The sequence below is a fragment of the Neoarius graeffei genome, chromosome 25 (assembly GCF_027579695.1).
Source record: "Neoarius graeffei isolate fNeoGra1 chromosome 25, fNeoGra1.pri, whole genome shotgun sequence".
In the NCBI taxonomy this organism is placed as follows: Eukaryota; Metazoa; Chordata; class Actinopteri; order Siluriformes; family Ariidae; genus Neoarius; species Neoarius graeffei.
In genome coordinates, this window is record NC_083593.1 from 59,313,506 (window position 1) to 59,385,594 (window position 72,089).

At 42.1% G+C, this 72,089-nt stretch overlaps 2 protein-coding genes across 2 annotated transcripts; both read left to right on the forward strand.

Annotated features, from left to right (window-relative positions):
- The first annotated feature begins 7,953 nt into the window (after positions 1–7,953).
- Positions 7,954–25,229, forward strand: LOC132873266 (cytolytic toxin-alpha-like). The gene is made up of 7 exons (XM_060908625.1): positions 7,954–8,044; positions 8,937–10,690; positions 13,700–13,788; positions 14,552–14,653; positions 15,569–15,764; positions 15,855–15,968; positions 25,131–25,229. The coding sequence occupies exons 1-7, from the start codon at positions 7,954–7,956 to the stop codon at positions 25,227–25,229; spliced, it is 2,445 nt and encodes an 814-aa protein (XP_060764608.1).
- A 22,856-nt stretch (positions 25,230–48,085) lies between these two features.
- Positions 48,086–53,403, forward strand: LOC132873267 (neoverrucotoxin subunit beta-like). Its single transcript, XM_060908626.1, has 3 exons — positions 48,086–48,176; positions 49,565–51,255; positions 53,344–53,403. The coding sequence occupies exons 1-3, from the start codon at positions 48,086–48,088 to the stop codon at positions 53,401–53,403; spliced, it is 1,842 nt and encodes a 613-aa protein (XP_060764609.1).
- Positions 53,404–72,089: the final 18,686 nt, after the last annotated feature.

The window sequence follows — 72,089 nt, forward strand, 5'->3', positions numbered from 1 at the left end:
CATGGGGCCGTCCTCCACAGGAGCGATGCGATGAGACTCCAACCAGACACAGGGCACCAGGATGGATCAGGCAGGTCCGAGGAGCAGAAGAAGTCAGCATCTCGATCCCAGAACCGACATGTATCTTTGTCAGAGATACATCCTAAAATCTTCTACTGTCTTTCAGTGGTACAAAAAAAAAAAGATCAGATACCACTCTGGTACATAAAGGAACAGAAAGGGGTACCTCTGGACCTGGGGATAGAATGGAATATTAATTTGATTGAGGAGACTGACTAAAATACTGTGACTGCTGCATTTTTACTTTTAATCTTTTTTTCTAGTTTTCTTGCCTGTGAGTTTATAATGTGTGGAGAAATGTATGTTAAAAACAAACAAACTGTAAGGTTTTATTTCTTTGTAAGGATAAATAATTGTAAGTATTTATTCTTGACCAAGAAGGCAGTAATTTATTTTGTGACAAAATTGTAAAGGATTTATTCTGTTCAGTTAAAAATGACCTTCTGGTCAGCTAGACACAGTATCTTTGTTTAAAAATTCCATTCTGTCTGAACATTGCTATCAAATATCATAACAGGCTGTGCGTCAGGGACAGCCCTGTGCTATCATATCATAAGAACATCTTATTATTGTATACCATCGCCTGCTCACTTGCACGCAAGTCAAACACACACACATTCACAGACACACCCACACACACCCACAGCTGCATATCCACACAGACACACACACACACACACACACACACACACACACACATAGACAGATATCAAACAGTGATGTCACTTCATCCATATAAAATCCCTGTATTCTCTCGTTGTATTGGAGGACTTGCGAATAAAGATGTGAACTACTTTGGGGTTCCTGTCTTTTTTCTGCGACTCACCCCCAGAGCTCTGGGTGACACGGGGGGACTGATCTCGAGATGGGGTAATCGCTGTCTGGAGGCTGAGGGCAAGAGGTGAAGAAACCTAACACAAACAAACAAACAAACAAACAAACAAACAAACAAACAATGACACTAAACTAATTTCCCTGAGGGAACCCTCCCAAAGGGATCAATAAAGTTTTATCTAATCTAATCTAATCTAATCTAATCTAATCTAATCTAATCTAATCTAATCTAATCTAATCTAATCTAATCTAATCTAATCTAAATACATCACTACTACCAAAGACTCGTTCCAGGTCACTGCTATTAGCCCAAGTAGCATTTTGCCCTTTCAAACCTGGTACTAATATCTATCTCAGGTTATCTGATCACAACTACAACTGACACAAATAAACGGGTATTTTCATGTGTCTACAGTGCATCTACTTACCACTGTTTTTGCACTATTGTTGGTACTGTGTTCATTGTATGCCTTTTTTTACAGCACTTTGGATCAACACTTGTTGTTTTAAATGTGCTTTATAAATAAATTTGATTTGACTTGACGTCATCATGATAACTTTAGGACTGCAGTTGACATGAACAGTTTTACATTCAAGTCTCCATCAATAAACAGTTTATAGCTTCAACAAAACAGACTTCTTGTTAAACTATAATGAATTTCCTGGTGACACAGTTGTACTTTGTGACTCTACAGGACACAGTTATAGAAGAGAGTTCTTTATAATCAAGCTATCTGTTATCACCCAGATGGGGATGGATTCCCTTTAGAGTTTGGTTCCTCTTGAGGTTTCTTCCTCGTGTTGTCTGAGGGAGTTTTTTCTCTCCGCTGTCACCTTTGGCTTGATCATTAGGGATAAATGTAATAAATTCACATGTTTAAAATTCATATCCAGAATTTATATGTTTCTGTAAAGCTGCTTTGTGACAATGTTTATTGATCAAAGCGCTATGCAAATAAAATTGAATTGAAGATAGATGTAGAATATGAATGTAAATGCTCTTCATTTTAATTTCAAATATTTTAATATATCCTCAAAGGTCTGTAGAGTGGGTGTCATGTAGGTGTAAGTCAAATTCAAATGATAAATCAAAAGATTTGTGGAAAATCCAAATAGAATATTATCCATATTCAGCTCTGTGCTATGCAGTTCTTTAAGTTCATTTAGAGAATTCAAATAACATGAGTGCTATATCTTTCATTAAGAAAAAACATCTATTTGAAATTTACATAAAAAATTCCACCTTTTTATCACTGGATGAAAATTCTAAACAGGTTAGTATTTTTACTTATTAGAATTTTAGCATTTTAATACACCTATTAGGTGTTATTTATTCACTCTCTTATTTATTTATTTATTTATTTATTTTTTGTACTTTTATTATTTTATTTATTTTTTATTTTATTTTTTTTAATTCACAATGTTTCTTGCACTTTTAGGCACCTTTGTATGTCTTTGGATGTGTATTGTGTTGTATTGTATGTTCTGTGTTGTGGCTGCAGCATGGGCGAATGGCCCAGAACACATTTCTCACTTTGTGAGACAATAAAGTTAATCTTGAATATTAAACTCAGAATCTTCTTAGGAGAAGAGGATAAAACATTAGAGCTACTCAGTTTGTTTTAATGTATCATAAAATAAGAGAGAAGACAAAATTAAAATGACAAGGTGCAGATAACATTCTCTCCTCATCTTAATCTCAACTAATTAGTAGTTCTTTTACTCCTATTTATCTATTCCTCCTTTTTCAATATAATTCTATTCATTTATTATCTCATCTCATTATCTGTAGCCGCTTTATCCTGTTCTACAGGGTCGCAGGCAAGCTGGAGCCTATCTCAGCTGACTACGGGTGAAAGGCGGGGTACACCCTGGACAAGTCGCCAGGTCATCACAGGGCTGACACATAGACACAGACAACCATTCACACTCACATTCACACCTACGGTCAATTTAGAGTCACCAGTTAACCTAACCTGCATGTCTTTGGACTGTGGGGGAAACCGGAGCACCTGGAGGAAACCCACGCGGACACGGGGAAAACATGCAAACTCCGCACAGAAAGGCCCTCGCTGGCCACGGGGCTTGAACCCAGACCTTCTTGCTGTGAGGCGACAGTGCTAACCACTACAACACTGTGCCACCCTATTATCTCATCTCATCTCATTATCTCTAGCTGCTTTATCCTGTTCTACAGGGTTGCAGGCGAGCTGGATCCTATCCCAGCTGACTATGGGCGAAAGGCGGGGTTCACCCTGGACAAGTCGCCAGGTCATCACAGGGCTGACATATAGACACAGACAACCATTCACACTCACATTCACACCTACGGTCAATTTAGAGTCACCAGTTAACCTAACCTGCATGTCTTTGGACTGTGGGGGAAACCAGAGCACCTGGAGGAAACCCACACGGACACGGGGAGAACATGCAAACTCCGCACAGAAAGGCCCTCGCCGGCCACGGGGCTCGAACCCGGACCTTCTTGCTGTGAGGCGACAGCGCTAACCACTACACCACCGTGCCGCCCACCCTATTATTATTATTATAAGTAGTAGCAGTGTGATTTATGAATCTATCTATCTATCTATCTATCTATCTATCTATCTATCTATCTATCTATCTATCTATCTATCTATCTATCTATCTATCTATCTATCTTTAAATATATCTGTACATGTTTTTGACAACACAAACATTTGGTTGTCAATAAAGCCTTTGAAATTGCAACACAACAACAACAAAACTGAACGTAGTTTTTGCCCATGAGATAGCCAGATTTTTCTTGTCTGTAGCTTTTGGGGAAACAGTTTTGCATTTTCCGGGGTTGGGGCTCGTATGCGAGCGCCTGGTGGCTGGGCCTTTGCCCACGGGGCCCGGCCGGGCTCAGCCCGAAGCAGTGACGTGGGCCTGACCTCCTGTGGGTTCACCACCCACAGAGGTAGCCGTAGGGGGCCGGTGCAGTGTGGATTGGGCGGCAGTCAAAGGCAGGGGCCTCGACGACCTGATCCCTGAACACAGCGGCTAGCTGTTGGGACATGGAATGTCACTTCGCTGGGGGGGAAAGAGCTTGAGCTTGTGTGAGAGGTTGAGAGGTACCGGCTAGAGATAGTTGGGCTCACCTCCACGCACAGCTTGGGCTCCGGAACCCAGCTCCTCGAGAGGGGCTGGACTCTCCAATTCTTTGGAGTCACCCACGGTGAGCAGTGGTGGACTTGCTTATAGCTCCCCAGTTCAGCCGCCATGTGTTGGAGTTTATCCCAGTGAATGAGAGGGTCGCCTCTCTGCGCCTTCGGGTCAGGGAGAGGGCTCTTGCTGTTGTTTGTGCCTATGGGCCGAATAGCAGTATAGAGTATCCAGCCTTCTTGGATTCCCTGGGAGAGGTACTGAGAAGTGCTCAGACTGGGGACTCCATTGTTCTACTGGAGGACTTTAATGCTCACGTGGGCAACAACAGTGACACCTGGAGGGGCGTGATTGGGAGGAACGGCCTCCCTTATCTGAACCCGAGTGGTGCTTTGTCATTGGACTTCTGTGCTAGTCACGGTTTGTCCATAACAAACACCATGTTCGAGCATGGGGTGTCCATAAGTGCACGTGGCACCAGGACACCTTAGGTCGGAGGTCGATGATCGACTTTGTTGTCATTTCATCTGATCTCCGGCCCTATGTCTTGGACACTTGGGTGAAGAGAGGGGCTGAGCTGTCAACTGATCACCACCTGGTGGTGTGTTGGATCCGCTGGCAGAGGAGGAAGCCGGACAGACCTGGCAGGCCCAAATGTATGGTGAGGGTCTGCTGGGAACGTCTGGCCGAGCACTCTGTCAGGGAGGTCTTTAACTCCCACCTCCGAGAGAGCATCTCCCAGCTTCTGAGGGAGGTGGGGGACATTGAGTCTGAGTGGACCATGTTTTCTGCCTCCATTATTGATGCGGCTGTTCAGAGCTGTGGCCGCAAGGTCTCCGGTGCCTGTCATGGCGGCAATCCCTGAACCCAGTGGTGGACACCAGAAGTAAGGGATGCCTTCAAGCTGAAGAAGGAGTCCTATCAGGCCATGTTGGCCTCCGGGACTCCTGAGGCAGCTGACAGGTATCGGCAGGACAGGCGTGCCGCAGCTCGGGCAGTTGCGGAGGCAAAAACTCGGAACTGGGAGGAGTTCGGTGAGGCCATGGAGGAGGACTATCGGTCGGCCTCGAGGAAATTCTGGCAAACCATCTGGCGCCTCAGGAGGGGGAAGCAGTACTCTGGCAACACTGTTTACAGTGTGGGTGGGGAGCTGTTGACCTCCACTGGGGATGTTGTCGGGCAGTGGAAGGAATACTTCGAGGATCTCCTCAATCCCACTGTCATGTCTTCCATTGAGGAAGTGGAGGCTGATGACTCAGAGGTGCACTCGTCCATTACACAAGTTGAAGTCACTAAGGTGGTTTTCAAGCTCCTTGGTGGCAAGGCACCGAGGGTGGATGAAATCCGCCCTGAGTATCTCAAGTCTCTGGATGTTGTGGGGCTATCTGGGCTGACATGCCTCTGCAACATCATGTGGCAGTTGGGGACAGTGCCTCTGGATTGGCACACCGGGGTGGTGGTCCCTCTTTTTAAGAAAGGGGACCGGAGAGTGTGCTCCAATTATAGGGGAATCACACTTCTCAGCCTCCCCAGGAAGGTTTACTCCAGGGTACTGGAGAGGAGAATTTGGCCAATAGTCGAACCTCGGATCCAGGAGGAACAATCCGGTTTTCATCCTGGTCGTGGAACACTGGACCAGCTCTATACCCTTCATAGGGTGCTCGAGGGTTCATGGGAGTTTGCCCAACCAGTCCACATGTGCTTTGTGGATCTGGAGAAGGCATTCGACCGTGTCCCTCATGGTATCCTGTGGGGGGTGCTTTGGGAGTATGGGGTTCGGGGCTCTTTGCTAAGGGCTGTCCGGTCCCTGTACGAACGGAGCAGGAGTCTGGTTCACATTGCCGGCAGTAAATCAGACCTGTTCCCAGTGCATGTTGGACTCCGGCAGGGCTGCCCTTTGTCACCGGTTCTGTTCATAATTTTTATGGACAGAATTTCTAGGTGCAGCCAGGGGCCGGAGGGAATCCTGTTTGGGAACCACAGGATTTCATCTCTGCTTTTTGCGGATGATGTTGTCCTGTTGGCTTCTTCAAACCAGGACCTTCAACATGCACTGGGGCGGTTTGCAGTCGAGTGTGAAGTGGCTGGGATGAGAATCAGCACCTCCAAGTCCGAGGCCATGGTTCTCGACCGGAAAAGGGTGGCATGCCCTCTTCAGGTTGGTGGAGAAGTCCTGCCTCAAGTGGAGGAATTTAAGTATCTCGGGATCTTGTTCATGAGTGAGGGAAGGATGGAGCATGAGATCGACAGGCGGATCGGTGCAGCCTCCGCAGTGATGCGGTTGCTTTACCAGTCCGTCGTGGTGAAGAAGGAGCTGAGCCAAAAGGCGAAGCTCTAGATTTACCAGTCAGTCTACGTTCCAACTCTCACCTATGGTCATGAGCTTTGGGTAATGACCGAAAGAACAAGATCGCGGATACAAGCAGCTGAAATGAGTTTCCTTCACAGGGTGGCTGGGCGCTCCCTTAGAGATAGGGTGAGAAGCACAATCACTTTGGAGGAGCTCAGAGTAGAGCTGCTGCTCCTCCACATCGAGAGGAATCAGCTGAGGTGGCTCAGGCATCTCTTTTGGATGCCTCCTGGATGCCTCCCCGGGGAGGTGTTCCAGGCATGTCCCCCCGGGAGGAGGCCCCGGGGAAGACCCAGGACACTCTGGAGGGACTATGTCTCTCGGCTGGCCTGGGAATGCCTCGGTGTTCTTCCCGAGGAGCTGGCCGAGGTGTCTGGGGAGAGGGAAGTTTGGGCTTCCATGCTCAGACTGCTGCCTCCGCGACCCGGCCCCAGATAAGCAGAAGAAAATGAGATGAGATGAGATGAGATGAGATGAGATGAGATGAGATGAGTTTTGCATTTAAAACAAGCACTTACCAAGCCTACAGTTAATTTAGAGGTCTGAATGTGTGAAATTTCAACATGAACTACTCACTATATGCAGTGAGCCCATTATAACCATAACCCTTATTGCTCAACTTATAAAAGCACATTTAATAAATTTGATCTTTCATATTCTCTGATGCCTTTTTTTTTTGCGCTTCATCTTGACAACATTTGCCTTTAAAATTCACATACTTGTTTTCCTATTGAGCCTTAAACTTCACTCACATTAATAATCATAAACTAATGTTGTGTGAAACTATACATTGCGCCCTTAGTATTATAAGATTTGAAATTTATAATACTAAGGGCATGATATGTCTGAGAGAAGCAATCACATAATTTTCAACATGATGGTGGACCAACCCCATTCTGTTCCAACTTAATAATTACCTGGTTATTTTCCTAAAGTGGTTGTGAATTAGATGTAATTAATTTTTTTTGCTTCACCAAGTTGGCTATAAATATCTGACAAAGTAAGAGAAGAGGAAGCTAGCTCAGACTGGCAACAATAAATCTCACATTTATCTGTCGCTGTGTTCTGGAGAAAACTTCTAGACAAGGTAAGAATATTGCAGCTTCTATTATAACTAGTACTGCTGCTACTACTATTGCTGTTACTACAGCTATTTATATTATTTTTACTATTATTATTAACACACTTGATAAAAGGACTATTATAATTGTAGTTCCTACAATAATTGCAAATTCACCCATTTGTTACTTTTTTTTGGCTCCATACTCCAGCAATATGGATTTGAATCTAGGGTTTAGGTTTTGTGAAGTTGGTATGTTCACAGTGAGAAAATGTCTCCATCTGGGTAGATGTTACAGTACCTTCTTATTTTTTCTCTCAATACTGTATTCTTTTCTTAAAGATTTTTTTTGGGCTTTTTCACCTTTATTGGATAGAACAGTGTAGAGACAGGAAATGAGCAGGAAAGAGACACAGGGAGGGATCAGGAAATGACCTCAGGTCGGAATCGAACTCAGGATTTATGGTATGGCGCCTTAGCCACCTGAGCCATGATGCCCCATGCTGTATTCTTTTCAACAGTTATGGAGTCCAAAACCATTGAGATGGCAGCTCTAGGAAGAGCTCTGCATCCTGGCACACTGTATGACTGCCGCAGCGATGCTTTAATTCCAGGTAAAAATTTCGCAATACAAATTTTTAATTGCAAGGTTTTATTTCACTGGATTCATCTTCTGGGATTAAATTAAATAACTATTACCCAAATTAATGTATAATTAATGAAGCTATGTACTTGGCAATGAGATTTTGTGGTGAATGTAGTGCATTAAGTTGTGGAAAAAAACAATGCAGTGTCAGAGGTACAAGTGCTGCTCGGACAATTGAGCTCAAGATGTGTGTGCAGCGTGAAGTTTGTTGACAACAGGGGAAAGTCTCAGCTATTCACGCAGTGTATGTTCTACCCATTTGACCCTGATAAATACACACAGTAAACTCTGAATGCCATTCAAGGACCTTACTTATGTATTGAACATGTAAATATGGCAATTCCTGTTAATTTTAAAAATGTTTTGCTCATGCAGTTCCTCAGTATCTTAATTGGAGACAATATCTCTCAAAGACCACACATCATAAGACATGTTTATAATCAGAATTTATGAATGAACACTGCTTAAAGTGAGTTGTAACAATGTCACTTTATCAGATTATTCATTAAATGATGAGCATGATTTTGTTCATTGGAGAAAGTAATGAAATAACAGCCAATTTAAAGCAAAAATGTATATAACAACACAATGGCCATGGACCCACAAGTTAATTAAATCTGGCACCCTCAGACGAATAAACTGTACCAAGGATTTTGTTTCAATCATCTGAATGGACCACCCAGAAAATTTGGTCTAGGCCCTGTACAGCACTAGGCTGAAAATTCCAGTAACTAACGAGTAACCATTGATGTAACATTTTAACTGAAATTGGCATGTTGGAATAATGTTTAGAGCTAAGAGTTTTGATTGTTGCGCAGTTTATGACAGAAGTATCAGTTGTAGTCTCTCGCTCATTTCAGGTATTTCTCTATGGGATAATGAAACACTAAAGAAGGGTTTGGATTCACGTCGACAGCCCAAGACAGATCTGAATTTCAGTGCTTCCGATTCTCTGAATGAGAAAGCAAAACTCCTAGAAGTGAGTGCCTCCCTTCAAGCTAGTTTCCTGGGTGGTTTAGTGGAAGTTGGAGGCGCAGCCAGGTACATGCGCGATAACAAATCCTCAGCACATCAGAGCCGAGTTTCTCTGCAGTTCAGCCAGACAACAAAATTCGAACAACTTACTATGGACCAGATGGGCAATATCAAATATCCTGAAGTGTTTGTGGATGGAAGCGCTACACATGTTGTTACTGCTGTACTGTATGGAGGTCAAGCTTTCATGGTGTTCGATCTAACAGCCAATGAGAATGAGGATAAAGAAGAAATCGAGGGAAATCTAAATGTAATGATCCAAAACATACCTTCACTTTCCATTGAGGGAGCAGGAGCTCTAACCATGAGTGAATCAGAAAAGAAATTAGCGGAGTCTATCAATTGTACATTTTATGGTGACTATGAACTTGAAGAGAGCCCCACCACATACATGGAGGCCCTCGAGCTGTACAGGAAGCTTCCGTCTATCCTGAGGGAGAGGGAGAATGACGCAGTACCAATGAAGGTTTGGCTTTATCCCCTTGCATATTTGAGTACAAAAGCAGCTACACTGGAGAGAGAAATTCACAAGACACTGATCACTAAAACAGAAACTCTATTGGAGGAACTGGGAAACGCAGAGATTCAATGTAATGACCTGATTACAAACACAACAGTAAGTAATTTCCAGGATGTGAAACTAAGACTGAAGACGTTTCAGGATTGTCTAAAAGACTACAAGGCGATGTTCCTAAAAGCACTGCGTAGGCTGATTCCTGCTATTCGGGGTGGAACGGAACAGGAACAGGCACTAGCAGACATCATAACCATCCATGAGAAGTCTCCCTTTAGAGAGGAGAAGCTGAACCAGTGGCTTGAGTACAGAAAGGGTGAAGTAAATCTGCTTAATCTCTATATTCAGCAACTGAGTGGTGTCCCTGTGATAAAATACTCGGCCCTCAACAACATTCTCTTTAATCCCAGTGTCGATACTGTGGTGTGCTTCTGCTTTACCTCTCTGACAGATGAAGACCCATATTTGTCAATTCTAAATACCTTTATGAATGTGGATGTGTTTGAAAAACTGTCAGCAATTCCAGAGTCAGCTGACCAAGACATGAAGGTCTGGTTCCAGAAACCTGAAGTAATTGAGAATATAAAAGATAAGCTTTTTCTCTTCAAAGGTTTTTCCCTGGCTAATAAAGATGAGAAAAAAAGCAGGTTTGTCATCGTCTCTGTCTCCGACCCCTCCAATCCTGGAATCTCCATCCGCCTTTACAAGAAAGGGACAATGGTGGACAACGCATTTCAACCCGTGTCCAAACCTCCTGCACCCAAGGTGGACGTCCAGGATATAAATATAACCTTGAAGCTGCAGAAGTCCCCGACTGGATCAACAGTGCGGTTCAGAGTGGAATACAGGGCAGTACGTGCCACTGATTCAGAAACTGATGTGGAAAAATGGGAAGTCACAGAGACTCCAGATGCACAGGAAAACTTTATACTGACTGGACTTGAGCTAGCAAAGCAATACAGGATTCGGTACAGAGCTATTAGTGATGTTGGAGCGAGTGAAGCCAGCGACTCTGTCCTGTTCTCTGCTCATGGAAAATATAAAGTATCCGTGAGCAAGCCGTGGGTCAGTTAACTTTTCACATTTCTACTAATTTCTTTTCACATGTGCAATACTTTTGACTCCATATATTTTCAGCCTTAATGTAGTACAGCTGGCTAAGAGTGGATGAAAAAAAAGACTAAGTATAATAAGTTTTGACCACAATTGGCCTGCATAGCATTTCATGCAATTGTCTGAAGCACTCTTCATATCACATTGAAATAGATCTCTCATAGCTTGCTGCTCAGAAGAGGTGACGTTAGCTATCTACGTGTAGAACTAGCTCTCACTATAAATTCAGTACGTATGTAGTTGCAAACTCTGATGTGAACTTCTCATCAATCATTTTTCATGCAGGTTTTTACAACAGTACTTTTACAACCAACACCAACACAAAACACAACTTCGGGTTGACTGACCTCTTTTGTCCGCAACTGTAATGAAGTAGCCTAATCAGCCCAGATTATACCAGGCATCATTTTGTCAATGAAAAATTTGATAAGTATTCGTTGACAGTCTTTTATCCATCCATTATCCATAACCGCTTATCCTGTGCAGGGTCACAGGCTGGAGCCTATCCCAGCTGACTCTGGGTGAGAGGCGAGGTACACCCTGGACAAGTCACCAGGTCATCGCACAGCTGACACATAGAGACACACAACCATTCACACTCACAACTACAGTCAATTTAGAGCCACCAATTATCCTAACCTGCATGCCTTTGGGGGAAACCGGAGCACCCGGAGGAAACCCACACAGACACGGGGAGAACATGCAAACTCCACACAGAAAGGCCCCCGTTGGCCACTGGGCTTGAACCCAGAACCTTCTTGCTGTGAGGCGACAGTGCTAACCACTACACCACCGTGCCACCATGCAGTCTTTTATTTCATGACGAAGTTGTAATTACAATGTAAATGAAAAACATGTTTGACAAAAAAAAATTATGGCAAAATCTCTATTCATTCTGCCCTGATGAGTAAAGATGAGACAAATTAGGGTTAGGGTTAGGGTTAGGCAGACAACTGAACTTATTTCTCAAGGGAATTTTTACAGCCAGGAGAAATATCCTTCAGCAAAATCCATTACAGTATGTCACCCTCCTTGTTTCATGTTCAAAGTTGGAAAGCGAGGAAATCTGGTTCTCTAGGCTCGCTTGCTTAGCTTCTTGCTCAGGTAAATACTGACTAAAACAAAACAAGAAAAAAAGACTAAAATGTGACTAAAATATAACTACAATTTTCAGTAAGTGATGAAGACTAAAATTAATTCAAAATTATTGTCAAAACTAACACTGAATTAAAGCAGTAGAATTTTTTTCATCCGTATTCTGACACGTAAATTTGCCTTGTGCTTATGGTCACTGATCATTTTACCCTACCACCATAGGTCACTTTGCAGACGTGCAGTTACTGACTGTAGCCCATCTGTTTGGCTCACAATTTTGTTCCCTACAGAATTGGCTAATGTTTTCTTTCATTACTCAACTGAGACACAAAGTGCTGAGTAGCTTGAGCACATCACAATGGAGTCCTTCAACCATCAAGCCAGTGGTTAATCATCTAGCCAACAACCTTGTAAGTAACAACTTCCACAGTCAGGCTCAAGAATGCAGTCAACTCAGAAATTTTAATATTTGTACATTATATCAGTATCTGTAAAAGCACATTTTCCACTACTGTGACACAGCAGGAGCTTGTGAATGTAGATCTTACTCGGCACTCCTGTTTGTGCTAGTGAAGAATTCAGATTAGTCATATATACAATAAGTTAGGCACCACCAAAATGGCTAATTTATATTTACTGCAGTCTTGATTTTTGACAGTTGGCATGCATGATGCAGAGCTGTTTGGGTACAGCTATAAGTCAAGTCAAGTTTGTTTGTATAGCACTTTTAACAATAGACATTGTCCCAAAGCAGCTTTACAGAATCTGAATGACCCAAGACATGAGCCAATTTTATCCCTAATCTATCCCCAATGAGCAAGCCCATGGCGACGGTGGCAAGGAAAACTCCCTCAGACAACACGAGGAAGAAACCTCGAGAGGAACCAGACCCAAAAGAAAACCCATCCTCACCTGGACAACAACAGACAGCATGACTATAACATTAACAGTTTTAACATGAAGTCAGTTTCGTTGATGTTATAAACTCTTCACTGATGGAAACTTGAGTGCAAAACTGTTCATGACAACCGCAGTCCTAAAGTTAGCAAGTCAACTGTAGTCCTCAGCCATAAAAGCATTACTGTAAGAGTCCAGAGCGTCCTCCAAGTGTGACTTTCAACTGTCCACATGGGGCCATCCTCCATAGGAGCGATGTGATGAGACTCCAACCAGACACAGGGCACCAGGATGGATCAGGCAGGTCCGAGGAGCAGAAGAGGTTCAGCGTCTTGATCTCAGGACCGACATGTAACTCAGAATTGGGGGGGGGGGGGGAGAAAACACAGGTTGTTAGGTATGCCCAATGTCACCTGAATAAGTAGGAACAGTATACATATTGCACTGAGTACAAGCAGGGACTCCGGCAACTAACTATGACAGCATAACTAAAAGGGGAGAGCCAGAAGGTAACACAGGCATGAGGGAGCCCCGGGACATAAAGCAGCAGCCACTACACCGTCAACAAACTTGAGTGAGCAAGCGAGTGGGAACTGACAGCATCCATACAGTATAAGCAGTTTGATTGACATCTAAATTGGCAGGTAAAGATCAAAGCTAATCAAATTGACCAATGCAAGTAAAACAACGGGGTCCGTAGCAAAAAAGGAGAGAGATAAAATTTGTGCACAGAGTGTGTGTTGTGGTGTGGTATTTGTAGAGAGTTCATTGATTGTGAATGGGAGGCAACTGTGGTGGGTTAGTAGGAAGGAGACAGTGAATAAATTCTTGAGTGGAATGTGTTGGTGAAGTGACACTGACTCCTGGAGCAGTGGATCCAGGGTAGTGGTGGATTTTTTTTTTTTTGTATTTCTTTTTTTATAATAACATTAACACTCAGTGGAGGTCATTTGCATATTCTCCCCACAGGAAATTCCATATCAGGCTGAAATCTCTAGTGGGATGAAAGCAGGAAGAGCTTTTCACTTCAAAGGGGTTCTTCCTGAAGATTCATACAGGTATGCATTTATGCCATTAACCACTTAAAATAAAATGAATCATCATGTGTCCTGCAGTGAGAAGTATGGAATCCCATGGGCAAATACAGAATCTCAATATTGATTGATGAGCTCAATTTTCCTCTCTTGTAAAGCAACATTTTCCCCCTTTTACACAGCTTTAACATTATGTTCAAGACTGGGAAGGGGGATGATGATGACATTGCTTACTACCTGAGGGTATACCCTGAGGTGCTTTCAAATCAGAGAATAATCATTGATGGAAACCATGACATACAAGGATCGGTTTTTGGATGTCCCCTTCTCAAAGGATCAGCATTTGACATCTTCATTGTCATTGGAAAGGAAGGCTATGTGGTATAGTGATAATGAATAAATGAATTAACAATACATTGACAGCAGTAATGTAAGGTTTAACACAATATTTGTTTGCTTTCCAGGTATATTTGAATGGCTGGAGATATAGCACATTTAAACACTATATACCAGTGGAAAGACTGAATGCATTGAAAATTGAGGGCGATATCATTGTGAACAGTCTTGGTTACATTCCAGTAAGCTCTAGTTTCTTTCTTTCTTTCTTTCTTTCTTTCTTTCTTTCTTTCTTTCTTTCTTTCTTTCTTTCTTTCTTTCTTTTTCAAATAACTTGTACAGCAATTTGTAAGACAGGGAAAGACAAAAGGGTGGAAACCAAAACCTAGTTAAGTATTGGAGAGATCCTTTGTATAATTCTAATTTATAAGCATTCTTCTTACCTTCTAAGGACTGGAGCTTATATGCTTTTGGGAGGCAAAAAAGCTCTGCTCCCTCACATTGGGAACTTTCGAAAAACCAGTCAGATGGGTCAGAACCCATCTGCAAACCTGTGAGTAATGAAGTTTGAAAAGTAGTTTAAAATGAAATGTTAAATAAATTTGAAAGCTATATTTATCCAATAATAGCATTAACTATAAACAATACTATAAAACAATTCATAGTTTTAAGATATTATGACCAAATATTTGCAATGGCCCACATGAACAATGTTTATGACCCTGACAGAACCAACCCTATTTGAGTCAAATTCCTGGAGGACTGAAATATGGATTGGGATTGTTCTTCCAAGGGGTGGTTCCTTCAGATGGCAGCGGGTATGATTTTATAATACTGCACACACTACACCTTCATGGTAGCACAGTTAGCATGATACCAGGATGAAATATAAGACTTCAAATATAATCAAAAGTACTGTTCAAAAGTCTTAGGCACCGATCATAATATTAAATAATGAAACAGAAAATTAATTTAATACTGATGCTTTCTACATAAAAGTACAATAAAGAGCAGCAAACATTAAAAAAAGTCAACATTTGGTGTAATTTTAAGTAATGCACGGATGGTCTCAGGTACACTGTGTGCAGTTTTATGAGGAAATTAGCTGAGAAGTTTTTCTAAGCATGATAGAGAATCTTCCATGGTTCTTCTGGAGACTTTGACTCTCACCTTTGCTTCTGTTTTTGCATCTCTGACAGACTTCATTATGCTTTTTTTCCCCCTCTAAGAATTCTATTAAATAATGTTATTTACTTTAATGACATGCAAACTTTTTTCTGTAACATTTAATTTTTTTTGTTGGAAAATTAATATTTGGGAATCTAAAATGTTGTTACTGTCCAATAAAACAGAAATTAAAAAAATAAACATCTAAGACAAAATTTGTCTTAAAAACATTTAGGTTACCCAAGACTTTTGCACAGTACTGGATTTTTTTTTCCATCTAAATATTTTATATCCCTTTTAGATTTGAAATAAATTACAAGACTGGGCCAAATGATGGTGATGACATCGCTTTCCAGTTTAGGCCTGAGCTAAAGGCTGTGGTTTGTAACAGTTGCAAGAATGGAAAGTGGGAGGATAAAGAATCAAAAGAGGAGGCGCTGTTTGCCGAAGGAGAAATCTTTGACATCATCATGATTATTACCCAAAATGCATATGAGGTGAGATGTTGGAAAAAGTGAAACAAGTGAATCATCAGCTGTAAATGGAGTAAATAAGGTTATAATAAATTGTTTCCTGTATTTGTTCAGGTTACTGTCAATGGCCGTGAGTTCTGTAAATTTGAACATCGTATACCAGTGGACAAAGTGTCCACACTTCAAATACGTGGAGATGTCCTCATGAACACCTGTGCCATTATACATGTAAGTCATTGGCATGTGAACAAGGAGAAAAAATAAACCCTTCAGATAAAAATTACCATCACAGGTTATGTATAATAATAATAATAATAATAATAATAATAATAATAATAATAATAATAATAATAATAACAGTTGTTAAACATCATGTGCTTAATTCTATTCATTAGCACGAAAGGTCTGTATAATTTTGTCCAATTTCCTTTTTTTTTTTTTGCCGTGTGTGTGTGTGTGTGGGGAGGCACTGTGGTGCCATGCTTAGCTTAGCACTGTTGCCTCACAACGAGAAGGTTCTGGGGTCTTTCTGTGTGGAGTTTGCATGTTCGTGCCTGTGTGGGTTTCCTCTGGGTGCTCCGGTTTCCTCCCACAGTCCAAAGACATGTAGATTAGGTCAACTGGCTACTCTAAATTGCCCATAGGTGTGAATGTGAGTATGAATGGTTGTTCATGTCTGTGTTAGCCTTGTGATAGATTGGTGACGTGCCCAGAGTGAACCCCACCTATCGTCTGAACTCGGCTGGGATTGGCTCCAGCTTCCCCCACAACCCTGACGGATGTATAGATAATGGATGGATAGATGTTTCACCCCCAGCTATTAAAGTTGATTTTGAAATATATAAGCATTGGGGTAAAATAATCAAATTAATAAATAAATACATACACACATACATCTTATATATACAGTCCCCTTTCTTGGGCTTAATCCTAGAGTAGACATTCAGAACTATTAATTATCTCATCTCTCTCATCTCATTATCTCTAGCCGCTTTATCCTTCTACAGGGTCGCAGGCAAGCTGGAGCCTATCCCAGCTGACCACGGGTGAAAGGCGGGGTACACCCTGGACAAGTCACCAGGTCATCACAGGGCTGACACATAGACACAGACAACCATTCACACTCACATTCACACCTATGGTCAATTTAGAGTCACCAGTCAACCTAACCTGCATGTCTTTGGACTGTGGGGGAAACCGGAGCACCCGGAGGAAACCCACGCGGACACGGGGAGAACATGCAAACTCCGCACAGAAGGGCCCTCGCCGGCCCCGGGGCTCGAACCCAGGACCTTCTTGCTGTGAGGCGACAGCGCTAACCACTGCACCACCGTGCCGCCCCACTATTAATTATCTAAACAGTCAATCTAATAAGGGCAAAACGAGAAACACCTGTCAGTCACATGTTCCAATATTTTTCATCACTTGAAAAAATTGGTGGGTTCAAAGTAAAGTTACCATGTTCTAACTTGTTTAGCACATCTAGGTCTAAATATTGCAATTGTACATGGAAATGTAATTGTACATGGAAATGAAAGCTGAAATTCTGATCTAATGTTGCATATTCATCTTTTGATCTTAAATCCAAATGTTAAATACTATTATTATATAATCTTTTTTTCTACTAGGTGGACAAATTTAATCTGACATGTGACCTCTCTTCCCATATTTGAATATTTGAGGACACTTTCATATCCAGGAGCCTTGTTCAGATCTTCAAGACTATTTTCTCCTTGTTTGTAATATTATTATGTTCTGTTGTACTCAAGGATCATAATACTTGCAATGATAGTTATCATTTCTCCTTTTCAACCAAATTACAATTCCCCTCAATGCATCCCTCTAAGCTTTCATATTACCACTGGTGGATGTTAAGGCAATATAGATGCTTGTCTATAATCTGATTTTAGACGCTACACTGACAACTAACGACAGTGTGGATTATTTGCAATATCATGCAGATTCCTCTGTGTTAACAGAAATGAATTATGGTAGGAGGCAGAAAAGCAGAAATAAACTAATGACGTCTATTCAACATAATAGACGTTTTATCTAAATAATCCCATGGTAGAGGTATCTGATTGTTTCAATATTAGAATGGCAATGCTGATGCATTCATTACTTTAGAATTAAATGGATGTTAGAAATTTTGAATTTTTTTCACATTACACTTAAAGCTCTGCTGTGGTGTAGTGCTCATTAACTTTGAAAATATTAAATAAATATGCTTTGGGGTTATTTCTTTAAAAATTAAATGCATTATGAAAAGATTCAACAGTTTTCAATTATTTGTTGACTCTTTCTAGATATTATATTCTATAATATTTGTAGCCCTACAGAAAGCGGTTCAAAGATGACCAATGTTTCTTGACAATGGCAATTAATCCAAGTTCATGATTGATTAAATAAATAAATAGTGTAACACTGACAAGCAAAACTCCTATTTGATATGAACTTGTCATTCAGCCTTATTATTGTTGTTTTTTTTGTTTTACAATAAGATTAATTTCAAATTTTATTTTAGGCTGGTTTCTTTTTCATGGTCATTTACTGTACTTTAGTTTTCACTGCTTCATGCCCCTGCTATCCAGCTAAATAATTAAATAAATGAATGAATAAATAAAATTATTGGATGGAATTCTCTGAATAAAATATAATAGATATTACAGAAAAGGTTTCCCCTCCCCCAAGCTTTCGAGTCTTCTCATTTGATGAAGTCCAAGAATTTACAGAGTATGTAGGGTACATTTATTTCTTTTAATTATACATATTCAATTCAATTCTTTATTCCAGACCTAGGGGGATCCATATCACAATAAAAAAACATCACAACACAGTAAAAAGTAAAACAGACAGACAAAAAGAAAAAAGAAAGGAAAAAAACATGTTGCATAGCTCTCATTAGTCATTGTCCCACATACAGGCATGTTCGCCAGTGATTCTACAAACTAGAGAACAGTCTCACAGAGCTACGTCCAGGACTAGCCAAAACAGCAATTAAGTTGTTTCGTGATTCAGATGCCCTGCACATAAATCTATACATCAGATTACGCAACACAGCTGCACAAGTAGGTACCCCAGCACTGACAAACATTTGACTTGCACTAGACCTTCTTGGAATTCTCAGCAGCAGCCTCATGCTGTCATTGTAAGCCACCATGAGTTTCCTAATGCTGCCTTGTTTGTAGTGGCACCACAGGTGTGCAGTATACAATGGTGCTTTAAAGAGTGAGATCTTGACCGACACAGAGCACATACTAAATTTATGGCACAGCATGTTCGCTTGCGCATACAATTTCTGACGTTGCCTATAGATATCTCTATCATCTGTCAGGTCATTAGCAATAATGTGGCCCAGATATTTGATCTCACTGCACTCACTGAGTGCAGTGCCAGCCAGATAGAAGGCAGGGAAGGGTGATCGTTTATCTTCTCTGCTCCTTATACTCATGATCTTACTCTTACTAGCGTTATATTTTATGTCAGACTCTTCACCATACTGTGAACATATTCTTAGTAACTGTTGCAACCCAGCAGTACAGGGACTAAGGATGACCAAGTCATCTGCATACATGATGTGATTGATTATTAAGTCACCAACCCTACAGCCAGTTCCACACATATTTAGAGACATTGACAAGTCATTCATATACACATTAAAAAGAAAAGGAGATAAAATTCCACCCTGTCAAACACCACTGGTGACAAGGAAGGGAGCAGAGATCACATTCCCCCATTTCACCCTCATTGTCTGATGTGAGTACCAATAGACCAGTATTCTAATTAAAAAAACAGGGACCCCACTCTTGGACAATTTTAAAAATAATTTCTCATGATTCATGCGATCAAACGCCTTAGAAGCATCTATGAAACACATGAACATTGTAGTATTTTGTCTATTATATCTATCTAAAATTTCCTTTAAAGCATAGATACACAAGTCAGTACCAAGCTTTTACTTAAAACCAAATTGGTTGTCTGTAGTCAAGACATACCTTTCAAGTCTACACAATAGCACTGTCTCCAGCACTTTAGACATGACACTGGCCAGGGCTATTGGCCTATAATTATCTGAGCTGTTTAGCTTCCCCACTTTATCTTTAATTACTGATACTAACACAACAGAAAGCATGGAATCAGGTAATAAGGCTACATCCACACGACAACGGCAACGAGATGTTATTTAAAAATATATCGCGTCCAAATGGGCAACAATCAGTAAAATATCAGGTCCATATGGCAACGCAACGCTTGCTGAAAACGATGCAATACACATGCCACACCTCTAGGGGCGCTGTAAGATGGTCCCTTCGGAGACACCAGAACAATAGAAGAAGTAAGGACGCATGCGCATAAACTATTATGTGCGAGACTTCATATTAGCCACAAAGTCAGGAAAATCTGTTCGTAAAATTACATTATAATGACCAAATACAATGAAAAGTATTTTTACAGTCTCATCTGTGAAAGGTAATCCCATGTGATCTCGTTTGGACGGCAAACCTGTTGGTACAGTTAAACGCAGCTAATCTTTATTCTCCGCTTTGACCTTTCCAATATGGCGGCGAGGATGACGTATGATTCTACGCGGAAGGCGGCGTCTTTAATGGTCCAGAATAAATTGAATACTACACGTTGATGGATTAATTTGTTGTTTCTCACCTGTGAAAGGTAATCCCATGTGATCTCATTTGGACGGTAAACCTGTTGGTACAGTTAAAGGCAGCACATGAATCTTTATTCTCCACTTTGACCTATCCAATATGGCAGCGAGGATGACGTACGCGGAAGGCGGCATCTTTAATGGTCCGGAATAAATTGAATGATACACATTGATGGATTAATTTGCTCTTCTACGCCCTTTTTGAGGAATGTATTGTAGGACTTAAACCATCATCTGAAGAGGTGAGATCGCTCTTTTTTTTCCCTATTTTTGCTGGCGGGATTGACTCTGCCCTAAGGGCTATTCTCTCTCTCTCTCTCTCTCTCTCTCTCTCACTTTGCACCATTACACAATAAATATTCACAGTGAAAATATTTTGTAAGCGCGTTTCATGAACCAAGTTATAGGATTTGTTGACAACTCGCATCGCATCGCAATGAGAAGATCATTGGCACTACTGGTGTTAAGAATCAGACCATTTCATAAATGAATATTTTGCTGTAGAGCTGCAGTGTTTGTACAATTGCATGTTTTTGCTTCACTATTACTGTCACTATTCTGCTTCTTGCATTACTACTGTGAACTAACACTGAACATCATAATAATAATAATAATAATAATAATAATAATAATAATAATATCCAAGCTCGTGTTTCACTCTCACTAGTGCTCTGTAAGGCTTTTTCCTGGTGATATTCGTTACACTTCTACCCGGCGTGAAGCACTCACAGTCATGTGGTTGTGACGTCATCGTAAACAAATCCGTTCTACTCATCCAGACGACTTCACAACGGCAACGTTGCCAGATCTTTCCACTCTGGAACCCGTTCTCAAAAAGATTGCATTTTGGGCACCCAAAACGCCGGTGCCGTGTGGACGCCAGGCCTAAACGATAAGCAATTGTATCGGAGTCACCTGAATCCGTTGCTGTGTGGACGGGGAGACTCCATGAACTAAAAGACCCATGTAGCACATAGCCACCAAAGGACATAATTTCTTACTGGCAAATTTAATATGTTCAGCTGTAATATTATCCAGACCACAGGCCTTATTGTCTTTTAACTTGATCATTGCTTCATGGACTTCAGCAGGAGTGACAATAACATCATTACTAAACTCTACATTATCCACTATAAACAAGTCACTTTTTACACAGTTTAGCAGCTCAGAGTATCGTTTACGCCATAACTGTGAAATCTCTTCAAAGCCACTCACACCATCTATATTGGAAGGGAGAGAGGTTTTGCAGTTATTGACAGTTTTAATTTCTTTCCAGAAGTCATTAACATTATTCTTTTGCAGCTTCCTTGCCAGCGAATCAGCCCTCATAGTATTTTCATTCCTCTCAATGTAGCGAAGTGCACATTTAAACTGGGCATTAGTGCGTTTTTTATCTTCAAACAAAGAGCCATGCCTACTTTTCCCTGCCTCAGCCCACTTTTTAAAAGCATTTCGGGCCTCTGCATGCAGTGCTTCGACATGGTCCCTCCACCCTGGTTTAACATTTGACACTTTTGTTCTGTGTCTATACAGAGGCTTGCTTGACATACCAAGAGACCCCACAATAGCTTCATACATTGAACACAATTCCTCACAATGTTGTACATTATTACAGTTCATATTCCGACATAATAAAACATCTTTTGGGATTTTAATATTACCCAGCAAAGCATCAGACTGATTGACATACATATCAATGCTATTCCTAGACAATTTAGACCACTCTATTTTACCAACATCAGTGTTGTTATCCACAGGCAGCAACACAGGTAAACTGCCTGTGTTCAACACCATAAGAAAGGGTATATGGTCTGCAGTAGCCATATCATAATCAATTTTTATCTCATTTATGGAGTCATGGGCATCCACAGTACAAAGGCAGTGGTCTAACCAGAAAGTGGAGTGCCAGGCCTCACTTATATATGTATAGCTATCATTTGGTAAAAGTACCTTACTAGATAAAATTAACCCACTGTCAGAACAAAACTGGTTTAAGTGATTACCAAACAGACAATTGGCATCAGTTACATCAGCATTCAAGTCCCCAACAACATAGATAGATGTAGTAGGATTGTCCTGTATAAATGACATGATAAATGCCAGTCTGCTGAGGTACTCATCCTCATTTTGTATACATTCATATGGCGTGTAAACATTCAGGATTATTACCTTCTTATCATTACAACACAGCTCAATTGCAATAGCCCAGTCAACTTCCAGCCGTATGACATTAACTCCTTGATCATATTTTTTATTCCACATTGTGGCTACCCCCCTGGAATCCTCCCCCGGACAACTTTAACACTTAAGTCAGTTGTTGATTCACCTGCCCCATGAAAGTCTTTATGTATGGAATTTAGCCCTTCCAGATCCTGCTTAGCCAGGAATGTCTCCTGGATACACAAAATGTCGCATCTCTCCAACAGTTTGTCTACAACAAATCTGCATGATTTATCAGTTTCGCTGTGGCCAACACACAGTCCACGCGCATTGTAAGACGCAACACAGATATTCATAGTTAGCTTGGAGATCTCACTACGGCACCTATGCAGACATGTTCTCACGTTGAGCTGCAGGTGTGCCGTGACATTTCAGCTCACTGCCCCCCTCATTATTAAGGAACCTTGGGCCATGAGCTTCATAAAATCGGTGAACATAAATCCCAGTGGGCCACAGATTTGGTTCATACATGTCCGCAACATTAATACATTCAGCGGTGATGTGAAATGAGCCATACCTGCTGCAGGCCGACTCAATCTTTCGACATGTCACTGTTTCATTCTCCAGTTTTCCAGAGAGATAAACACGCAGCGTGTCAGCATCCAAGCTGGGAGCAAACTTAGTAGCAAAGACATTCACCAACTTTGTTTTCACTACTCCAATGTTGCTCTCAGTAGCAGTTCCAATAATCCCACTATTCCTCTGTTCACGTTTCATGTGAGCTTGCTTGTTTTGTGATCTCGGTGGCCCAGTCGTTTTCAAGGGCCCCCCCTTTTTGAGACCTTTTTTCACCACATCGTTCCACGGTGGTGACAACTGTTGTAACCATGGTGAAGTTACTGCTACATCCAAGCGATCATGTTGATGAATGGTGCCCTCCGGCGGCCCCTTCACCCCTTCGCGCGAGGTGCTAGCGATCCCTGTATCCAGCCCAGGGAGACGAATCTTCCCAGCAGCGGGAGTCGCTGATGATTCCTCCTGGCGACCAGGGCCTGCTGCTCCCTGCACCCCCTCTCCTGTGGTGCAGGCAGCCCCAAGGTCATAGTCCGATGTGCGGTATGTCTCCACTGCTGTCACTCGGTGGTCTATCAAATCAAATCAAATCAAATCAAGTTTATTTGTATAGCGCTTTTAACAATAAACATTGTCGCAAAGCAGCTTTACAGAATTTGAACGACTTAAAACATGAGCTAATTTTATCCCTAATCTATCCCCAATGAGCAAGCCTGTGGCGACAGTGGCAAGGAAAAACTCCCTCAGACGACATGAGGAAGAAACCTCGAGAGGAACCAGACTCAAAAGGGAACCCATCCTCATTTGGGCAACAACAGACAGCCTGACTATAATATTAACAGTTTTAACAGGTATAACCCTCAACTGTCCTCATGGGGCCATCCTTCACAGGAGCGGTGCAATAAAACTCCGACCAGACACAGGGCACCAGGATGGATCAAGAAGGTCCGAGGGGCAGAAGAGGCCAGCATCTCAATCCCAGGATCAACATGTAACTCAGAGGGACAGATTGGGGGGGGGGGGGAGAGAGAGAGAAAGAAAACATGTTGTTAGGTATGCCCTAAAAATGACAAGTATTAAATCTGTGTGGTAGGCTCGCAGAGACGAGAGTCTTTACATCAGGCATAACACACAACAATGGCATGTTATATGGTAAAATATATCATGACTTGCTCTGGCTGGATGCTTGATTGGGTGATGGGAGCACACTCCTCAGCAATGATGAGATGCAGATGGGACCCTTAGGGCTGGCCAAGACAATTCAGTTACATTTCACCGGGTCTGGGACATGCGACAGAATGTCTGACGGCCGATTCTCTGCAGGCTACGATAGCCAGTCGAGGTCTCCACCCTCTCCACCAAAAGATTTCCTGTTGACTCCATGTAACTCAGAGGGACAGATTTGGGGTGGGGGGGGAGGGAAAGAAACCACAGGTTGTTAGGTATGCCCAATGTCACCTGAATAAGTAGGAACAGTATACATATTGCACCGAGTACAAGCAGGGACTCCGGCAACTAACTATGACAGCATAATTAAAAGGAGAGAGCCAGAAGGTAACACAGGCATGAGGGAGCCCCAGGACATAAAGCAGCCAGCCACTACACTGTCAACAAACTCAACTGAGCAAGCGAGTGGGGACTGACAGCATCCATACATCCCAGTTTACCAAAACACTCTATGTCTGAGGACCCTCCAGATCTACTCCTTTACCTCATAAACACCATTAACAAAAGGCTTGACTAAACAGATATGTTTTCAGCCTAGACTTAAATGCTGAGACTGGGTCTGATTCCCGAACATTACTTGGAAGGCTGTTCCATAACAGTGGGGCTTTGTAAGAAAAGGCTCTGCCCCCTGATGTAGCCTTCACTATATGAGGTACCAGCAGATAGCCTGCACCTTTTGATCTAAGTAGGCGTGGCGGGTCTGTGGCTGCAGCAATTGACCCCAAGTTTTCGCTTACTTCAGCCTGTGTTTCCAATGCCTTCCTCAGGCCAGAGACTTCTTGGCTCAGCCACTCGACTCAGCTGAGCAGCGCCGAGGCGTCCATATTGCCAAACCCGACAGGTCGAAGTTCATCCAAGTAATGTGACACAAAACGCGGAATGTTTTCCCCGCATTCATTTAGAACCCTCAGGCAGGCTTTGATATTATTTATGTCCTTCTGTGGGCATTTGTGTGCAACACAGCGTAATGTGGTATTCGGGCAAATATCAAACAAAAGTCGCTTGGACTCTTCAATCCACTCAGATGAAAAATTGTTTGTTGTCAGCAAGATAATTTCATCATGGCTTAGTGTCTTCATTTTAACCACAATAAAATTTAACAGTTCGTCTTCTACAATCACCTTCCCATTATCAGTTTTGTAGATTGCAGGTTTTACGCGAGGACAAGCAAAGCCTCCACCTGCAGCACCCGCTGTCGCCGCCATGTGTGTGTGTGAGTGTGTGTGAGAAAACAAATAATATATTTCTTTTCTTTATAATATTCAATAGTTCTGAGGCACAAAATATGAAAAAAGTCTTGTTTTTATGAAAAATATTTTATACTAAAGCTAGACGGCCTTTCAAATTCATAAAATTGGTGAAATTTAGTTCCCTCTGAAATATGCTCATTGTGATATATGTTTATTTCTGTAATCTCATCTCGTCTCGTCTTCTTCCGCTTATCCGGGACCGGGTCGCGGAGGCAGCAGTCTAAGCATGGAAGCCCAAACTTCCCTTTCCCCAGACACCTCGGCCAGCTCCTCGGGAAGAACACCGAGGCGTTCCCAGGCCAGCCGAGAGACATAGTCCCTCCAGCGTGTCCTGGGTCTTCCCCGGGGCCTCCTCCCGGGGGGACATGCCTGGAACACCTCCCCAGGGAGGCGTCCAGGAGGCATCCGAAAAAGATGCCCGAGCCACCTCAGCTGGTTCCTCTCGATGTGGAGGAGCAGCGGCTCTACTCCGAGCTCCTCCTGAGTGACTGTGCTTCTCACCCTATCTCTAAGGGAGCGCCCAGCCACCCTGCAAAGGAAACTCATTTCAGCTGCTTGTATCCACGATCTTGTTCTTTCTGTCATTACCCAAAGCTCATGACCATAGGTGAGAGTCGGAACGTAGATCGACCGGTAAATTGAGAGCTTCGCCTTTTGGCTCAGCTCCTTCTTCACCACGACGGACTGGTAAAGCGACCGCATCACTGCGGAGGCTGCACCGATCCGCCTGTCGATCTCATGCTCCATCCTTCCCTCACTCATGAACAAGATCCCGAGATACTTAAACTCCTCCACTTGAGGCAGGACTTCTCCACCAACCTGGAGAGGGCAAGCCACCCTTTTCCGGTCGAGAACCATGGCCTTGGACTTGGAGGTGCTGTATTTCTGTAATATCTCACAAAATATCAGGCCATTCTGTGGCTGGGAAGTTATTTAATTTGAGGGGATTAAAGCAAATAATGTGCATGAAATCGCTCACTTCGCACAGTCAAGCAGACAGAGAAAGTCCATGTGTGCATGCACAGGTTTACCTTCTTCTTCTTCTTTTGGGTTTTACAGCAGCTGGCATCCACAGTGTTGCATTAATGCCATCTACAGGTTTACCTTTGAGCGTGCACTGACCGTTCCATCATTCTGTCACTATACGAACAGCTGATCACACCGAGGTGCTCATTGACCGCTGATATTTATTAGTTTGGTCCTGTGTTTCCTTTCCTTCGTATATAACAATGTCTTTTCTTCTCGCTTTCCATTACTGTAGTTGGTCTTTCACATTTCATTCACACACTCAAATCCTCCATTGTTTTTCTCCTGTTTCAAATTTGTATCCCACAATGCCTTGCCGAATGGGGAAAGCCCATCACGTGATGCATGACATAGTATCATGAACTGGGTCATGGTGAAGCAGGAAAAAATATCGGAGAATTTAGGGACATGTGACTATAAATTCATTAATTGTTCTATTTAAAAAATAAATAAATAAAATTGGAAGTCTGTGATTCAAATTCAGTAGCTTTCAGTCACTAAACAAAAATAATTGGGTGTGAGGGAAAATTCTGTTTATGACCCAAACTTGAAAAATCTGAAAGGCAGTTGTAACAGTTCCTGATGTGGGTGGAGCACAGAAGCACGGCAGGTGAGAGTTGATGGTTACACAAACCACTTTATTTAGCTTTTCAGCTCACTCACTCACTCACTCACTCACTCACACATGTGTTGTGGTCGGAGGGAGAGCTCCTTTTCTCTGCTCTCTCTCTCCTTTTATGTTCCATCCCTGTAACAAACACACACACCCACACACACATTAATTGACAGCAGGTGGAATGACTTAGCCACTTACCTTCCCTGACCCTGCCCTCCATTCACAGACTGCTGCTTGGCCATGCCCCCGCTGCCACATACCCCCACCCCCCCGACTCAGGCTGGGGAGCCATCCAGCCTGTGGCTGACTCCCCTCCCCGACAGGACAGGAAGTCCACCACCACCATCTGCGCCCCCGGCCTGTGGATCACCTCGAACTTAAATGGCTGGAGGGCAAGATACCAACGGGTGACCCACGCACTGGCATCCTTCATGCAGTGGAGCCACTGGAGGGGCATGTGGTCCGAACAGAGAGTGAAAGGACGCCCCAGCAGGTAGTATCAGAGGGCAAAGACCGCCCACTTGATAGCGAGACACTCCTTCTCAATTGTGCTGTACTTGCTTTCGCGCATCGACAGTTTCCAGCTGATGTACAGCACGGGGCGCTCCTCGCCCTCCATCTCCTGGGACAAAATGGCCCCCAGCCCTCTGTCCGATGCATCAGTCTGCAAAATAAAGGGGAGAGAGAAGTCAGGGGAATGTAAAAGTGGCCTCCCACACAGTGCAGCTTTTACCTCAGAGAAGGCCTGTTGGCACTGCTCCGTTCACTGGACTGGATCTGGAGCGCCCTTTTTAGTGAGATTGGTTAGCGGGCTGGTGATGTCTGAATAATTAGGTAGAAACCTATGATAATAGCCAGCCAGCCCCAAGAACTGTCTCACCTCCTTTTTGGTCTTAGGCCTCAGGCAGGCCGCAATCGCTGTGGTCTTGTTAATTTGGGGACGCACCTACCCATGGCCCAAGTGGAACCCCAGATACCATACTTCCACCCACCCAATAGCACACTTTTTCGGGTTGGCTGTGAGGCCCGCTCGCTTCAGCGACTTTAGAATGGCTCTTAGGTGTTCCAAGTGCTGCGGCCAATCATGACTGTAAATTATGATGTCGTCTAGATAGGTGGCCGCATAGGCAGTGTGAGGGTGGAGGACTCTGTCCATAAGCCACTGGAACATAGTGGGCACCCCAAACAACCCAAAAAGGAGCGTGACAAATTGGTGTAAGCCAAATGGTGTGGAAAAGGCTGTTTTCTTTCGGGATAGAAGAGTTAAGGGGATCTACCAATATCCCTTTGTTAGAGCCAGTGTCGAATAAAAGTGAGCAGCACCTAACCGATCAAGCAACTCATCAATGCGAGGCATTGGGTATGCGTCAAATTTAGACACCGCATTGACCTTTCAATAGTCCACACAGAACCGGACCGACCTGTCGGTCTTGGGAACCAGGACCACTGGGCTGCTCCAGTCACTGTGGGACTCCTCGATTATGCCCATTTCGAGCATGGCCTTGAGTTCATCCTGAACCACCTTTTTCTTGTGTTCAGGCAATTGGTAAGGGCGGCTACGCACTACCACCCCCTGGGGCATTTCGATGTGGTCTTCTATGAGGTGGGTATGACCAGGAAGAGGCGAGAACACATTGGAAAATTCCTTCTGTAACTTGGCTACCTCTGTGAGTTGGACCGGTGAGAGGTGGTCTCCACAAGGGACCGGAGTGGTCCGAGATGTCATCTTTTTTACCTCCAGCCCCAGCTCTGCCTTCTCTGGGACTACCGATGCCAATGCCACGGGGACCCCTCATTCCAGCATTTTTAAAGGTTGAGGTGGTAGATTTGCAGTGCCCCGCCCCTATCTGTTCACTTCACCTCATAGTCGATGTCCCCGACTTGCCGTGTGACCTCGAAGGGCCCTTGCTACTTGATGACTAATTTAGAACTTGACGTGGGCAATAATATGAGCACTTTGTCTCCCAGTGTGAACTCTCTAAGGCGCGTGCCCTTGTCATACAGCCGGATTTAACATTTTTGTGTCTGCCGCAAATTCTCCTGGGTTAGGTGTATGAGGGTGTGGAGTTTTGCACACAGATCAAGAACGTACTGGATTTCATTTTTACTAGGTGAAGGTCCCTCCTCTCAATTTTCCTGTAGCACGTCCAGAATGCCACGCGGTTTATGCCCATATAATAATTAAAAGGGAGAAAATCCCATGGAGGCTTGCAGGACCTCTTGTACTGTGAATAACAGGGGCTTGAGCCACTTATCCCAATTACACGCATCTTCACTTATGAATTTCCAGATTATGTTTTGAGTGTTTGATTAAATCGCTCTACTAAGCCATCCATTTGTGGGTGATAGACACTGGTGTGGATAGACTTAATCCCCAGTAACCCATACAGTTTGCACAGTGTGCGTGACATAAATAAGGTGCCTTGGTCTGCCAGGATTTCTTTCGGAATCCCGACCTGGGAGATAAAGCAGAACAGCGCTTCCACAATACTGCGTGCTGAGATACTGTGGAGAGGCACTGCTTCCAGATATCACATTGCATAGTCCACCAGAACTAAAATAAAGCGATATCCCTGTGCTGACTGATCTAATGGCCTGACGAGATCCATCCCAATTTGCTCAAACGGGGTCTTGATTAGAGGAAGAGGGCGCAAAGGCACTTTTGGGGTGGCATTCACAACATGCCGCACACCACCCACGGACATCCCCGCGAATCCCTGGCCAATAGAACCGGGCCATTATTCAGGCTAGTGTTTTATCTTGCTCTAAGTATCCAGCCATGGGATTAAAGTGAGCCGCATGAAATACGAGTTCCCTACGGCTCTTTGGGATTAACAACTGGGTTATTCGTTCATGAGTTTGAGTGTCCTGCATCACTCGATACAATCTATCTTTAATAATAGCAAAATAGGGAAAGGTTGGTGCCGCGCTTGGCTGAAGAGTTTGACCATTGATTACTCTCACTTGGTCAAATGCATGCCACAGAGTCTCATCTCACGACTGCTCTAACATGAAACCCTCAAGGGAATCCCCGAGAGAGGGAGGAGGAGCAGGCTGCTCCTCACTCTGACACGGTGTTGACATAGATGGCTCTGTGACAGCTTCTCCAGTCAATGCCAGATCAGGATCTTCCCATGACCTACTAGTGCAGGACCCACTATGTGTTAAATATTCCATTAGTTTTTTAAACCCTGGCCAATCAGTACCCAAAATTAATGAGTGGGTGAGACGAGGACTAACCGCTGCCTTTATTCTATGCATTTGGCCACGGAATAGAATATGGACAGACACTAGAGGGTAATGGTGAACATCCCCATGCACACACAACACTTTCACTGCTTGTGCTCCCCCCAATGCTTCACCTTGCACCAGGCATTGGTGAATTGGAAGAAGAAAGAAAGCACAATTTTATTCATCACACACTTGTGAAATTTCCTCTCTGCATTTAACCCATCTGAAGCAGTGAACACACACATGCACACACGTGAGCAATGAGCACATCCACAACAGTGGGCAGCCATGCTAACAGCGCCCGGGGAGCAGGTGGGAGTTAGGTGCCTTGCTCAAGGGCACCTCAGCCCAAGGCCATCCCATATTAACCTAAACACATGTCTTTGGACTGTGGGGGAAACCTGAGCAAACCCACACAGATATAGGGAGAACATGCAAACTCCACACAGAAAGGCCCTTGCCAGCCTCTGGGTTTGAACCCGGAACCTTCTTGCTGTGAGGCGACCGTGCTAACGACTACACCACCGTGCTGCCCAATTGAGGAATCCACCAAAGCGTGATATGTATCCCCTTGAATACTCACCGGTATGTGATACATTCTGGCCTGATCAGGGGCAGTTTCTGGCATATCGGGGATCCAGATTACAGCACCCACCTCCCTTGCAGAGCTCTGACTCTGGAGATGTTCCGATTCCCTGCCGCGCCAGCACGCCGGCCCAGGCTTTCCCTCTGCACTGGTATTATGGGTGTCACTCACCTGAGGGGGAGACAACACAGACACAGAAGAGGGAGATGGGAGGACACCATGGGTGCAATGGGCCGGCTGGGGAGGAGCCAGCCGCCGCCTCCGTGGCAGGGGAACGGGGTGGAGAGGGGGACAAGAGACAGGGGGGAGGAGAGAGGGAGAGAAGAGAAGTGAGGGGAGATGCCTTGTCTGCCTGCTGTCAGATCCACCTCCAGATGGTCCTCCACCAGCTCGATGGCTTGTTCCAGCGACACCAGGCCCATCTCGACACTTGACCCATTCCGCTGTTCCTTCCGGAAGTCGAGAGACAAACTGTTCCAGTGCCACCAGATCGATGATCTTGTCGGTGTTGTGGTCTTCCACCCTCAGCCACCGCCGGCAGGCATCCCGGAGTTGCTGGCCGAATGCAAACGGCCAGCCGACCTCCTCCAGTGCCAGCATCCGGAAGCACTGGCGATGTTGTTCTGGGGAGCAGCCGAGCTGCTGCAGGATGGCCTTCCTCAGGTCAGCATAGACCAGTTGGCTGTCAGCAAGGAGCTGCTGCACTGCGAGCTGCACCTCGCCAGTCAAGAGCGGGAGGAGGCGCGCCATGCTCTGCTCCAGCGGCCACCCCAACGCCTCAGCTGCTTGCTCGAAGAGAGCGAGGAACGCTTCTGGATCGTCCTGCAGTCCCATCTTTGTGAGGATGGTGGTAGTGGTGGCTGATGGCCCTGCTGATGTGAGCAGGTACTGGAACGTCTAGCGATCTTCCTGCTGGGCCAGCATCAAGGCTTTGAAGCGTTGCTCCTGTTCTTTTCAGAGGGTGATCAGCGCTTGATGCTGGTTCTGCTGGGCAGTAGCGAGGGCAAGGATGAGCTCTTTGAATGGGGAGGACTTCATGGGGTGATTCCCTTCTGTGCTCCCAGGTTTCAGCACCACTGTAACAGTTCCTGATGTGGGTGGAGCACAGAAGCACAGGAGGCGAGAGTTGATGGTTATACAAACCACTTTATTTAGCTTTTCAGCTAACTCGCTCACTCACACATGCATTGTGGTCCGAGAGAGAGCTCCTTTTCTCTGCTCTCTCTTTCTCCTTTTATGCTCCATCTCTGTAACAAACACACACACATTAATTGACAGCAGGTGGAATAACTTAGCCACTTACCTTCCCCTACCCTGCCCTCCATTCACAGACTGCTGCTTGGCCACGCCCCCACTGCCACAGCAGTCTAGCTTTAACTTTACAGAGACATGAAGATTCTTGGCATTATGCCTGTTCAACAAATTAATTAAAATATTCAGTTTTTTTTAAGCCCAGAACATGCAATTAAAATAATACTTAAGTAGAGACTGCAAACCAGTTAAATGCAAACTCACACTGCACAGTGTGGAAATGACCCAGTATTTCAATTATTCAATTACAGTGTCTCAAGTTCAATGAAATTATTATGACCTCAGTATCACTGTGGCTGGACAGTAAAGAAATTGATGATCACAAAGATGTATAGAAAAAAGTAATGGGCTGTAAAGCAAATTTTTAAAGGCTGATTTATATTTTCACAAAAATGCAACACAAATATATTTGCATCAGAAAAGAAAAGGTCTTTAAAAGCCTGATGTGGAAGGCCTGGTGATGTTCCCATCACCAATCACTGATCACTATTGTTTATCCCAATATCAATCAAGCTTTGACAACCACAGTGCCACACTGGAGAAAAGTCGGTGTTTGTGTATCTTTGAAGGTTGAGTGGCTGGCCGCTTTATATCCCAGGGCTTCCTTGTGTCTGTACTACCTGCTGGCTCAGTTATGCTCTCATAGTTAGTCTTGTTGGAGTCTGTACTTGCACTCTGCACATAATGTACATTTTTTTGCCAACTCTTTTTATTGATTTGTCAATATTACAATTGACAGTACACAGTAAAAAAAAAAAAGTGCACATATGATCATACAAACAGAACGTTAATGCCAGACCAAAGGTGGCAATAAAAGAACAAACTTATAAACATTGATTTAGGCCAGATTTCAAGAAGTACACTCGTGTTAAACTTGGTGTGGCAGCGGGGGCGTGGTATTTCTACAGTGGTGCTGAAACCCGGGACGGAGTACAGAAGAGAACAGCCTCATGGAGTCTTCCCCCTTCAAGGACCTGGTCCATGCTCTCGCCATGGCCCAACAGAGCCAGCACCAGGCGCTGGTCACCCTCCGGAAGGAACAGGAACAACGGTTTGAAGCCCTGGTGCTGGCGCAGCAGGAAGATCGCCAGGCGTTCTGGCACCTGCTCGTGTCGGCGGGGTCCACCATCACCACCGCCATGGACCCTCCCCACCTCACCCTAACAAAGATGGGTCCACATGATGACCCCAAAGCCTTCCTCGCTCTTTTTGAGCAGGCAGCAGAGGCATGGGGTTGGCCGGTGGAACAGCGCACGGTGGGCCTCCTCCCCCTGCTAACCGGCGAAGCGCAGCTGGCCACGCTACAGCTCCCTGCCGACAGCTAGCTGGTCTACACCGACCTCCGCAGGGCCGTCCTCCAACGTGTGGGGCGCACCCCGGAGCAGCAACGGCAGCGCTTCCGCACACTGTGCCTGGAGGAGGTCAGCCAGCCGTTTGCATTTGGCCAGCAACTCCAGGACGCCTGTCAGTGGTGGCTGAGGGCCAACAACCATGACGCCGAGGGAATCATCGACCTGGTGGCACTGGAACAATTCATCACCTGACTTCTGGAAGGAACAGTGGAGTGGGTCCAGTGCCATCGCCCGGCGTCGCTGAATCAGGCAATCGAGCTGGCAGAGGACCATATGGCGGCTGTTCCGACGGCAGGACAGCGTGTCTCCTCTTCTCCCCTCTCTTCTCTCTCTATCCCCTTCTGTTCCTCATCCTCGCCCCATTCCCCCACTGCGGAGGTGGGAGCCGGTTCCACACCAGCCGGCCCGCCGTACCCACGGTGCCCTACCATTTCCTACTTCCTTGTCTGTGTCTTTCCCCCCTCAGGTGAGTGAGCTCCAGAACACCGGTGCAGAGGGAGAGCCTGGGCCGGTTTGCTGGTGCTGTGGGGAGCCGGGGCACCTCCAGCATCAGTGCTTGGTGATGGAGGTGGGTGTGGTGGTCCAGATCCCTGACGCGCCAGGGACTGCCCTTGATCGGGCTGGAGCGTATTGCATACCGGTGAGTATCCAAGGGGATATGTATCAGGCTTTGGTAGACTCTGGCTGTAATCAGACCTCAATCCACCAAAGCCTGGTGCAAGACGAGGCATTGGGAAGCGCACAGTGGGTGAAGGTGTTGTGTGTGCACGGGGAAGTTCACAACTACCCTTTAGTGTCGGTCCACATTCTATTTCAAGGGGAGAAATTTAGAGTAAAGGCGGCGGTTAATCGTTGCCTTACCCACTCAATAATTTTGGGGACTGATTGGCCGGGATACGGGGAATTAATGGCACATTTAGTGAAAAATGGGGCCTGCCATAATTTAGCGGGGGGAGGACCCAGTGTGGCATTGGAGGGAGCAGCTGTCACAGAGCCATCTACATCATCACCGCATCAGAGTGAAAGCAGCAGGCTCCTCCTCCCTCTCTCGGGGAATCCCTCATGGATTTCCTGTTAGAGCAGTCGCGAGACGAAACTCTGCAGCATGCATTTGACCAAGTGAGAGTACTCGATGGTCAAACACTCCAGCCAAACGCCATCCCATCCTTCCCATTTCTCCATTATTAAGGATAGGTTATACCGAGTGACGCAGGACATTCAGACTAAGGAACCAATAACACAGCTTTTAATCCCAAAGAGCTGCCGGGAATTTATATTCCAGGCGGCTCACTTTAATCCCATGGCCAGACACTTGGGGCAGGATAAGACACTAGCCTGAATAATGGCCCGGTTCTATTGGCCAGGGATTCGCAGCGATGCCCATAGGTGGTGTATGGCGTGCCGCGAATGCTAGTTAGTAAATCCTACAGCCATTCCAAAAGCGCCTTTGCGGCCTCTGCCATTAATCGAGCCCCCGTTCGAAAGAATAGGGATGGATCTCGTCGGGCCATTAGATCGGTCAACATGAGGATATCCCTTTATTTTAGTTCTGGTGGACTATGCAATGCGATATCCAGAAGCAGTGCTTCTTTGCAATATCTCAGCACGTAGTATTGACTCTTCCGCGTCATCTCCCAAGTCGGAATCCCCAAAGAGATTCTGACTGATCAAGGCACTATGCTTATGTCACGCACACTGCGTGAACTGTATGGGTTACTGGGAATTAAGCCTATCCACACCAGCGTTTATCACCCACAAACAGATGGCTTAGTCGAACGTTTCAATCGCACCCTCAAGAACATAATTCGGACATTTGTAAGTGAGGACGCATGCAACTGGGCTCAATGGCTCAAGCCCTTGTTATTCGCAGTGCAAGAGGTCCCACAAGCCTCCACAGGGTTCTCCCCATTCTAATTATTATACGGGCGTAAGCCGCGTGGCATTCTAGCACGGGCGATTGCTCTAAGACAACGAGGGAGGCTCAGCCTCCTCTAAAAATGACGAACATCGTGTAGGATGAATTGCGCTAGGCTTATGTTATAGTCGGCCTTATAACATTGCTATTTCAGATCCAGAATCATAGAAATATATGTGCTCAACCCAACTACAGTGCGAAATCATCCCGTTATAACTTTTCCCAGTTCGCCTAATGTGTGCGTGAGTTTTTCCCCCTCGTGACAGCGCGATGCAGCCCAGCCTCAGTGCACTTCAATGGCATTTGGGAGCTATGCGCTTGTCAATCTCAAAATGCAAGACGGTTATTGCACAAATACTGCGAAAATGCCCGCCCACGGAGTCTCACGGACTCCCAGCCTCAGTGGACTTCAATGGCATTTGGGAGCTATGCGCTTGTCAATCTCAAAATGCAAGACGGTTATTGGACAAATACTGCGAAAATGCCCGCCCACGAACTCCCAGTATCACAGTGGGAGGGACATGGCAGTTTCTGCGAGGAGACTGGTGATTGGTGAAAGCGGCCGGATATTTTCTTTGATTGACAGCTCGTTTCAACTATAGACAGGCAGCGGTGAATTTCAGTTCAGTCCCATGCGGATTCGCAAGTGCTGTGGTGTATTGTAAGAGATCAGCTTACATTTCAATTTCATTCATTACATACAGTTTCTACCAGCTTTTTTAGTTTGTATATATTTTCATTGTAAATAAAGTGTAAATGTAGTGTTGTCAAGTTTGCTATCTTAGTTCCAGAAATTTTATTTATTTGAGTGACTGAACTTGAACTTGAGGGGGCTAGTCAGCTAGCAAGAAAGCTGCGCATGGATGCCAAGCATTGCTGATTTAATTTTGGTGAAGCCATTTGCCAGTCTTCCTTTCGAGGAAAAAATTAAAATTAAAGAGCAGGGTAGACCAACGCCTCAAACTGACTTGGTGAAAAAGGTAGGGAATAATACTCGTTCCTTTCAGCTCTCCTGGTACGAGAAAGTGAATTGGCTAACAGCAAGTGACCCACATCAACAACAGTAAATAGGCTACTTTAGTAATATGTCATGAATGGACTAAAAATATAGAATCTATTTAAAATATTTATGCTGAGTATCATATATTGGAATATATATTTTTCTGGATATGAATTAAACACAGCTACAATTTGGAAAACATTTTTAAACAAAAACACAGCCGAGAACATTTCACACTACAGACCTGGATTAAAAGTGAAGGGTTATCAAAATTGTCAATAAAACATTTCTCAGTCAAAATAAGTAAAATATAGGGAAAGTGTCATTGAATGAAATGTGTGGCACCCAGCTCTATGTTTGGCTCCCCAAGGTCAGTGCTTGTGCCTATTCCAGAACACTCTGCTGTTACTGCTGAGGTTCCTGACAAAGAGCTGCTTTCAATAATGATCAATTTTTAAGCACCATGCCACATGCCACAATTTTAAAATATAAAATGTTAAAATATACCCCCCCCCCAACACCACCATCATGTATACTGGACAGTAGGTTAATGGGCCAAAAGAACCTGTTATTTCACAGTTTGTGACCCTGCCAACAATCAGCCAGATCAGAGGCAAGAGTATGGGCAAAATTGATGTGTTTTTTCTTTTTTCTTTTAAAATCTGGAAATATCGTAACCGACCAGCCTCCCCTGTTTGAAAGACTACCAGCCGCCACTGCATTCTAGATGTGCTGCGTGAAAATTGGGAGGAGGGATCTTCAACAAGTAAAAATGAAATTCAATACGTTATCAACCTGCGCACAAAACTCCACACACTCATGCACCTAACCCAGAAGAATTTGTAGCAGGCCCAAGAACGTCAAGTCGGTCTGTATGACAGGGGCACGTGCCTGAGGGAATTCACACCGGGAGATAAAGTACTCGTGTTGTTGCCCACATCAAGCTCCAAATTGATCGCCAGGTGGCAAGGACCCTTTGAGGTCACATGGCGAGTCAGGGACATCGACTATGAGGTGAGGCGAATGGACAGGGGCGGGGTGTTACACATTTACTACCTCAATCTGTTAAAACTTTGGAACAGGGAGGTCCCTGTGGCATTGGTCTCGGTGGTTCCAGAGAAGGCGGAGCTGGGGCCAGAGGTTCAAAAAGGAAAATTGACATCGCCCACCGCTCCGGTCCCCTGTGGAGCCCACCTCTCCCCGACCCAACTCACAGAGGTCGCCCAGTTGCAGACAGAATTTTCTGACGTGTTCTCACCCCTGCCTGGCTCACAGGCTCACAAACTATACAGATGACAAATATATTGATATAAAGATATGAAGTGGATTATAAAGTGGCAGAGGGGAACTGAATTGATTCCAGAAATTCAAGAAGAGGGTTCCATATCCTGGGCAGCACAGTGGTGTAGTGGTTAGCACTGTCGCCTCACAGCAAGAAGGTTCTGGGTTTGGGTCCAGCGGCCAATGAGTGCTTTTCTGTGCTGAGTTTGCATGTTCTCCCCATGTCTGTGTGGGTTTCCTCCGGGTGCTCCAGTTTCCCCCACAGTCCAAAGACATGCAGGTTAGGATAATTGGTGGCTCTAAATTGACCGTAGGTGTGAATGTGAGTGTGAATGGTTGTGTGTCTCTATGTGTCAGCCCTACAATGACCTGGCAATTTGTCCAGGGTGTACCCCACCTCTCACCCATAGTCAGCTGGGATAGGCTCCAGCTTGTCTGCGACCCTGAACAGGATAAGTGGCTACAGATAATGGATGATTCCATATCCTGTAAAACTTTGTGGTGGAGCCATGCAATGTAGCCCTCATCTTCTCTAGCTGGGAATAGAACAAAAGGTCTCTTAACCAGTGAAAGATTGTTGGTGGAGTGGAAGATTTCCATCTCAGTAAGATTAATCTCCTTGCTAATAGAATGGTGAATGCTATGAAGTCAGCCTTAAATTTAGGCATCAGTAGGGTGGAGGGTAGCACACCAAACAAAATAGTTACTGGAATAGGATCAAAGGGTTAGGGTTAGGTCCTACTAATGGCCCTTTTCCACTACCCTTTTTCAGCTCACTTCAGCTCACTTCAGCCCAACACGGCTCGTGTTTCGACTACCTCAGAGCAGCACGACTCAGCTCACTTCAGCCTTACTCAGCACCCAAAACTTGCACCATTTTGCAGTGAGGCTGAGGCGAGCCAAACCGAGCTGAGTGAGGCTAGGGGCATGAGGAGACACTCCCTGTGCACTGATTGGTGAGGAGGAGTGTCCTCACATGCCCACACACGCCCCACGAGCACGCTGGGAACCACCATCTGTAAACACCGTAAACCCGGAAGAAGAAGAATTACGACAAATTATGTGCCTCGCCTCATCTATACGCTCTTGCCAGTATCTGTTGGTGTTGTCAGTGACAACAAGCCACAGCACCAAGACCAGCAACACTAACGACTCCATGTCCTCCATGTTTATTGTTTACTATCCGGGTCGTGAGACTACCGCTTAAAAGGTCACTGATGTCACTGTTTGCGCTGCCTAACGACATCATGTGATGTCCACCCACTTTCGCTAACTCCACCCAATGTGTCCACCCACTTCCAGCCAGCACGGTTCAGCGCGGTTGTAGTCGAAATGCAACGCCAATCGCCCCACTCAGCTCGAGTCAGCCCAACTCAGCACCGCACGGCTCAGCCCAACTCAGCCGCGTTGGTAGTGGAAAAGGGCCATAAGTTCTTTGGTCTTTCTAAGTACGCTTTATGAAGTCTTGGAACTCGTCCTTGCCAGAGGAACTCAGATGTTACCCCATCTAATCTACGGAAAATGATTTTGTTAAATAAACTGGTATACATTGAAAGAGGGCGGCACGGTGGTGTAGTGGTTAGCGCTGTCGCCTCACAGCAAGATGGTCCGGGTTCGAGCCCCGTGGCTGGCGAGAGCCTTTCTGTGTGGAGTTTGCATGTTCTCCCCATGTCCGTGTGGGTTTCCTCCGGGTGCTCCGGTTTCCCCCACGGTCCAAAGACATGCAGGTTAGGTTAACTGGTGACTCTAAATTGACCGTAGGTGTGAATGTGAGTGTGAATGGTTGTTTGTGTCTATGTGTCAGCCCTGTGATGACCTGGCAACTTGTCCAGGGTGTACCCCGCCTTTCGCCTGTAGTCAGCTGGGATAGGCTCCAGCTTGCCTGTGACCCTGTAGAACAGGATAAAGCGGCTAGAGATAATGAGATGAGATGAGATGAGATGACAAGAACATATCTGAGTTTGCTCTCAACTCTCCATCAGTGAATAGTTAATAAGTTCAGCTTAATACAATAGACCTTATGTTCAGAAATAATCCTGCTGCTTATGTTCACAAGTTACTCATAAGCTGAAGTTCCTGTTAAGACAATTGCACTTTTTGATTATATTGTACAAAATTTAGAAAAGTTATTTATAATCCCACTACTCAGCAGATAAGCATCGCTTCCTTTTTGAGTCTTGTTTCACTCCAGGTTTCTTCCTCAGGTCATCTCAGGAAGTTTTTCCTTGCCACTGTCACCTTGAGCTTGCTCATTAGAGATATTTATGAATTTAAAATTTATATCTGGGATTTATGTATGTATGTGATGCTGCTTTGTGAGAATGTCCATTGTCAAATATGCCATACAAATAAAATAATATTGACTTGAAGCACCAACTTGACCTTCTACAGTAGATGATTTACAAACATTCTGCACCATCTATTGCTGCTATCACTTTGGCATCCTGTCGTCTCAAGAGATGATGGTGTAGCGGTAGTGGGATGTTGAGCATTTCCTAGAGTGGCTATAGAGTCCCACTCTGGAATGGCAGTCCTTTGCACACTTGTCACACACGAAATAGGTTGGCACACGGGTAGTGGCCACCCTGGCTTTTCTTCAGTTTGTCAGCAACCTGTTTGTTCCTGATGTTCTTGGCTCTCTGCACTCCATCCTTGACAGCTGCTCTCCAAGCTGTATGATTGTCTGCAATTCTCTCCCACATGTTGGGGTTGATGTCTGACAGCTTCACGTCGTGCTTACAGATGTCTTTGAAGCAAAGCTGTGGTCAATAAACTGGATGGGAGCCCCCACAAAGCTCACCATACAGCATGTCCTTCGGGATGCGTCCAGATTCCATTCGTTGCATGTGGCCAAGCCACCTGAGGCATCTCTGGCGGAGGAGAGCAGGCAAGCTGGGGACGCTGGCGCATTGGAATACCTCTATGTTAGTCACTCTGTCTTGCCACTTGATGGACAGAATGCATCTGAGACAGCGGAGGTGGAAGCTGTTGAGCCTTCTCTTTTGTCTGGAATATGTAATCCAGGACTTGCTACCATACAGGAGGGTGCTGAGTACACAAGCCTGGTAGACACATAGCTTGGTATTCTTAGTCAGCTGGCTGTTATACCAGACTCACTTGTTTGGTCTGGCCAATATAGCTGCAGCTTTGGCAATCCTCCTTCCCACTTCTGCATCCAGAGAAAGGGAGCTTGACACAGTGGACCTGAGGTAGGTGAAGGTATCTACAGCTTCGAGATGGGTGTTATCAGTGGCGATGTCTGGGGCAGAATCAGCACCCTGAGCCATAATGTTGGTCTTCTTCAGGCTGATGGTTAAGCCAAACTTCTTGCAGGCATGGGACAAACAGGCAACTAATTGCTGTAGCCCAGCTTTGCTATATGACATCAGTGTGGCGTCATCTGCGAACAGCATCTCTCATATGAGAACCTCCCTAACCTTTAAAATAGCTTTTAGAGACAATTTTAAAACTGGTCTCAGTCACCTAGAAGGGAGCTCCTTCGATAAGCTTTCTGAACAACAGCTATGGGCCATTATGAAAGTTATTGAAAGAGCTGTTATTGGTAGTTTGTCAACTCAATCTGCCCCTGTTTTAAACCAATTTGCTTTGATGTATCTGTAAAAATTGCCATTTTATGTTAAAATAGAAATGTTTAATCCCTTGTTGATAAGGGACATCAAATCAGTATCAGATCAGAGGAGAGTTTTACTGGCTTCTCTCTAGCAGAGGAAAATCTGCCTGTATCAACTCGGATGTGTGGGTGAAGCACAGAAGGAAGGCAGGCCAGAACTGAGTTCACAAACACGTTTATTAAAGCTTTTCAGCCTTAACTATACTTTGATCCACATATACACACACGCCACACACACACGTGTTCTGGTCGGGAGAGAGCCCGCTCTGCTCTCGCTCTCCTCCTTAAATAGGGCGCAGCTGCTGGGAAGACACACAAACACAGGTTAATTCACATCAGGTGTAGTGATTCTGCCACTTACCTTCCCTGACTCCGCCCCCCTGTCACAGACCGATGCTTGGCCACGCCCCCGCTGCCACACTGTCCTTTTCTTTTATCATTCAATTCAGTGATGATGAACCTCTAAATAAATAATGAGGATTAGATGTGAGAAAAATCTCATCTCATCTCATTATCTCTAGCCGCTTTATCCTGTTCTACAGGGTCGCAGGCAAGCTGGAGCCTATCCCAGCTGACTACGGGCGAAAGGCGGGGTACACCCTGGACAAGTCGCCAGGTCATCACAGGGCTGACACATAGACACAGACAACCATTCACACTCACATTCACACCTACGGTCAATTTAGAGTCACCAGTTAACCTAACCCGCATGTCTTTGGACTGTGGGGGAAACCGGAGCACCCGGAGGAAACCCACGCGGACACGGGGAGAACATGCAAACTCCACACAGAAAGGCCCTCGCCGGCCATGGGGCTCGAACCCAGAACCTTCTTACTGTGAGGCGACAGCGCTAACCACTACACCACCATGCCGCCCCTGTGAGAAAAATATGTGTTTTAAAGATTTTGGGCTGCTTTGTGAGCAAATGCATACATGTCAACCTATAAGGATTGTCCAGAAATTATACGGATTTTAGCTTATTTCAAGGGCGTACGGGCGTATAAACAAAGTCTTATGGATTTTCAGTATTTTCTGACCTAAATTTATTTTGTGTATCTTACTTGAACTTCGTCAGCTGATCATCGCAAAAACATACAAAAGCTCGATTTATAGACAAAGAACAGAGTGTATGCAGGGGCAGATAACCCAGACTATGTGAAACCGGATGTTTATTCCTCAAGCCTCGTGCAGTATCGCGACTGCGAGACTTTGCTCATTCCGGTCATGCGCACGATCTGCATTTATACGCGCCAAACGGTCATTGTTTGAATGATTTTCTCATTGTGCAGAGCGACATTGTTTACACCTGAGAGATTTTGAATAGCATCTGCTGAGTGAAAGAATGGGAACACCGAGAAAGAAAATGAGATACGGCGGGCGGTATCTTCCTGAATGGAAGGAGACATTTAATGGTGTCATTGTTCAGGTGAAAAATGAGGAGTACGCGCACTGCACAGTTTGTGTGCTAGATATAAAAGTTGTGGCGTCTGGAGTTTACGACATGAGGCAACACATGAGGTCCAAACTACATATATATATATATATATATATATATATATATATATATATATATATATATATATGTGTGTGTGTGTGTGTGTGTACACACTACCGTTCAAAAGTTTGGGGTCACTTTGAAATGTCCTTATTTTTGAAAGAAAAGCACTGTTCTTTTCAATGAAGATCACTTTAAACTAATCAGAAATACACTCTATACATTGCTAATGTGGTAAATGACTATTCTAGCTAAATTCTACTAAATGTCCGGTTTTTGGTGCAATATCTACATAGGTGTATAGAGGCCCATTTCTAGCAACTATCACTCCAGTGTTCTAATGGTACAATGTGTTTGCTCATTGCCTCAGAAGGCTAATGGATGATTAGAAAACCCTTGTACAATCATGTTAGCACAGCTGAAAACAGTTTAGCTCTTTAGAGAAGCTATAAAACTGACCTTCCTTTGAGCAGATTGAGTTTCTGGAGCATCACATTTGTGGGGTCGATTAAATGCTCAAAATGGCCAGAAAAATGTCTTGACTATATTTTCTATTCATTTTACAACTTATGGTGGTAAATAAAAGTGTGACTTTTCATGGAAAACACAAAATTGTCTGGGTGACCCCAAACTTTTGAACGGTAGTGTATATATATACAAAAATATTAAAACACAATATTGTGGCATTCTTAAAATGGAAGTATTGTCAGGGAGTGGTGGTGGAGACGAATGTAAGTGCAGAAGATATTTATAAAGAAGAAGACAATCAGGCAAACAAACAGAAACAGCATGCATAAATCAGAAACAATGAAACAGGCGATAGGTTGAGCGAGGCACAAACAGACTATCACAGACAAAATCAGAATCAAAGACGAGAATCAGGGATCAGGAAACAGGAAGAACAATCAGAAACATGCTTGGTAATGTATCACAAACACCTCAACACTTCACTTAGTGAGTCAGTCTTAGATGTCCTTATATATGTGCACTGATTGTGTCTTAATCCGCTGCTGGTGTTAGTCATTAGCAGCATGCGCACACAAGTCAGTTCATAGCATGCGCTATCCTGAGCACAAGTGAGACTCAGCCAACACATGTGGGTGTGACAGAAACCACTTCCCCCCACCCCCTGAGCTCCTTCCTTTAAATCTAGGGTTATAATGAATATTTTCTTACAAAAGGTTTTACATTAAAAACAGTATTAAATTCTCATGTCCCTTGAGGCCCTGTAGTGAGACTGCTCATTTACTTAAACTGTCGTCAATTGATCATTTTATGCATTTTGTATGCAAATGATTTTGATCAAAAGTTTTCTCATGAGAATTTCTACTGATGTTTAAATTTGGGACATGAAATCAAAGGACAGTCTGTATTTATTAATTTGGTGATTGCACTGCAGTAATGAGTAATATTGGCAGCACTCAAGGATTGCATTTTAATATAGTGAAATCATGAATTTTGTGACAAAGCATCTCATCTCATTATCTCTAGCCGCTTTATCCTGTTCTACAGGGTCGCAGACAAGCTGGAGCCTATCCCAGCTGACTACGAGCGAAAGGCGGGGTTCACCCTGGACAAGTCGCCAGGTCATCACAGGGCTGACACATGCCTTTTCCACTACCCTTTTTCAGCTCACTTCAGCTCACTTCAGCCCAACACGGCTTGCATTTTGACTACCTCAGAGCAGCATGACTGAGCTCACTTCAGCCTTACTCAGCACCCAAAACTCGCACGGTTTTGCAGTGGGGCTGAAATGAGCCAAACCGAGCTGAGTAGGGCAAGGGGCGTGAGGAGACACTCCCCTGTGCACTGATTGGTGAGGAGGAGTGTCCTCACATGCCCACACATGCCCCGCAAGCACGCTGGGAACCACCATCTGTAAACACCGTAAACCCGGAAGAAGAAGAATTACGACAAATTATGCGCCTCGCCTCATCTATACGCTCTTGCCAGTATCTGTTGGCGTTGTCAGTGACAACAAGCCACAGCACCAAGACCAGCAACACTAACGACTCCATGTCCTCCATGTTTATTGTTTACTATCCGGGTCATGAGACTACCGCTTAAAAGGTCACTGATGTCACTGTTTGCACCGCCTAACGACATCACGTGACGTCCACCCACGTTCACTAACTCCACCCAATGTGTCCACCCACTTCCACCCAGCACGGTTCAGCGCAGTTGTAGTCGAAATGCAACGCCAACAGCCCCGCTCAGCTTGACTCAGCCCAACTCAGCACCGCATGGCTCAGCCCAACTCAGCCGCGTTGGTAGTGGAAAAGCCCCAATAGACACAGACAACCATTCACACTACCATTCACACCTATGGTCAATTTAGAGTCACCAGTTAACCACCAGTTAACCTAACTTGCATGTCTTTGGACTGCGGGGGAAACCGGAGCACCAGGAGGAAACCCACGCAGACACGGGGAGAACATGCAAACTCCGCACAGAAAGTCCCTCGCCGGCCACGGGGCTCGAACCCGGACCTTTTTGCTGTGAGGCGACAGCGCTAACCACTATACCACCGTGCCGCCCTGACAGAGCATTAAAAATGAAAACAAAAAAAAAAGCCTAAACTGAAGGATATGTAAAGGTTAGCAAGTGTCATTTATATGTACAGAAGAACTTTGCAAGGACACTGAATACAAATAAATATAAAAGTGCTATATATCATATGACATTATCAGATAATGTGGAACAAGAGCTAATATACTAGTGTTCAGAAAAGGGATGGACGTGAGGTATTTTATGTAACACCAAGACCTTAGAAATGACTGCATGATGATCACCAGCATTGGTTGCAGGACTAAATACAGGTATTTGTAAATAACTAAATTATTATAAAAAGAGCAAATGTTTTAAACAAAGCATCATTCAAAAGTAGAATTCCTTGGAGCTCTATGGTGCGACTGCTCATTTACTTAAAATGCCATTTTGTTTATAATTGACACTAATCAAGTGCTTTCCCAAGAGAACGTCTACTGCACTGGGACCTGAGTAATGCCAGTTTTGTTCCCTTACATGTACAGTGTTTTGGAGTAACAATAAAGCTACTTGAACTTGATACACTTATAACCCTCATCAGATCGTTATCCATGCAAGGATAATCTATTTTGGCACATCTTGATAAAGGTACAGTATGTTGTTACATTAACAACTGAAGCATTGAGTTCTAATTAATTTTTGATGGAATGTAATTGAGTATAAATGAACAAGTTGAAATCAAATATCTATGAATATCATATACATGGCCAGACAGCGAGTTTCTTGTCTAAGACTTAAAAATTAAAAGTTCATTGGTTTGTATCAAATATTTAATAAATTATGAAGTTGTTTAATAATTATTAACCTAGTAAAATACCAGCATTTGTAGAATTGACAGTCCTAGGCATGAAAGAATAGTAATTTGCTCAAACATGTCAAGTCCCGTGAAATATGTAAGGGATAATGTACATTGAGCCAGTCAATATTGCTAAATAAACCCTGATGGGGTGATGGCCTTGAACCACCATGAAGAGGTTCATTTTGCAATAATGACCAGCTTAGTACATGACTACTTATTAAATAAATCAATAATTTTACACAAAATATTGATTTGAAAATGACTTTATTGATTTAAAAATGATTTCATTGTTTCCACTAATGACGTAGTCCATAGCAGTGTCTGTTATACAGAAATAACACACCATAGAATGCCATAACTGACCAATCAGAATCGAGAATTCAAATGAGTTGTGTCATAAAGTAGTTTTAAACCCGATCAGGCTTATTAATCAATATCAGAATCATAAACACTTTAATGCCTATGAGCTGTGCCCACAGGAATTGATTGTGGTTTTGTGCCAGTGTGGAACATTAAACAGTATATCACAAAATACAGTGCAGCAACAACAGGCAATACAACAACCAGTGCAGAGGGATTAGAGAGTGCAGTAGACACGAATAATACAGTGGAGAGACAATGGACATTGCAACAGCATTTACGATTCCCTGTTTGTTTGTTTTTTAATAAAGATCTATGCTTCAACTAAACACCTTTCATTTTCAGTGACAGACCATTTCATATTCATGATCATAGTCACATAAAATTCTGTTCTTTTAGTTGTGTTGTAACATGTTCATGCTTATTCAGTTTTAAATTTTTTTTGTTAATGATTTCCGCTAGGGGGCGGCACGGTGGTGTAGTGGTTAGCGCTGTCGCCTCACAGCAAGAAGGTCCGGGTTCGAGCCCCGTGGCCGGCGAGGGCCTTTCTGTGTGGAGTTTGCATGTTCTCCCCGTGTCCGCGTGGGTTTCCTCCGGGTGCTCCGGTTTCCCCCACAGTCCAAAGACATGCAGGTTAGGTTAACTGGTGACTCTAAATTGAGCGTAGGTGTGAATGTGAGTGTGAATGGTTGTCTGTGTCTATGTGTCAGCCCTGTGATGACCTGGCGACTTGTCCAGGGTGAACCCCGCCTTTCGCCCGTAGTCAGCTGGGATAGGCTCCAGCTCGCCTGCGACCCTGAAGAACAGGATAAAGCGGCTAGAGATAATGAGATGAGATTTCCGCTAGTTTATCATATAGGAATTGTTATACAGAGGTTTTTTACACTGTATACCTTTATCAGTAAGCCTAAGTATAAAGCATGTGAACTGTCTGAGAGAAACACAGTCAATTTTATTTATTTGTTTTTATTTATTTATTTTTTTAAACACGGTGCATCAGCTTCATTGTGTTCCAGGTAAAAGGGTTATTTGCTTTAATTGTTAGAGAATTCCTGAGGCAACATTTTTAAAAACAAATCTGGCTATAAATATCTGACAAACTACAGATAAAATTCAGAAGTTGGTTGGGACTGTGAGGCTCCACCACAAAACGTTTATAGTCACCATACTGAACTCGTTTTGAGAACAACACATCAGGTGAGATGACTAGCTTTTTCTATTATTACTGCTACTAATAATATCACTGTGTGAGTGATCTTATTGTATGAAACCTAGTAGTGGTAATTAAATGACAGTTGTTTCTCGTTGTATTTTTGACAGCTATGGAGGCTAAAATCATTGAAATGGCAGCCGTAGGAAGGGCTTTGCATCCTGGCATGTTGTATGACTGCCGCAGTGATTCTGTTATTCCAGGTAAACATCCCACAGTCTTCAACATTCCCCAATCCAAGTGTTACTTAACTGTTAAATAAATGTAAACTCACTGACTGCATAGTGATGCACTTATAATATGTTCCATTACAAAATTATTAAAGCATATATGAAATTAAATCACCCAATTCATTGGAAAAAAAAAACAATGTTGCCTCCAAACACTGTCAAGTGTTAATATCCTGTCTTGATTGGGGGTACAGTCTAAATGTTCAGTTGGCCATGTTTTACTCTCATCTTGTTGATGAAATGTAGCATTTGTATCGTAATGGAGAAGTGCTCTTTTTCTTTCCTAATTTTTTACTTTAATTTATACACTGCTATCCCCAAGAACAGTGGGATGGTGTTTCTTTAGCTCAGTATGATCCTGTAGACATGTTAGCATAATTATTTTCTGGAAATCTACAACTTAGTTGGTGATGCTAAACTTAAATTCTACCTAGGCCACATAGTTATTTTTGTGAGACCCCAAAGTGTTGTAACCTAGGGGTAATTTTTCTCAAAATGTTAACGTACTCTATCTATAAATGTCAATGGCCTAGGCTCTGAAACTTGAATAAGTCATGAGAACAAAGAAGAGCTGCAGAAACTCTTTAAATATGTACACTATATACTGATAGTTGTTCTACTGACTAATTTTTTTTTAAATGAATGGATTTCTTTGTCTTATAAAATGTTGGCGTATAGCTGTTTGAAAGCTACACTATAAGCATAGAGATATTAAGGTGAGAGCCACTGAAGTAACTTGCTGGAGGTTTACTGCAGTAAGAAAAAAAGAAAAGTAGGTCAGAATTTATAAGATGAATGGCAAGACTGTGTGACAGTAGATTGTGCCATTAAAAATCATCAGGAAAACAATAGTGATTTTATTTTTTTGTATGTCCTCATCACACCAAAAGTAATGTCAGATTATTGATATACCCAGCACCCCTCTAAATTTGGCACTGGGATTTAAAGTTATGATTTTATCATTTATCCGCGTATATCCAAACTTCACAGAGGTTATTTTTTAATTCATGTTGGTTAGCAGCAGGTGTGTAATAAAGTGGCATATCTTCAGTACGCTATCTTGCTGCCGAAGCTATTTATGAAACAAACTTTAAGGTGAATATCGGGCATTCATTGTGGAATACGTATTACAGTGCCAGAAGTAGAACATAATAATATTGCTTATTATTACTAAATACAAGATACATTATTTGGTCACAGGGATTAACAGTGCTAACTTAATGTCTGGTGGGCTTTAAATCCACACTCTTCTGGATGGAAAGTAGTAAAAGTTGACAAATAATTTTTAAGTCATAACTAACAGTTTTACTGTTGCACAGTTTGTGACAGAACTATCAGTTGTAGTCTCTTATTCATTTCAGGTATTTCTCTATGGGATAATGAAACAATAAAGAAGGGCGTGGTTTCCCATCGACAGCCCAAGACAGATCTGAAGTTCACTGCTTCTGATTCCCTCAGTGAGAAAGCCAAACTGCTAGATGTGAGTGCTTCCCTTACAGCTAGCATCCTGGGTGGTTTAGTGGATGTTGGAGGCTCAGCCAGGTTCTTACGTGATAACAAATCCTCAACACGTCAGAGCCGGGTTTCTCTGCAGTACAGCCAGACAACAAGATATGACCAATTAACTATGGACCGCAATATCACCTACCCAAAGGTGTTTGAGGACGGAACTGCCACGCATGTTGTTACTGCTGTACTCTATGGAGCTCAGGCTTTCATGGTGTTCGATCTCACAGCCGATGAGAATGAGAACAAAGAAGAAATTGAGGGAACCTTAAATTTAATGGTCAGAAATATTCCTTTTATTGATATAGAGGGAGCTGGAGGTCTAAAAATGAGTGATGGTGAGAAACAATTGTCTGATAAGATCAGTTGTACATTTTATGGTGACTATGAACTTGAGCAGAATCCCACCACATACAAAGAGGCCCTGCAGCTGTACAAGGAGCTTTCATCTCTGCTGAGGAAGAGAGAGAATGATGCAGTACCAATGAAGGTTTGGCTTTATCCCCTTGCACGTTTGAGTAAAAAAGCAGCTACACTGGAGAGAGAAGTTCGTAAAACACTGATCACTAAAACAGAAACTCTGTTGGAGGAACTGAGAAATGCAGAGATTCAATGTAATGACTTGATTACAAACACAACAGTAAATGATTTCCAGGATGTGAGACGAAGGGTGAAGAAATTGCAAGCGCTGCTAGAAGCCTACAAGGTGATTTTTCAAAAAAACCTGCGTAGGCTCATCCCTGCTATTCGGGGTGGAAAAGAACAGGAGCGGGCACTAGCAGACATCATAACCACCCACGAAAAGTCTCCATTTAGAGCTGAGAAGCTGAATCAATGGTTTGAGAACAATCAGAGTGAATTACATCTGCTGAAACTCTATACCCAGCAACTGAGTGGCGTCCCTGTCGTAAACTACACAGCCCTGTTGAGCAACATTCTAATAGATCCCAGTGTTGATACTGTGTTGTGCTTCTGCTTTACCTCTCTGAAATACGAAGACCAATATTTGTCCATTCTAACAAAATTTTTGAAAGTAGATGAGTTTGAAAACCTGGTAACAGTTCCAGAGTCAACTGAACAATTGTGGATCCGCACTCCTGAACTCAGTGAGAAGATGAAAGATAACATTTTTCTTTTCAGAAGTTTTTTCCAAGCTAATAAAGATGACACACAAATCAAGTTTGTCATTGTCTCAGTCTCTGATGCCTCCAATCCTGGAGCCTCCATCCGTCTTTACAGAAAACACAACATGGTGGACGGTGCGTTTCAACCCGTGTCCAAACCTCCTGCACCCAAGGTGGATGTCCAGGAGAGAAACATTATGTTGAGGCTGCAGAAGTCCCCGACTGGATCGACAGTGCGGTTCAGAGTGGAATACAGGACAACACAGGCCACTGATTCAGAAACTGATGTGGAAAAATGGGAAGTCACAGAGACTCCAGATACTCAGGAGAATTTCACCCTGACTGGAATTAAGCCTGCAAACCAATACTGGGTCCGGTACAGAGCTATTAGTGAAGTTGGAGTGAGTGAAGCCAGCGACTCTGTCCTCTTCTCACGCCAAGGAAAATTAAAATTTTCTTTGGGCCAGAATTGGGTCAGTTAACGTTTTACATTTGTAAAAATTTCTTTTCATGCATGTATGATTTTTGACCATTGATTTTCTAGTAAAAAAAAAAGTTAAATACATGATCAATATGTAAGTAAATATGTTTTATTACACATATTAGGGGTATAAAAAACAGATACACTAATAAAGCTGAAAAGTGTGCATATTTGCATGTAAAGTGCATAATTTGTTTCCCTTTACAGAACTGGAGCTATCGGTCCATTATTAATGAACTAAGGACCCAAATGTTGAGTAACCTGTGCACTTCACGGTGGAGTCCCTCAAACCTCCAGTCAGAGGTTACAAATTTATCAAACAACCCTGTGAGTAACATTTATAGGGAGGGCTGTAAATATAATGATGCTCCTGCATTGTTTAACCCACAATGTCCCTTAACAGTTGTTTTAAAAAATTAAAATTAGCCTTAACATAAAATATAATATATACTATATAGAGTAACCTATATTTACCAGTTTTTTAAACCATGTTAATTAAAATATACATTTCTTTTATTGATATTTCATTAATTCAGTCATTATTTTAAACATCCTCTTTTGAAGTTGAAGAGTGCTGGTAATGAGACTGAACATAAAATGTGGAAACTTTTCTGACTGTTTGACATTATCAAGCAGTGACTAGAATTCAGTTAGGATTTAAGTTATACAAAAAGCTAATTATTTTGGACGATTATGTGTTTGTCAGAAGGATGGGGTTCAGTGATCATGTGCCACGTAAGAGGACTTACAGATAATTTAAAAGCCCTTTTCATGATGTTATTGATATACAGGATATAATGTAATGTGACTTGTCACCGATTTATTATAGGCTTTATTTTATATAATTAATTTTATTATTACTATTTTTTTTAGAGATTCTGTTTGGCTTCTGATACCATCAGTACTCTTTGAAAGATTGTAAAACTTTAATGGCAGCTGCTTCTTAACTAGACTTCTTCAGTTATTCTTCACTAGACAATGGTGGTTGGTGTTTAAATCTCATTGACACAAGTTGCTGATGTGTGTGCTCAGGAATGTACATGAGTTTGTGAGGTTTGTTGGAATTTTTTGAATATCTAAACCAATGTAAAGCCAACATACATGAAATGAGAGCTATGTGCTCAAATATTATTGCTTGTGTATTAAACCTTGCTGCTGCATTCTGCACTGATTGGAAGCTGTTGATGGACATAGTGGGGCAAAAAGTATTACAGCAGGGTTAGTGTTTTATGGCCATATTACTTGGCAGTATTCCAGAGGTAGAAAAATCACTGTTGAACATATTAGAAATAGTCATAAAACCATCCAGGATAATAGTTATGCATTGTATATAGCAGTTAAGGGTTGATTAAGACCCCGTTCATACCTGACCTAAACATATGTCCTGGGTGATTCGATCATAAATAGACAGCGTTAAGCACACGTACGGTATGAATGGGGGCCAGTGTGTCTTGGATGCGCATTGTGGTCTGATTATTCAAACCCACTTTGGAGGTGGCCTGTGACACATAGGACCACATAACATTTGCACTATGAATGGAGAAGCATGTCAGTGCTTCCCAGATTGCAACCAATCACTGCCTAATGAACAATTTTAGTGCTAGGATGGAGTCACAGTCAATAACGAAACTCTTAGGGATATGGTGCATGCTTTTTATGGTTCTTTGCTTACTCACCACAGAAACTTCCCGCTGTGATTGAAATCCCTGGAGGGCTGAAACCAGGAATGGCTTTGTGTCTCCAAGGGGTTGTTAATGAACCGGAAGGAAGGTATACATCACACACACACACACACACACACACTGTACAACCACATTTAGCATACTGAAAATCTTGATGTGCTTGACAGATAATATCAACTTTACTTTTCTTCACAGCTTTTCCTTCCATCATAGAACTGGGCTCACTCGTCGTGATGACAATGCTTTTCAGTTGCTGGTTTACCCCAATGATTCTTTTGAATGTAGAATGTACCTGAAAACAGAATGTGAGGCTAGAAAACGTTATGTTGGGTGCTCTTTATCCAAAGGTTCACACTTTGTTTTCTTCATCGTCATCGGTGAAGAAGCCTTTGAGGTATGGAGATTAAAGAAATAACTGGAAAAATTCAAGTAAATAATGTAAGCAATGATACCTAATCTTTTCTTTTCAGGTGTATTTGAATGGCCGGCGGTACTGTGTGTTTACGCACCATATGCCAGTGAATAAAGTGAAGCTACTTCACATTTGTGGAGACATCATTATGAACAGGGTTGGTGTTGTTTCGGTAAGTCAGATACTCAAAGGCTTCAGTTTTTATCCCCTGCTGGCCGAAAGGTCCGAAGGGGGATTATGTCGTGGCGATGTCTGTCCATCCCGGGAAAGATACTCACTTTCTGAGATCAACACCTCTCACAATTTTTGGAGGAATTTCACGAAACTTGACAGGATTCTTTGTTATAAGTCAGTAATACGCATATTGCAATTTCGTTTAATTCAGTCACGTGTTACCAGAGTTATGGCATAGTTGCCTGCGGGGGATATTGTGCTCTCAGAGCACTCTTGATTTTTATTTCAAATAGTGTATAGATTATACTTGGACTATGCAGAATTTTGTCTGATCGAACTTTTAAACGCCTATATTAAGCACTGTCGACATCCTATGGATGACTTTCATTAATAAGTATTCTTCATTCTTTTAATTTCCCCAGAACTGGAGTGAATCTTCCTTTGGTAAAGAACAACGTTCTGGCATGCCACACTGGGAGCTTTCTAACGTCCAATCAGATGTGAAATATCCAATTTTTAAACCTGTGAGTAACAGGCACTTGAAAACTAGTTTAGAAATGCGAAATGGCCTTTATCATGTGAAGAATCTTCAAATCCAGACAATAAAGCTACAACAAGGACTTTTTAAATACTGCAACTAGAACAAAGAAACATTAAAAGACTACGATTAGAAATATCGCATGACCTTCACAATGTTTATGATTCTACAGAACCAGCCCAATTTGTACCCGATCCCTGGAGGATTAATACCCGGATCTGCTTTGTTCTTCCAAGGGGTAGTTCCTTTAGGTTCCGACGGGTAAGCTGTTAAAATACTGCACACAAAAAACCTTCACTGAAACACAGAAGCAAAAGCAAACAAAGATTATCAAACACAATATAAAATATAAAGCACATTAGTTCAATTTTTTTTCTGATGCATTCATGTAGAGCTGTTAACATAAATATTGTGCTTTTTTGTACTGAAATTTGCATATGCTTTGCAGCTTTGCGATAAATCAAAAGGCTGGGACACAAGAACATGATGAAATCATGTTTCACTTCAGGACTTACCTATCAACAGTGGTCTGCAATTCCTTTGGGGAAATAGGATGGGAGAAACAGGAACAGACAGAAGATCCCATATTTGCTGAAGGGGAAGCCTTTGATATCTTCATAGTTATTAGAACAGGATACTATGATGTAAGAAATTTAAAAAAGGAAAATGAGCTGATAAACAATTTAATTAAATGAAGCCACTAACATTGTCTTAAATCTTTTCTTTTACCTGTTTAGGTCATTGTAAATGGACGACAGTTATGTCTATTCAGAGAGCGTTCGAAAATGAGCAATGTGTCCACAATTGAAATTCGAGGAAACGTGTTCATAAACACATTTGCCATTATTCACGTAAGTCACTGTCATAGGGTGAAACAGGTAATTGTCTGTCTGCTGTGAATTAATTTTGTGCTAATGTTAGGAAGAAATAATGTTTATTTGCTATATACATCCTTTTTATGGTGAGAAATCAATGTTGTAAGAAAGTCATATGATTGAAATAAGCAAATGAAGGTATTTTCAATTAAAATATTCAATACAGTACGTTAATACATTCATCATTATTAAAGTATTGCCGATTTTAAGAGTGCTCATATAATATCAGTGTGTTTAGTCAATTTTATTGGAACTTGTGTTTTCTTTTTCTTCAGCTGGATAATACTGACCTGACCCTTGACATTTCATCCCTTATGTGAGGACACTTATCACCAGGAGCCTTGAGCTTGACCTTCACCTTGTTTTTTTGCCTGCATTGGTTTGTATTAGTGAACCAAATGGTCGTCACATTTAGTGGTCACATAAGCATTCATAAAACTCTGAGCTTATTACGGTTATTATATGATTTTAATGTAAACACTATGCTGATGATAAATTAAACTATGGTTGATTTGTGTTAATCTTTGTTGATGGTGGAAGAACAGATGTCTCTGTCATTTTCTTAGATAATAATTTTGTCATATAATAGAAGTCTTACTAATCCAGGAATTTTATATTTTAAAGAAACAGTAGATCAATATGAAGTATAGGTTCAATAGTTAAGACATTCCTAGGAATTTTGTGCAAGATATGAACAATTGAACATGTACAAAAATACCATCATTCATCATTACTACCAAATTTACTTGTTTGCTTTTAAAAACTTAATAATTGGCTAACTCTTCCCCATTTTGGAAATAAATATGTATACTTTTATTTTATTACAGTGACACAAACTCTTTGACCAAGTGGTAAAGCCTTCACCCCATTCAGCATGAAGATTTTGTTTGTAGTAGTAAATGACTGAAAACTATCAAGAATATTAGTTTGTTTCAATTTGAAAATGTTTGCCTTTCTTTTTTCTTTAAATTAATTTGCTTTACTGTTATATATTTTATGTACAATTTTGTTGCATGCTTATTCATTGCTATCATTTGAAGCCCCTGCTATTCTTGGGCAAAAAGATTTTAAGATGGAATTTTCTCAGTAAAGTTTGACAAGATATCATAACTATTTTTCATAGTATTATTTTTTTATCTGAATTAATCTGGCAAATTTGTTTAATAATTCACATCAACATAACATTTCTGCCATTTCTTTGCAGGTTGCCTAAATGCATGAACAAAGTTGATATATTCCTGAAATACAAAGCATATATGCAGAGCCATGGCCTCACTTTTTATTTATAAATGCCTGAAACCTCAAGAATGACAGAGGAATAGTTTTTAGCATTAATAATAAATATAATATAGTAATTTTTACGATTAAAATGATTCATATAGGTAGCGGTCTGAGTGAATGACCTTGACACCACAGCAGGAAGTCTATCGGTCTCCTCGCCATTTCCACTATACTAAAACACAGAGCTGACTGCAACTCCGATCCTCCATTTTGAGCTAATTTATCGCCATGCCACGTAGATGTGTTGCTGGCAGATGCAGCAACACGACAGAAGGTGGATTTACGTTGCATTCATGGTCCAAGAATGTTCAAACTGCAAAGATTTGGATGCGTTTTGCGAGAAGTTCATGGGCACATTGGGCGCCTACGAAGTGGTCTCTCCTCTGCTCTGCTCATTTTACTGAAGACTCGTACGAGACCTCTGATATGTTGAGGAGCGTTGGCTATAAGCCCGTATTGAAAAAGGGTGCAGTACCAACAATTAAAGGAAAAGAAAAGTATTTATTTTATTTTTTTTAAAGTGAGTTCAGTTGCACCCATAGACATATAAACATAGACGCCGCATTGAGCTGGCGGCCCGTTGCTGGGATACGTCAGAGTGTCCGCCATATTGGATGTGGCAAATCTTCCCCGTAAACCAATGCAAGTAAATGGACTGAACTTCATAAAGCCCCTTTCTACAATAATATTTAACTCGATGCCTTTTATTCACCCATTAAGACACACACGTATATATTTGGGAAACAAACAGGCTTCAAAACAACACACACAAATTTTAATGTTATGGTTATAAATAGTGTGCGAAATACCCTGTACACTGCAAACTAGCGACAGATACGCGATAGATAGCTAAGGTAAGCTAATCAGTCAGCATACCGTAGCAAGCTACCAAAACCTGAGGCCAAAATAACCAACCTACAAGACTGAATATGATAAATGATGGAAATAGTGGAAAAACTGGAAATAGTGAATGAAAATAAAAATGTACTGTTTTATTTATTGAGTCACCACACAGACCTACTCTCGCTGAATAAAGTGAGCTGAATGAGCGCCAAACTGAGTTCGGCCAGGTTCTAACGTCATACCAAAACAAAATACATCACTGATTTCCTTCACATTCAGAAAGGTTAAAAACATTCATCATACGTTCAAAAACGTTCATCATAGTGTGGGACTGTATTATCTAATTTTCACTGCTTATAACTCTACACCCCCCGGTGGAGATGAGCTGGGAAACTGAAGACTGAAGGAACAGCTCCCTCTCTGATCCTGACTGTCTGACCTGGTCTGTCAAAATCCTCCGTTCTGAAGTGTTCACTGCAGAGCATGGATGACGGAGTAGCAGAAAACCCTTCCCGTCGCACAGCTGTCTCCCACTGCTTTTTCATGGCTTTATTTTTGGGAAACCTACATAGTATGTGAAAAGTTAGCTAAGCAACTAACAACAATCAGCGTAGTTACGAAGGAAATACTTCGTTGTTTAGAGACCGGTTTCACCGAGCGGCTATTATGCGCGAGACTTCATATTAGCCACAAAGTCAGAAAAATCTGTTCGTAAAATTACGTTATAATGACCAAATACAATGAAAAGTATTTTTCCAGTCTCACCTGTGAAAGATAATCCCATGTGATCTCGTTTGGATGGTAAACCTGTTGGTACAGTTAAACGCAGCACATGAATGAGGCATCTTTATTCTCGGCTACTGTCTAGACACTATAGAGGGATATTACTGATGTCACCCGAAACCAGAAGTAAACAGACCCTGCGCCATATTGGAAGACCAACAAACTCGTGATTAGGGGGAAATAATGGCAGCGGTATGTGAACCCACGAGAATAAAGTGGAGTGGCAAATGACTTAAACAAACAAATCTGAGCTGTTTTATTTATGATTTATTGGCCCAACAGTAGACTTGAAAGAAACCTGTGTGAGACTTGGCAAAAAACTGTGGATATAATGGATAAGTCTGTGCATGATCTGTGGACATGGCAGATTATTTCAAAACCCTGAAGCCTGCTGAAAGGAAGCGATATGTTGAGAAACTGACTCTGATTGATGGTTTTGTCCCTTGGCTGTGTTTATTACAGCCAGCCACTGACACATTTAGTGTGTCTAATGACTAGGGTGTTTTCGTTAGAATTTCATGCACTTGGTTCATCAAACAACCTACAATGGTAAACTTTTGTGCTGTGTTAGGGTGTTCTAACAAAACTGATGGGAAAGGTGAAAAGAAGTCTTTCTACAGAATACCAGCTGTGATTGAGACACAAGGGGAGCAAACCAAGGAGCTTTCTGCCAGGAGACAGCAAGAGTATTTAGCTGCTTTATGCAGAGCGGATCTGAATACTTCAAGTCTACAGCAGTACAGAATATGTTCAGACCATTTTGTTACTGGTAAGTCACTAGGCTAGAGTGTTGTAGAACATTTTTTTAAATGTTTACTGAATAAAAACATCCTTAATTTTATCACATTTATGTTATATATTTCATTTCTTTCTTTTGTTTTAATTTTCCTCCCTCCATCCCTCTTTGGATTTTAAATATAGTTTTTCCCCATGTCCAAATAATTCAAAGATATATAAATAAAAACAGATAAGTAGTCACTTCACTCTTGCTCGTAGTTTGTTTTATATTGTGAGTATGTATGTATGTATGTATGTATGTATGTATGTATGTATGTACTTGAGGTCGTCCAATATGGCGCCCTAACAAAATCTCGCAGTATGGTGACGTCACGCGATAGCCCTCTATACCAGAGACGGTTGAAGAATCTCCACTTTGCCACATCCAATATGGCGGCGAGGATGACGTATGATTCTACGCAGAAGGCGGCGTCTATGTTTATATGTCTATGGTTGCACCCATAGATTTACATAGAAGACTAGATTCCTCACCGTGCATTCCAGAACGTCCGCACAGGGCGGCCATCTTACCACAGACAAGGGTAAATCTATGGGTATGAAGACTTACGCAAGCACAGCACAGCCCAGCACTCACATTATGATTTACAGGAAATCAAAGTACTGACTTTGATGACAAGATGATGTGTGTGTCTGTGTGTGTTTTAATTGTAGATGTTTATATCAGTATGTTTAGTTTTATTTTAACTGCACATTGGAGCCTAGTCAAATGAAATTTCAATCTTCTGTGATAACATATATTGACTTTGACATGATAATCAGCTTTGAATGTTCTTTTTGTAAATGTAAAGATATCTTTTTATCCTTGGAAGTATAACCACATGTGATTAATTAAATGCTTTTTTTGTCACAAACTACCATGAGTCGCTGTCACTGTTTTATACTATTACTTACTCGGGCAGTGCATTTGTTATTATGCTATGATGTGAGTTTACATTATTATGCTATGATGTGAGTGCATTAGGTTTTTGAGGTGGATGAAGTATTTCTGAAGTTTCAGAAGTGAGTAAGCTGTTTATTTAACTTCAGCTTCCCTTACGGCCCTATCACATGTAAAAATATTTTCACTAAAAATTGGAAATAAATTGTATGGTTATTTGTCCTAAGGCTGCAGTTATCCATAAGTATGCAGTGTTCGGCTTCTCACAGCAGAGGAATTTCAGCATGCATCCTGTCTTACAGTCTGTAGTATACTGAAATATTTTCGCCAAGCTATGCGTATTTTTTAAAACATAAAATGATTATTCATCATTAATATCATAAATACATACTTCTGTTTGGGTTTTTTTTATATAACAAACCAAACCATTTGAATATCGATTGAAATTTGAGGAAGTTACGGTCATCTGAAAAGTACATATCGCTACCAACACAATGTAATGGGTAAGCCAGCTGTCTGAGGTAAGATGGCCGCCATGTGCGGACGTTCGACTTCGTTGATGGGCAACGGGGACGAGGCATCTAGTCTTCTATGTAAATCTATGGTTGCACCAGTCCTCCTGGAGCGTGAGCCAAGGGTTGTTGCTAAAAACCGGAACGGAACAGGACATATCGCTCGGGCAGTGACCTCCCCGCGGTTGTTGCTAAAACCGGTGACATCATATTCCATCTTGGGTTTTAGTAATTGCCTGAGCCGAGCAGTGATGGCGGAGTACTCAGTGTGGAGAGAGAGAGAGTGGAGCAGCCATCTGATTTCTCCGCTGGATATGCTCGCCCTTACGTGGAAGAAGTGAATGAACGGAGAACTGAACGAACAACTGAAAGTCAGATTGTTTCAAAACAATCGGCCACAAGAAGTGAGAACACAGACGGGTAAGCTCCGACTCTCATTTGGATACAAAACAACAAAAACACCACTTGTTGTTTCCCTGCATTTAGATTAACACATGTAACTTGTATTGTGTGTTTAAGTTAGCGGTATAAGATTATTTAATTTGCTTCATAATGTGATTGTCTCAGTTCATCTGATTATTTAATGAGCCTTTTACGTTTTATCAGTGAAAATGCATGCATGTATATGTTGCATAAGTTATAGCACCCATCCTGTTTTAATGAGAGTCAACCCACAATCAATGAAGTCAAATCAGTCTTAGCTGAGCAAGTCGGTAACGGGATTTCTTACTGTCACCATAAATTTTTATTTATATGACTTGAGTGTTTTACCCAGGGAAAAAAAATTAAAGCCCTAAATTCTGGCATGATAATACACAGACAATTGAGCGCCAACGATGTGAGGCAAAACTAGGGGGGTCCGGGGGCATGCCCCCAGGAAAGTTTTTTGAAAATAGATGCTCTCAGATGCATTTTCAGGGTCTCAGAGAGGTTTTAGATCCATGATGATTATAGGATAGATTTTACCAGTGTTTCAATGATTTCTGACCTAAATAGTATTAATGTAAACACATTTGAAATTTCACCTTAAAGTTCAACATGCAAGTTAAACTGTTTTGTTATCGATTACTGAGGTCTATGATTGACTGAAAATCTACGGGGATCCCTTAATTATCTATGATCAAGTAGTGTTGTAACAAAAATGTGCATGAAAATATGAACAGTGGTTTGCTCCATTTTATGCGACCCAATGAAGAGAATCGATCATCATGACCTCCTGTTGATCACAAAGGGATCTGAACCGAAGACCTGCCACCTTAAAATAAGTTGCTGTATTACTATAACTGTAATGATTTAGAATGTTTCTGATGCAATTACCATAATATATGTATAACTAAGATGCACTGAAAAGAAAAGTAAGGCAACTGCATATTATAAAGTTTAAATTTTGGCACTTTATTAAATGGACTAGATTAAGATTAAAACACATTTAAAGCAGGATTTTTTCTAGAAAAATTTAGTATGAGGGCGCTCACCATGGCGAGGGAGCAAAGCGACCGGGGGGATGGTGCCGGTTGTCCGTCCCCTCCTCCGCCGTGCGAAGCCTTTGAAAATTTGAGGCTACAATGGGACATTCTGAGGCAATCTGACAGGGAAATTGTAACAAATTGTCAACATTGAAAAAGAAAAGTAGTCTTCTTCTGCCCCAGACAGTCTTTGGCTTTCTTCCGTTTCGTGCCGTGGGATGACACCTTTAAATGCCCAAGTGTCAACAAAAACAACTTGCGAACTACTTCTGTCAAAAACTCCCACGCCGGTGGGTGAAAGGTCATTCAGTCTCGAGAAATCTCGCTCTACAAGTCAGCTGACCTTGTATGTAACCCATGTCAAATCTCGCGAGAGCAGCCGTGACAAGTAAACAACATGGCGCCTCAAGGCAAGGCAAGTTTATTTATATAAGCACATTTCATACACAATGGCAGTTCAGTGTGCTTTACAGAAGTAAAAACAAAAACAGTAACAATAGAGAAATAAAATTACATCAAATAATTTTATTTTTATTCTAAAACAATTAATTAAAAGAATTAAAAGAAATTAAAAGAAAATAATAAGAATTAAACAATAGTAAAAATAAAATAATAAAATGAAGTAGTAGTTCAAATAGGATGAGAAAGAAAAAAAAAACCCAGCAGAATAGAATCTCATCTCATTATCTCTAGCCACTTTATCCTGTTCTACAGGGTCGCAGGCAAGCTGGAGCCTATCCCAGCTGACTACAGGCGAAAGGCGGGGTACACCCTGGACAAGTCGCCAGGTCATCACAGGGCTGACACATAGACACAGACAACCATTCACACTCACATTCACACCTAACGGTCAATTTAGAGTCACCAGTTAACCTAACCTGCATGTCTTTGGACTGTGGGGGAAACCGGAGCACCCGGAGGAAACCCACGCGGACACGGGGAGAACATGCAAACTCCGCACAGAAAGGCCCTCGCCGGCCACGGGGCTCGAACCCAGGACCTTCTTGCTGTGAGGCGACAGCGCTAACCACTACACCACCGTGCCGCCCCAGAATAGAATAAAGAATAAAATAGGATAAAGTTAAAGTAAATTTAAAACATGCAGAGAAGTAAAAATTATAAAGAAGACAATATTAATTATTTAACAGAAAGCATCTGAAAACAGCTTGGTCTTTAACCTAGATTTGAAGCTGCCAACAGCAGGAGCATTTTTAATGTCCTCTGGGAGTTGGTTCCATAGCTGTACTGCATAGTAGCTAAAAGCTGCTTCACCACACTTTGTTTTAACAACTGGTTTTAATAGTAAATTTTTCTGTTTTGATCTGGTAGATCTGATTGGGTTAGGCCGCTGCAACATATCAGAGAGGTAATTGGGCCCTGTACCATTTAGAGATTTGTATACCAGCAGCAATACTTTAAAGTCAATTCTGTAGCTTACTGGAAGCCAGTGAAGGGACCTTAGAATTGGAGTAATGTGCTCTGTTCTTTTTGTTCGTGTGAGAACCCTCGCCGCTGCATTTTGAACCAGCTGAAGTCGTTTGATGGTCTTTTTTGGCAATCCTGTGAAAAGGCCATTGCAGTAATCAACCCTACTAGAGATGAAGGCATGTATTAGTTTTTCCAGATCATTTTTTGACATAAGTCCTCTTAGTTTGGAAATGTTTTTAAGGTGATAAAATGCCATTTTAGTGATTGCTTTCATGTGACTGTCAAAGTTTAGCTTGCTGTCAATGAAAACACCAAGATTTTTAACCATTTCTTTAGTTTTAATCCCTTTTGTATCAAGAATAGTGGTAAGCCTGAGTCTTTCATCTTTTTTTCCAAATAGAATTACTTCTGTTTTATCTGTGTTCAGCTGAAGAAAATGTTGTGACATCCAGCTATTGATTTGATCGATACACTGGTAGAGACATTCAAGGGGGGCATAATCATTAGGTGATAGAGCAAAATAAATTTGGGTATCATCTGCATAGCAGTGATACAAAATTGAATTTTTATTGATAATTTGCCCAAGTGGGAGCATATAAAGGTTGAAAAATAATGGTCCAAGAATCGACCCCTGGGGGACACCACAGGTCAAGGACATTGACGTTGAGGAACAATTTCCCAGGGTAACAAAGAAGCTTCTATCTTTTAAGTATGATTTTAACCAATTAATAACTTTACCAGTCAATCCAACCCAGTGTTCAAGTCAATATAGCAGTATGTTGTGATCAACAGTATCAAAAGCTGCACTGAGGTCCAGTAATACCAGGACCGATGTTTTGCCTGCATCAGTATTAAGATGTATGTCATTTATAACTTTAATCAGCACTGTTTCAGTGCTATGATTGGCACAAAATCCTGACTGAAAATTATCAAAACGGCTGTTTGATATCAAGAAAGCAGTTAATTGATTGAAGACAATTTTTTCCAGGATTTTCCTGATGAATGGTAGATTTGATATTGGCCTGTAGTTATTTAACACTGAAGGATCCAGATTTTTTTTTTTTTAAGAAGGGGCTTTACAACAGCTTTTTTTAGGGACACAGGAACAACGCCAGTCTCCAAGGATGTATTTATAATTTGAAGCACATCTGTAATTATAAGATGAAGAACAGACTTAAAAAAGTTGGTGGGCAGAATGTCCAGTTCAGATGTTGAGGAACTGAGATTTTGTACAGTTTTTTCAAGAGTCTCATAATCAATTAAACAAAATTCTGACATTGTGTTGAAGTTATCTATCTGTGTCATTGGTGATTGCAGTTTTTCAATTTTTTGCAACTGAGATATATTATGAGAAATATTCTGCCGTATTTTATCAATTTTACCTTTGAAAAAGGATGCAAACTCATTGCATTTATTAACTGAGAGAAGTTCAGGTGCTAATTGTGGTGGGGGATTAGTTAGCTTCTCTACTGTTGAAAATAGCACACGGGCATTGTTCATATTCCTGCTGATGATGTTGGAGAAGAAAGACTGTCTTGCTTTACGAATTTCATAATTATAATTACAAAGCATCTCTTTATGGATTTGATAATGGATGTGAAGTTTAGATTTGCGCCATTTTCTTTCAGTCTTTCTACATTCTCTCTTTAGCAGTTTAACAGCCGGGTACTGCTTCCATGGTGCTTTCTGCTTATCATTGACTCTTTTTATTTTGAATGGAGCAATATCATCCATAATTTGGGTCATATTTAAATTAAAAAATTCCAGTAAATCATCTACAGAGTCTGACATTTTGGTTGAGTTCTGAGAGAGAGCTTGTTCAAAAAGAGCACATGTGTTGTCTTTTATGACTCTCCTACCCATAGTCATTGAGCTATTCTGAATGTGAGGAGACATAGAAACTTCAAAGAAAACACAGAAATGATCAGATAAGGCCAGATTAAATCCCCAGATATAATAAGACAATCAAACTCTAAGCAAGTGACTGATAACAGTTCACCAAACTCTTCAAGAAAGACTTTGGCTGAATGTCTCGGAGGCCTATAAATAGTTAATAATAATATGTTAGGAGAGCATGTAACAAGTGCACATAAGTGTTCAAAGGACATAAAATCACCAAGTGAGGATTGTTTACATTGAAAAGAGACTTTGAAAATATTTGCGATCCCTCCACCTTTCCCTTGTCGGGTAACATTCAAAAAATTAAAATTTGGGGGAGCTGCTTCAATAAGGGTGGTAGCACTATTTGCTTGATCCAGCCAGGTTTCAGTTAGAAGCAAAAAATCAAGATTGTGTTTGCAAATAAGATCATTAATTAAAAATGACTTGTTTAAAAGTGATCTAATGTTCAGAAGAGCTAGCTTTACAGAAATTCTAGAAGTAATATCTGGTTGTGCACTCTGATGCTGTTTTAAAACAGGAAGGAGATTAGATTGGTTCACCCCCAGGGTTAAATGTGCTCTATGTTTTCTGTTTCTTATCAACACAGGAATAGTGTCAACATTGGGTCCCAGCTTGTTTTCAACACTACACCCATTTGCAGGGACCCAGAGTACATCAAACAAGACTTTCTAAATGTTCCATTTGGTTTGAGGGTGAAAGGATTGGAGATGACATGTATCTTTTGGATGGTGAAAAAGATTTGTAGCCAGCTGAAAGTCCTGGGCGAACACAATTTTGATGAACTGGGTACACTGCTTGTCGTGACAGATTTGGGCTGGAAAAAGAGAGTGTAGCCATTGGGAGCAATTTTTTCATGCTATTTGGGAAATCCATCTGAGGAGAAGTGGAGTCGTCTGTCCTTGAATGTTGGGAGGCCTGCAAGTCAGATGTTTGTGTGTCCTTGATGACGACTTGCAAAGATGATTGTTTAGGCTTTGTAACTATGTCAGTCTGCGACATCTTATCAACTGTTTTCCTTGGTGCTGGCTGAGAAAAGATTGCAAGTTTGTAGTGGTCTGCTAAGACTTTGGCTCCAATCCAGCTGAGTTCAGTGCTATTTGGCTTGTAAAATTCTCTGCGATTCCAAAAAAGGTTAAAATTGTCTATGAAGTTCATACCAAATGAAGAACAAGTTTTTCCAAGCCAGGTGTTAAGACTGAAGAGTCGAGAAAAAGCAAAACTTCCTCTCGCTGGGAGTGGGCCACTGATAAAAGATTGAATTCCAGTCTTATAGAGCTCAGAAAAAAGTTTTCTGAAATCATCTTGGACAAACAGCTGTTCTCTGAAAACATCGTTTGCTCCCACATGTACAACAATACGCTTAATCGTTTTATGCTCGGACATGAGTTTCAAAATGCTGTCTTTGGTGTCAGAGATGGATGCATTTGGAAGACAACAAATAATCATCCCATTACCTTTTAATTGTCTTACAGTGGAATCACCAAGAACAAGGGTTGTGGGATCAGGTGGTGTTACTAGCTGCTTTTTGCCTCTTCTCACAGCTCTTCGATCTTGGTGCGATCTCTTTTTACTATGTGTTTGTCCGCTTGACAAATCCTCTTCCACATCCCTGAGGCATTCAAATTTGTTCTGAAGCCTTATGGGCTGTGGATTTTCCATAGGATTGTAGATCCTATTGTAATTTGTAGAACGAGCTGGTGTTGAAGTAATTACTCTTCTGTTTTTGTTTTTGGGCTTAGCACCCATCATTTGCCAGTTTTCAGTACTCACATTTTGCACAGCTTGAGTTATGAATTCTTCTACTTGATCTGCAATGTCCTCAGTCTGTCGGAGTGCAATCTCTGCATTCTCAGCCACTGTTTCTGTACTCCTTTCCTGAGATATCACTTTTAATTCGTCCGTCTTTGGCAGAGCATTAATCTTTGATTCCAGAATAGAAATCCTCTGTTCTAATTCCATGCATTTTCTGCAGGATTTTTTGCTCCCTGGCATTTAAAAAAAAAAGTGGAAATTAAATTAAAATTAAATTAAAAGCTTATAAAGATGAAAAATAAAATGAGAAAAAAAATAGTGGAAATTCAATGAGAAAGTAAAGTATAGAAATAAAGATCAAGAAAGCAGGAGCAAAGCAAAGAAGCGTCCTACTCGCTTGAGTAGGAGGAGCAGAAGCTGCTCCTCAGCCTCCTTCTGGAAACCACCAATTCGGATTGTTTTTGCACCGTCTGGCAGTGTATCTACTATGATTGAAATATTTTTGGAGTAATTATAACGTATTTGATGATCAGACACATTGTCACGTGGTGTTGTTGGGATGTTTTCATGAAGAAAAGATCGTTTTGAGAAAGATTGCATGTTGTGCAGTAGCATATAAGTGCATGGCCTAAGTGTGACTTGGGGTTCAATCGGCATTTCGGTAAGAGGGCGCAGCGCCCCTGTTCCCTGGTTTAGACGAAAGCCTGTAAAGGAAAAGAAAACTTAATTCATACATTTAAGTTTGCGGAAAGATTATGTATTTGTAAACACATTCATGAATGATAATAGACTAGGTCAAACTTTTGTGATTAAAATCAGTCGGCTTTGTCCGTCTGGTGGGGGACAACATCGGCAGCCAATGAGATCGCATAATGAATCGGAAACTTCCAAGATGTCTGGAATCATCTTTCGATCATTTTATTGAACAGTTTGAACACGTGATCTTGGCATAGTGAACAGATTACAGTTTGTTTACATCATACCACGTGGACATATGACTTTGACAGAATCAACACAAACATTGGAAAAAAAAAGACCGCTTGTTTAACACATATCAATTAATATGTAAATGGATCTGTTATGGGTCCGTCTCAGAAACTGGTCTCTCATTTGGGACATTATGGTCAAAAAATACATTTTGTAATTTTGCTATTTTTTCCCATTTATTTAACATTCAATGTTTCTTTTGTCATGTTTAATAAGAATAAAGATAGCATCTTGCTTTATCTGGCCTCCGCTGTGGAAAATTTTGACAATGTTCTGAAGTTCACTCGCGTAACATTGTGTAAAATGTATGCATTTAAAAAACGTCTTTAATAACCAAGAAATATCTTTTTCTGTACATATATTTGTTTCTTTAAATGCAATTATTGGACAGAAAAACAAAAACATTTATCATTATTTTTAAATTTTACTCCTTAGTTTCGAATGTTCATCTGTTATCATACATTTTATTAAACTTTACTTTGTTGTGGCTGCAGGGTGTCATGTAGATACACCCCTTATTTTGTACTAAATTATCAATTAGCATAATAGTAATACACAGACAAAAGTTTGAAACTGTCACACAATATCCCATTGATTTATTCAATTATTTGCTTTTTTCATTACTAACGTAACATGGAAACGTTTTTTTCTTTACTAGTTTCTTTTTACAGTGAGGATATCATTACTTATATCACATCTGAACAAGTTGCAGATTTACACACTGCATTAAAATGTAATCATTTTCACAACTTAAAGGTAAATTATATTTTGATTACAATTCAAATATTTTTTGTAAAATTGATTTACATATAAACTACATCATGAATTAAAGCCCCTCCACAGATGAGTGAAAATATTGAATAAATTTCTTCTTTTTGATTGCTTGGGTTCAAAATGCCAAGTTATGATGACAGGGTTAGGTAAGGGGATAAAAGCGAGGTTTGGCACCCCCTGCCATCCTCCTTTTTGGCTCTGGAGTCGGTTCTGAAGGTCCTACAGCGATGTTCCACCCCTCTATGGATTCAGCTGGACCAGGGCTATCCACTGATACCGGAACCGTTACGCTGCGACATTGGGGGGCGGAGCCAGAGCCGAAAAAAGGGTTATTTTATTTTATTTTGGCGATATCTCCGGAAGGGAAGGTCGTAGAGACACGGGACCACTGCTGGCGTGTTCAGAGACCTCGAATTATGTGGGACGCCACCCATCCCCGAATCTCTGCGACCTTCCGTTCCGGAGATATTCAACAAAAACCGTTTTCCCATAGACTTACATGGAGTGAAAATTTTATTAAGTCCCACAGCCAGGAAAGTCCTCCTCCGAGAACTGGCTCGATGTCACTTCCGTGACAGATGTTGTTTTGCACGCGCCCCGTTCAGCCCCTCTAGGTCGACTGGACGTCTTGCCCTCATTTGCACGATCGTCCAGTGCGGAGGCCAGTTCTGCTTGGGCCTGGTCAAGGGTGGCTCTTTGAAGCTTTTTGCAATAATTGCGAGTAGCCCACCTAGTGGCCGTATCAAACAGAGGGCCACCAGTTCCTCGCATTACCCTCTAACAGTAATTGAGTGCGCTCTGAAGGAAAGGCTGGCTTTATGATCATGCACAAGGTTTCAGTGAGCCTTTGTAAAGATGGCGGTTGGCGTGTGGGGCTCAAAGAGGTTGAAACCTTGCTTAAGTGATGAATCGAACGGATGAGGCTATACATCGATTTGATGTTCTGCCTGTCCCGGTCAGTGATTGGTGTATTGTTTTGTGTGCTGTTTTTAGTAGGGGTTGTTGCTGCCCATCTCACCTTAGTCCTTTGATTAGAGGTGTCTCGATTTTGAGTTCTGCCCGTAAAGACACTCCGTGAGTGGTTCCCTTTATCAGCTAAGACCGCAAACCTATTATCTGAATAATAAAGGTTACGACTCTTTTTCTGTTCCTTTTTGTTGAATGGGGGTCTATATTCAATAATACGTGGGTTATGGTACCATTGTGCTAAATGCATAAGGCCTCGACGGGACCTGCCCCGTTGTACCACCGTCCACTCACTCATATTGTGAAAAAGAAGACAGAAGAAGGGGGAAATAGAAGGAAATAAACTTTGTTTAAAACAAGGGGGGGGGCAAGCCAGTCGCGACGTTTCGGTACAGTATGTACCTTCTTCGGGCATTGGCTTGCTAGAGACAAAAATAAATAAATATTAATAAATAAATAAATAAACAGTACGTTTTAAATGTATTTGGGTTTGATGATAATATTTCGATGCAATTACACGGTTTGGCCACAAGATGTCAGTGAAAGACCACAAAAAACTTTTGAATAGGTGGTGTTCTGTTTAGTCTAGAATCAAATCAAATCAAGTTTATTTGTATAGCGCTTTTAACAATAAACATTGTCGCAAAGCAGCTTTACAGAATTTGAACGACTTAAAACATGAGCTAATTTTATCCCTAATCTATCCCCAATGAGCAAGCCTGTGGCGACGGTGGCAAGGAAAAACTCCCTCAGACGACATGAGGAAGAAACCTTGAGAGGAACCAGACTCAAAAGGGAACCCATCCTCATTTGGGCAACAACAGACAGCCTGACTATAATATTAACAGTTTTAACAGGTATAACCCTCAACTGTCCTCATAGAGCCGTCCTTCACAGGAGTGGTGTGATAAAACTCCGACCAGACACAGGGCACCAGGATGGATCAAGCAGGTCCGAGGGGCAGAAGAGGCCAGCATCTCAATCCCAGGATCAACATGTAACTCAGAGGGACAGATGGGGGGGGGGGGGGGAGAGAGAGAGAGAAAGAAAACACAGGTTGTTAGGTATGCCCTAAAAATGACAAGTATTAAATCTGTGTGGTAGACTTGCAGAGACGAGAGTCTTTACATCAGGCATAACACACAACAATGGCAGGTTAATATGGTAAAATATATCATGACTGCTCTGGCTGGATGCTTGATTGGGTGATGGGAGCACACTCCTCAGCAATGATGAGATGCAGATGGGACCCTTAGGGCTGGCCAAGACAATTCAGTTACATTTCACCGGGTCTGGGACATGCAACAGAATGTCTGATGGCCGATTCCCTGCAGGCTACGATAGCCAGTCGAGGTCTCCACCCTCTCCACCAAAAGATTTCCTGTTGACTCCATGTAACTCAGAGGGACAGATTTGGGGTGGGGGGGAGGGAAAGAAAACAGGTTGTTAGGTATGCCCAATGTCACCTGAATAAGTAGGAGCAGTATACATATTGCACCGAGTACAAGCAGGGACTCCGGTGTGGGTGCAATCAGTTAATTATTGAAATTAAGTGATCAATCTCGTTAAATCAGTCTCATTAAATTTTGAAGGTCAATAATTAAAATGAATCAATCCCATTGAATCGTTTACTTTGACTCATTTGAATTGAATCATACCATAGAATCACTCTCATTTGAAGTGAATCATTCAGCGAATCATTTAGTGAATCATTTAGTGAATCGTTCAATGAATCATTTAGTGAATCGTTCAGTGAATCATTTAGTGAATCATACCATTAATCCTGGTGCTTAATAATAAATTACCAAACAGCTAAATTATGGTATATTTCCAAATGATTACGATCACTTACCATATTATATAACTTATATATGCACCCTTTTGAATTCGAGGGAGATTGGGGACTTCATATTATTGTTGTTCACACAAATAAACACAGTGTGTTTAATAAATGAATTTATTATAGAAAGATAAAAATAAATCAATATATACAAGCAGTGAGGTGTATATATACATGTGTGGTGTGTGTGTGTATGGGCTAGCTTGTTGCTAGCTAAAACAAAAGAATGTTATCTAAATAGAACAAAGGATTAGCTCTGTTGCTAATGTGTGCTTGTGTGTGTGTGTGTGTGTGTGTGTGTGTGTGGGACTTGACCATGTGTTTAGCCTCGTGTAGCTAACTACACGTGGTGGAGGCCTAGATTAGCCTTGTTTTGCTAGTGTGTTTGGAAAAGGCCCTATGGCCTAGCTAAAGTGTTTGTTAGGCCTGGTGAGGGCTACTGAGCACGTGTTGCTAAAGACAAAGGGAAGCTGTCTAAAGTGTATCAGGCCTGGTCAGGCCTGTTGAGCATGTGTTTTCTCAGTAACAAGAAGATTCCACACTCATAACATTACCAAACTCACTGAAACCTTGATAAGGCCAAAATGTATGATAAGGAAATTAGTGTTAGTCAGAAAGAGAGAGGGAGAAGGAGCATGCCAGCCTATCTATTAAACAATTGAGAGAACATAGAACCAAAATAAATCAACACACTGTGTGTTTAACAGTGTAACAATAAACCTGGGTTTAAATTCACACTATTTCAAATAAAGCAAATTCCTAAGACTATCTTAATTATGCCCAAATGCCAAAATCTTACTTAATCCTGCCTTTAGCAAGATATGAAGAACTATTCGCCGGTGTAGTTTCAGGCCTCGCCGTGGGAGCACGTGAGCTGCTCAGGAT

Bases quoted from the DNA above. Each gene is read 5' to 3' on its own strand.
- LOC132873266 (XM_060908625.1), top strand. From the start codon at position 7,954: ATGGAGTCCAAAACCATTGAGATGGCAGCTCTAGGAAGAGCTCTGCAT. The intron at 10,691-13,699 runs GTCAGTTAACTT...TTCTCCCCACAG, and splicing joins TATCCGTGAGCAAGCCGTGG to GAAATTCCATATCAGGCTGA. The intron at 15,969-25,130 runs GTAAGTCATTGG...TGCCTTCCTCAG, and splicing joins ACACCTGTGCCATTATACAT to GCCAGAGACTTCTTGGCTCA.
- LOC132873267 (XM_060908626.1), top strand. From the start codon at position 48,086: ATGGAGGCTAAAATCATTGAAATGGCAGCCGTAGGAAGGGCTTTGCAT. The intron at 48,177-49,564 runs GTAAACATCCCA...TATTCATTTCAG, and splicing joins CAGTGATTCTGTTATTCCAG to GTATTTCTCTATGGGATAAT. The intron at 51,256-53,343 runs GTCCTCTTCTCA...CTTTATCCAAAG, and splicing joins TGAGTGAAGCCAGCGACTCT to GTTCACACTTTGTTTTCTTC.